Source organism: Rhinoderma darwinii, unplaced genomic scaffold (assembly GCF_050947455.1).
Source record: "Rhinoderma darwinii isolate aRhiDar2 unplaced genomic scaffold, aRhiDar2.hap1 Scaffold_4345, whole genome shotgun sequence".
In the NCBI taxonomy this organism is placed as follows: Eukaryota; Metazoa; Chordata; class Amphibia; order Anura; family Rhinodermatidae; genus Rhinoderma; species Rhinoderma darwinii.
The window spans coordinates 1-72,089 of NW_027463843.1; the positions used below are offsets into that span (position 1 = coordinate 1).

Consider the following 72,089-nt stretch of genomic DNA (forward strand, 5'->3'; position numbering starts at 1 on the left):
GAGGCTGCAGCCATCGGACTATGTTCTGTTCTATCAGGGTAGCAGAGGTGTGAATATCTGTTTACACTTGGTATAATGCGGCTCGTGTTCTTAACGTCTGTGTATATTTGTCTTTCAGGACAGAAAAAGACGATGAGACCGAACAGGAGGAGTCGCAGCGGCCGCCCGACCAACAGTAAATGCACTTGTTTGTGACTCTTTGTATATGTGACTTCATCATGATCTGCGGGGTCTCTGCACCCCCCGCCCGGGCACGAGGCCGCCACATTACTGCCCCCTGCTGCTTCTGATAAGGGGCTGCGACTCCTGTCATCATCCTCGTGGCTGAGGGTCTTTCCTGCACCCGGTGCTGCTGGATGATTTACTTATTGTGCTATATGTATGAATGACCCTGGTGGGTATATAACCCCCTATAGACCAGCGGCTTCTAGATACAGAACACCGTATATAGAGTGAATCTACGTAAACAACGGAGTCCATTATCTTGTACTGAACCTGAATTCTGCTCCAGAGCTGCACTCTGCAGGCTTCACAGCTGAAATCTCACAGTAGTCCTTGCTTGTTCAGTGTCTGCTGATTGTTCTGGTGTTTTGGTTTTCTGGGAAGTTTCGTGTTTACACCAGAATTTATACAGTAATCTGATGCAGGGAGAACTTAAGCTGCCCATACATGTTAGAAAACTCAGTCGGGTGACAGCTGTTCCTCCTGACTCGCCCATACACATGCACGCTCGCCTCATCCAACAGCTGTTCCTTCCGACTCCCCCATTCACATGCACGCTCGCCTTATCCAACAGCTGCCCCCCCCCTAAAACCTCCATACACATGCACGCTCTCCTCGGCCAACAGCTGTTTCTCCCGACTCCCCCATACACACGCACGCTCGCTTCATCCAATAGCTGCCCCCCCCTAACTCCGCCATACAAATGCACGCTCATTTCTGCCCACAGCTATCCCCCCCTAACTCCGACATACAAATGCACGCTCGCCTCATCCAACAGCTGTTCCTTCCGACTCCCCCATTCACACGCACGCTCGCCTCATCCAACAGCTGCCCCCCCCCCTAACTCCGACATACACATGCACGCTCTCCTCGGCCAACAGCTGTTTCTCCCGACTCCCCCATACGCACGCTCGCTTCATCCAATAGCTGTCCCCCCTAACTCCGCCATACAAACGCACGCTCATTTCTGCCCACAGCAATGCCCCCCCCCCTAACTCCCCCATACACATTCACGCTTGTTTTGGCCGACAGCTATTCCACCTGGCTCCCTCATACACATGCTCGCGTCGCCCAAGCGTGCATGTATTTTCAATGCGGAGAGGAGAATAAGCCTCTGGTCGCAGCTTCTCTCCTGTCAGGCAACAAAGGATCAGGCATATTGAAATCCAACAGCCCTTTCCTTCCATAACATTTCCCATCGGGGGAGGGTCTGGACACCCCCATATACATTAGTCGGCCGGTGCCGTCGATATTGGAGCATTTGGGAGATTTCTTTTATCTGTGTATAGGCACCGCTGCCAGGAAAGGGGGGTCTTTCTAGGTGGACAGTCCCTTCATGGCTGCGCTTTGTACAGTTTGGGTCGCGCTCCTCCTCGGCTTTTTTGCTCCGGTTCTAAGAGTCCATTGTTTTCCTCCATTTCGTCTCCCCTCGGCGCAGTCTAGAGCGCGGCACGTCTGCCGGCCACATGTAGAAGGTCAGATATTTGCCTCTACTTCAATGAGAACCTGCCAGCGACTTTCTGGGGCCCTTGTTGAGCTGATCTCGGATTGTCCTTTAACTTGGATCTCCAGCAGTCGGGGTCCTCAGCGGAGTCTGAAGCGTCTTTGGCGCTGGACGGACGTGGCTGACGCCTCCGCACTCTCTGCTTGTTGATTTCAGTAGAACGGCAGCGTGAGAATTGTTTCCCACAGAAGTCCCAGCGCTCCCATGTGTAGCAATTACCTGGTTTCCGAATTCATGGAGTCCTTTTCTCCCATGTTTACACGTAGATTCTGGATTTATTAAAAAAAATATATAGGGGCTCCACCAGGCATCGTCGGAAGCCAGAAAGTCACAAGTCGTGAGTGATTATTGTCCGCTGGAGGCGTTGACCGGATTCTGCGCGGGCGATCGGCATCGTCAACCTGTGTGAGGAGAATGCGGAGGAGACGGGACCTCTGATACCGGCGCCGCTTGCTTCAGACGGGGAGTTCCGGATCGTCTTTGTAGTTTCGTTGTTTATTATTATAAATGTGTGTGCGGGGCAACGCGTCTCCTGGTCCGGCTAAAACACAAGCGGCGCCAGAATCCGATATCCCGACTCCACATCTGATCCCCGCCAGAATTTGCAATTGAGCAGGATCTTTAATGCCTCATTCACACGCTCCGGAGTAATGATCCTGCCGCGGATTTTAAAATCTGCAGCATGTTTATTTTTGGCGCGGATTCCACGCTGTAAAGCCGCAGATCCATGTGCCAATCTGCAGCAAAAATGAGTTTCAGCTACGGATTTCTCTAATGCAAATCCTGACCATGTGAACGCGCCGCACACGTGCCAGGACGAGAGTTTCTGCGGGATGTTCCCGGGAGCCTAGAAACACCTGCCCCCTCCTGACTCTGGTGTCATTTTAAGAACTCCTGGTTGCTATGACTACAGTCACCGGGGGGGCAGTGTATCACCCGCTCTGTGGTTTGATGGCAGCGCTGATGTCGCCACCCGGAGCAGGCAGGGACTGGCTTCATCTGTCAGGGGACGGGCGCGTTCTGTGCTCCTTTATCCAACCGTTGTTCATAGTGACGGCGGATGCGCAAAACTCGAGGACTTCCCAGGATTATTTCTTTAATATTACATTTTCCTGTTTGTCGATTTTCTTGTAAGTGTGAAGCTAAACCGGTATCTGTCACCCCTTCTCTTATACAACAATATTGCAGTGCATTATACAAGCGATCGTATAGAAAAAAGAGAACTTTAAAATAAAGTTTAATAACGCGTCTTCTGGACTGAGCCCGGAGGCTGAACCGCGGCTCCTGCGTCTTCTGGACTGAGCCCGGAGGCTGAACCGCGGCTCCTGCGTCTTCTGGCCCGGAGGCTGAACCGCGGCTCCTGCGTCTTCTGGCCCGGAGGCTGAACCGCGGCTCCTGCGTCTTCTGGCCCGGAGGCTGAACCGCGGCTCCTGCGTCTTCTGGCCCGGAGGCTGAACCGCGGCTCCTGCGTCTTCTGGACTGAGCCCGGAGGCTGAACCGCGGCTCCTGCGTCTTCTGGCCCGGAGGCTGAACCGCGGCTCCTGCGTCTTCTGGCCCGGAGGCTGAACCGCGGCTCCTGCGTCTTCTGGCCCGGAGGCTGAACCGCGTGGACTGAGCCTGGAGACTGTAGAAGAGCTGGAGAGGACCACGTGGAAGATGTCCGCAGCTGATGTTCTTTGCAGGTTTGCTGCTTTGTTTTGGCAAATGTTTCAGAATGACTGGAGTCCTCGGTGCTGTAAAGAAGCAGCAGGTTCTTGTCCATCAGGAAGGAGTCTGACCAAATCTAATGTCTTCCTCAAGGACAAGGACCACAAAGTCCGAGGTCCTGGAGAAAAATCTTCTTCAATGAGAACTAGGAGACCTACAACCGACGCTCAGACCTGATGTCCCCGGGCAGAAGACCTGGGCCAGGATCTCCAAGATGCTTAAAACAAACTCCCCAGCGATGCCCCGAGGAAACCTCATGAGGATGAACATCGCGGCGGAGGGCAAACTCCTCAAATATTCATTTAATTTAGTTTTTTTGTTATTTTTAAACTTTTAGTGCTTTTCTGAAGCCTCTTCATTTTTAGGTGTTTTTGACTTTAGCGCCGTGCACAAAACCCATAGATCTGCTGTACAGGCGTTAATGTGTGCTAAAAGTACACGGCTGCCCTGAAGCCAGAGGATCCATCAGAGGGGACTGCACTACGGGGGCCGTTGGGGGACTGTGAAGTTGGGGGACTGTGAAGTTGGGGGACTGTGAAGTTGTTCTGCTTCTTATGTAGGAAGAAATCTGCCAAATTTTCCTGAACCGTAAGATAGAAACAGTCAGTGACAGCCGTGACCTGCAGCATCTTGTGGGATCCTCTGGGCCGCCCCATGTAGACATGTGACTATTGTCATCTATATCCCTCTCCACCTCCTCCTGTCATTGTGATCCTGCGGACAATATGGAGGCCGGGCATTATACAAACTGGCTGGAAGGGGCAGCAGCATCATCATCATCATCAGGCCTCCGCCGGCTGTACACATCAGATGCTATCGGCTCGTGTGGCTAACAAATATTCCTCCTGACCCCACGATTAATGTGCATGTTTATTTCAACGAGGAGAGGGGGATAGGCCACTGCCAGACCCCATAGTCCCCACCAGACCCCTCTGGCAGCGGCTTATGTCATGTGGGAACAAAGGATCAGACATGCACATGAGATAGTCGGCTGACCCCACCAAAATCAAAGGGTTTGGACAACTTTCACCTAATGTGTATGGGCAGCTTATGCAAGTCCCCCAGACCCCTCTCCCCCCCCCCCCTTCCTTTTGGACTCTTCAGTGTCCCCCCATTTCCCACAGGAAGCAAGGATCCTTTTTCCCCCTGACAGTGGTGAGACCCCCCATACACATTAGACCATTGGAGGGTTTGGCTGAGTTTCATGTCATGTTTGGCAGCTTTACAGTCACACGGCCGTCACCTTCTATGTGGGCACTGCCACTCTCTACAGGGTCATTGCAGCACGATCTTCATGAGAACTGAGGTGTTTTCTGGGGGTTTGGACAATAAAACCAGCAAATTAAATCCATCAGTTTTTTTTAACGGCCATGAATAACGGACAGACGGACTAGAAATGGATGAGGATTTTGGGACGCTGATGCAAAATGGCCGTGAAATACTGACCGTTGATCCGTTTTTAATGGCCATTTTTTTTCGCTGTCGTTTTATTACAGACCTTTATTATGGAGCCTTTCACCGTTTCCCTTGATCACAAGCCGGATTGTGGGTCTAACCATTGACTGCAATAAAGTTTTAGGAGCCGACGACTGCCCAGGGAAAAGGTGGCGAGTTCTATGCAGGGTTAATACCCACTACGTGGCCCTGCGGTTGGCGCGGGGAGCTTGGTGGCGCCAGTGTGTGAGGTCCAGCCTGGAAGTGTGACGTGGGTGCGGGTCGCTGCTTTATGTATTCAACCTGACCCCCGACATGCCGGACACACCGCCTCTTAGCTGTTGAAGGTGGACGCCTGTGTTTTTGCACCAAAAAAAATGGCACACATTGATAGTAAATGAGACCACGCGTTCCGTGCGCCCTCCATGGACACCAGACCCCGGTTATAACGGCGCGCTTCGGTCATAAATCCGGCACCTGCAACATTTTGGCTCTGCACGTCACTAGACTTCCTATTAGAAATGGGCTCCCGATGTGTTTCGTGGCTCTGGAAGGGTCTTACATGGGGCTGGTTTATGGGACCTGTTCTGGGGGGGCACATGTCACTACGTATTGTTCTGAGCACTAGATGTCTGCCCCCTCTAGAAGTTCTATTATGGGCTCCGGTCTCCCTCATATTACACCCCCCCCCCCCCCCCGCTCTCGTGTGTAACATTTGCACCGTTGATGACGTTTTATTTATTCCTGGTGAGACGTAATCCCGCTCCTGCTGTAATCCAGTGGTCTGGTGGGTGATAATCTGGACGTACATTGTGTCAATATTGGGGGGCAGCTGAGTAGTTGGTTAAAGCCATGAGAGGCCACGACCCTGTAGACCTGCGGACTGGCGCCTGTGACACTTCATTCTCGCCACTTCTGATGCCCGCTTGCTGTCAGTGATCTGTTAAGTTGGGATCCGATCTACACGTCTTGTGTGGCAGGAGATGTGAGTTGTGTCCGACAAACATTGGATGGTCGAATGGGGTCTATTGTGGCCGTCAAAATGTCAGACAATAATTTGCAGTCACGGTGCCGCCGCCATCATCCTCATCATCCATCCCCCGTGATCTATTGTTGCCAATTTCTATTTATGACGACCGTCATTTGCATTAGTAATTACGGACACATTCATTTCTATGGGCTTCGGACGCCTTCCCTTATTTTTACGGATGGTCGTCCGTGCCGTAGAAATAAAAGTACACGTCCTTTTTGTGTCCGTAATTACGGCACCGACTCTCCATAGAAGTCTGTGGGCGCTTCTCTAATTATGGATGTTCAGTCGTAGTCGTCCGTAATTACGGAAGTGTTGCCACGTTACGCCAGAGGATTACTCAAGATTCCTCCCTGTGTTTTAGTGGATCCGTAAATACGGCTGCAATATGGACTATATTTACAGACACACTTCCGTATATGCGGATGATTTACGGATGACTATAAATGACTACGGACAGTATTTACGGACGTGTGTATAGGCCCCTGGATTATGTCCAGTGACGCTAGTATGGGGGAGGGGAAGAGGCTGTCGCCAGTGATGTCAGGGCTGTAACATAAGGATGAAATAATCCACAGTAATGGCCGGGACGGCGTCATTGAATAATTCTGTTTATTCTCACTCATTATTTCCTGTTTTTAATTCTTTGTTTTTTGTTTTTTTTCCATGTCTTTCTCTTTGAATGACGACAGAGAAGAAGAGAATGAGGTGAGAACCGTCCTCCCATTACTACAATACTGGAGCGATCTATCGTCTCCGCAATTGAAGGGATATTCCCAACCAGCAGCCTCATCGGGCAAGATGGGGGGCGGGTGACCCCCGTTCTCTGTGTAGGGGCTCGTCCCAGAGCTGTACGTGACTCTGCGTGTGACCGCACAATTCCCATCGGGTGCTGTATGTACAGATCGATTCTCCCATAGAAGGAATACTCGTAGTGGAGAGAAGAGCTAGACACACAGCATCCGATAGATCATGCCACAGGTTCTTATTTTATTATACGAGGCGTAAGGAGGTACAGTAAAGGCTCCATAATACAGCCGCGTGCCTGAAGTCTCAGCCTGTGACCTCCCACAAGATCAGCACGCTCCTTTACTGAAATACTCTGTAGTGGAGAGAAAAGCTAGACACACAGCATCCGATAGATCATGCCACAGGTACTTATTTTATTGTACGAGGCGTAAGGAGGTGCCCAAACATAACTCTGACCTCCCACGTGTCTCTATCCCCCTCCGCACATCACGGCAATGTCCGGTCACGTGCGTCTCCGTATTTAGTAAGCTCCACAACATTAGAAAGTCCTATTCAGAAATGCCACATGCTGTTGTGAACGGGGTTTACCGATCCGATTACGGCGGTGTTACATTTATTATATCCATTTTACTGTGTTACAGGCCAAGAATGAAGCCTTATTGAAAGCATTTGGCAAGAACACTTTTAAGGGGATTTCCTCAAGTCGATTTCTACCTAAAGGAACCAAAGCGAAGGTGAACCTGGAGGAGCAGGGGAGGCAGAAGGTGTCCTTCAGTTTCAGCTTCACAAAGAAAACCTTACAGAACAGATTACTGACCTCTCTAGTCAACGACAAGCAGAATGAGTCCCCGAGTAATCTCCCCCCACTCAGTTCCCCGGAGCAAATATCAAAGCTCAAGATGGACTTTGTTGAATCCACCGGTGGCACCATGGAAGTTTCTCCACCAAAACCCAAGGTGGAGCTGGGAAAAATTCATTTCAAAAAGCATTTTCTTAACATTACAAGCAAGCTACCAGCCCCCCAACCACCGCCACCCCCACCACCTCCTACAATATGCGCTCCCACGTCCCCCTCGCCATCACCCAAGTCGGAAAGCATTAAGTCTTCTCCAGAAGTTGAAGTAGAATCATCGGCAGTCGGCTCATCTCTTGCAAAGTCCCCTGAGAGAGAACCTACAAACACGGTGTCCTCAAAAGAACTGTTGTCACCGCCATCGGCGGCGGCAGCGGTCACGAGCAAAACTGGCTCCACGGACATTAAAGAGTGCGCTATCATTTCTGTGGTAGAAAGCCCAAGCACTCCGATGGTTGTTGAGAAAACAGAGACCGTCGCATTGAAAGAATATTCCCATATTGGGAAAGAAGAAAAGATTTCAGCCAGCGTACAAAGCGTTAAATCCAATCCCAGTCCCGAAAAACCTAAATCAAGGTCCTCTCACTCGGAAACCATGGTGGTTGGTTCAGAGTCCGATGGCGAATCTGTGCGGACCTCCTCGAGCCACCGGTCCCATGAGCTAAAACGCACTTCAAGCAGAGAAAGGGACTTAAAAAGAAGCTCCATGTCTTTAAAATGTGAGGACAGTGGGAAATATTCTTCTTCAAGATCCAAGTCTAGAAAGGATCAGGAACATTCTAGTTATTCCAGGTCCGAGAGAGAATCCAAATACTCCTCCTATGCTCATTCTAGGTCAGACCGTGAGAGAAGAAGAAGCCGATCCCACTCCAGGTCGCGATCAAGGTCTAGGTCTGACCGAGGTCCTCCAAGGAGCAGCTCGTCCTATTCTAGATCTGAACGCTCACATCATTACGAGTCCGAAAGAAGGTACCACCGAAGTTCTCCTTACAGAACCAGATATTCCCGTTCCTATGCCGACAGCAGAGCCAGGGACAGTTCCGATTCAGAAGATGATTATCGAAGAGCGTATTCCAGATCAAGCGATTCCAGGCGTCCATCATCCTCTCATTCCTACAGAGAAACGAGGACGACGACGTCTTCACATTCAAAATATGACAAAGATCCAAGATTTGATGCGTTTCATGATTCCGATCGAAGAAGAAGGTCCTCGTCCGGCAGAGCCGGTAAAGATGTCCGGTCTCCTGAAAGAGAGTCCGCTAAGAAAGGTTCTCCTCCAAGGGAGAGTGACCCTAAACATGGGTCTTCACACTCCCGTGTAGACAGTGGGGCAAGTTCCAGCTACCGATCGAATTACCCCAAAGTAGCGGATTCCAAAACTGATTCAGGAAGAAAAAGTTCTAAATGGGACTTGGTGGAAAGGCCGATACCCAAAGAGGAGCACAAAACGGTCAAAAGAGATGAGACGGCGTCACCCGTCCACAAGAAGAGCGGCACCACCGACGCGCGGGCTTCTTTACGCTTTACACCGGAGGCGACTTCCTCTAGCGAAAGTCAATTGACGCGTAGTCGTGAACCGGACGCTGAACAGTTTGACAATCGAAGTATCAGTCCCGCTCAAACCGACGATGACGATGACTTTGATGAGGTCTCCCATGGACAGAGATGGCATTTTGTGACACTCAGTTCTACGGAAAATTTTCATGCAGAGGAACCCAACGAAACGCAAAGCCCTAAAAACTTCAACTTAGACGTCTCTGTTTCTGGAGAGTCCGATATATTTAATAATGTTACTCACCATGAAACTGAATTACTAGATAAATCTGAAGAGGATGATGGGACACGTGCGGTTCATGGATTGGATGCGGTCACTCAAGACCATAAGGACATTTCTTCAAGTCCAGCGACGGACTCTTCTATTGTAGACAATGTAGATCTCAACAAGTCCAAAAACGACCTTGAAATCACCATCAAGGTGTTAAGTCCCCGTCGCAGTTCAGACGAAATGGAGTCTAAAACTGACCCCGGAGAAGATTTCCAGGATCCCACGGGGTCCGACAATCACGTTTCTTTCGCAGCAATTCAGTCTGAGCCTCCAGTAACCGATTTGGTTTCAGAAAAGCCGAGTATTCCAGCCGTGACCGTCTCCGCTGACGGCGAATTACCTCCTGAAACCAAATCCCCTGAAAAATGTTACCTACGAAATACAGACCCTGTTCCGCCAGTAGTAGAGCCATGTCCTTCACCCGCAATTGAAGATAAAGACGCAAATGTGGTGGAAGAAAACGGTGTCGCCAGCGAAGGGACTATAGAGGGACCGCAGGACGAAGCTCCGCCTTCACCGCAAGATTTGAATGAAGCAAATTCTTTGCCGAGCGGAAGTTCTCCAGCAGAAAATGAAGAAAAACACTCGCCCCACAAAGTGTCTGCTGCAGATGAATGGATCCGGGTTCCTCCAGAAAAACATGACTCTTCTGAGGAGGAACCGGACGAGTCGGAGGTCCTTCCCGAGGAGGAGACTCTGCTAAATGATGAGTCGCAGTTCCCCTCTGACAGCTCGAAGTCTTCTGTGAACTTCATCAGCGCTGTCCAAGCTTATTATTCTGATAGCGAAGAAAGTGAAAACGATGAGACTGAATCGGAGGACACGGATTCTGATGACAGTGGCCTCCCCAGGAACCGTCTGCAGTCCGTCGTGGTGGTCCCTAAAACCTCTACGTTATCCTTGGAAGAAGCTGAAATGTCTCCGTTGACTCCAGAAGAAGGTCAGATGTTTACATTAACCGTGAAAGAAGCCGAAACGTCGCCATTCGCTATGGAAAGTCTGACGTCTGTATCGACCGTGGAAGCTGCTAAACCTGCGGCATTAGCCATGGAAGGTGCGGAACCCTCTGCATTGATCATGGAAGGTGCGGAACCCTCTGCATTGATCATGGACGGTGCTGTACTGTATGAATTATCCACGGATGATGCTGAACCATCTGCATTGATCTTGGATCATGCAAAGTCGTCTGCACTGACCATGGATGAAGCTAAACGGTTTACATTACCTGCTGAAGATGCAAAACCATCTAAATTTACCATGAGCGAGGATAGACCGTCAATGGAAGAAGCTATCCCTTTGCTATCCCCAGGTCTCTCAATCATTGTGGAGACCTCCGATAATAAATATAATGACCCTAAAGAGAACCGATCAGAACAATTTAAGGAAAGCGACTCGGTGCAAGTTCACAGCCATCCTGCGCCGGATACACCAGCAGATGAAGTAAAAGTCGTCCCCACTCCGGAGTTGACTCCGGATGCAGTTCGGTCTTCGGGGCCGGAGTTTCGGCATCCTCCCTCTGATACAGATGTCAGCACCAGCCACCCTGTGCCCATCAAACCTAAAGACAAAGGCAAAGCCTACATTGAGCATCTGGCGGCACAAGAGGCTCCTATACCCGGCGCAGCCCAACCAACTAAGGAGCCTGAAAAGCCTACGATGCCGGCAGCTCCTTCCACGCTGCCGCCAGTAGAGCGGCCGGACAGTAGACAGCAGGGAGCAGAATACAATCATGCTCCGGGACCTGGAGACTATTCGCGGGTTGACGGGTTCCAGGCAACGGAAGACTTGTCTGATCTCGGGTGGGACTTCTCCCAGCCAGAGAAGCCAAGTAGCACTTACCAGCCCCCCGACAGTAGCTACATGTACTTCAGTTACCAGCAGGGAAGTGACGCCCATGATCCTGCACACAATTACATTGGTGACAATGGATATTGGACTTCCAGCTACCACGGCAAAACCACCGACTTCAAATACGGGAAGACGTCTGGCCAAGTCCCAGACTCTGTGACCAATTGTTATAATGAAGACGATGACGACGACGATTATGATTTTTCCTGGGATAAAGATCACGTACATGAGTTTGGACACCAGTCTAAGGCTTTCCAGGAGAAGTCGAGGGAGAGCAGCTCCGTGCAAACCCATGAGATCAGCAGTAATTCCGCAAAAGACAACGTGCCCCGCGCAGACAAGAGGGAGCAGCTCGCGAGGGACCGTAAAGACATGAAGGAGCGAGGACCACCCAAGAAACGGAGGCAAGAGGTAGAGAGCGACTCCGAGAACGATGCCGAAGCGCTGGAAAAAAGGAAAATGAAGGCGGAGGCCGGTTTAGTGGACTCTGCGGCCTCCAAACACGGAAGGACCGGCACCATTTGTCGCATGGACGACTTCAGGGACCCTCAACACTGGAAGGATTTCTACAGACAGGGAAAGATGCCGACGTACTTTGACCTCATTGAAGAGAATTTCTATCTCACAGAAAGGTATGGGCTCCTGCACTTTATCCTGATTTTGTAGATGGAACTTTCATTTAAAAAAAACTTTTTCCTTTTCTTGTATTGGTTTTGAGTTTCATCATGTCTTATACTCCAGTCCCATCCAAAGCTGCATTCAGCATTCTGATAGCTGCTACTTTAAAGAGCCTCTGTCGCCACATTATAAGTGCCTGTCTCCTATATAATGTGATCGGCGCTGTAATGTAGGTGACGGTAATGCTTTTTATTTAGAAAAACGATCTATTTTTACCACGTTAGGAGCGATTTTAGCTTTATGCTAATGAGCTTTCTTAATGCCCAAGTGGGCATGTTTTACTTTAGACCAAGTGGGCGTTGTACAGAGGAGTGTATGACGCTGACCAATCAGAGACCAATCAGCATCATGCACTTCTCTCCATTCATTTACACTGCAGATAGTGATATAGTTATATCGCTATGTGCAGCCTCATACACAAACACTATAACATTACTGCAGCGTCCTGATAATGAATATACATCACCTCCAGCCAGGACGGCATATGTATTCACAATCCTGACACTTCTGAATCTTTTCTGTGAGATTCCAGCAAGGCAAACGTAATCTCGCGAGATTACGATGTAAACTGTAATTTAAAACGAGATTACGTTTGCCTTGCTGGAAATCTCACAGAAAAGATTCAGAAGTGTCAGGATTGTGAATACATATGCCGTCCTGGCTGGAGGTGATGTATATTCATTATCAGGACGCTGCAGTAATGTTATAGTGTTTGTGTATGAGGCTGCACATAGTGATATAACTATATCACTATCTGCAGTGTAAATGAATGTTAGAGGAGTGCATGATGCTGATTGGTCACTGATTGGTCAGCGTCATACACCTCTGTACAACGCCCACTTGGTCTAAAGTAAAACACGCCCACATTAAGAAACTCATTAGCATAAAGCTAAAAATCGCTCCTAACGTGGTAAAAATAGATCGTTTTTCTAAATAAAAAGCATTACCGTCACCTACATTACTGCGCCGATCACATTATATAGGAGACCGGCACTTATAATGTGGCGACAGAGGCTCTTTAATTTAAAATACTGCAGCACGTCGTGAAATATGATTCTTGTTGTACGTGAGACTGCTGTATACTCGCTGGTGCAGGAATTGGGTTCCCCACAATGCACCACAGTAGAGCATGCCCTGTATAGACCCTGAACTAGCAGGAGGTGGCGGTGAATGATGAAGAGCGAACGGCAAACCCTCAGGATTCTTCATACAGCTGAGAATATAAGACATGGTGCAAATCATGACGAGTACAGGGAAGAAGTTACGAATATTATATGGAGACTGGAAATATAAAATCCTGATGAAAGATTCTGCAGAACATTGCTCTGTCCTCTCTACCTCCTGACCGATACATAGTGATATATCCTGCAGATTATTACACCACTGTCCTCTCTACAGATCTGCAGAACATCGCTCCTCTACCCCTGACAGATACATAGTGATATATCCTGCAGATTATTACACCACTGACCTCTCTACAGATCTGCAGAACATTGCTCTTCTACCTCCTGACAGATACATAGTGATATATCCTGCAGATTATTACACCACTGACCTCTCTACAGATCTGCAGAACATTGCCCCTCTACCTCCTGACAGATACATAGTGATATATCCTGCAGATTATTACACCACTGACCTCTCTACAGATCTGCAGAACATCGCTCCTCTACCTCCTGACAGATACATAGTGATATATCCTGCAGATTATTACACCACTGACCTCTCTACAGATCTGCAGAACATTGCTCCTCTACCTCCTGACAGATACATAGTGATATATCCTGCAGATTATTACACCACTGACCTCTCTACAGATCTGCAGAACATTGCTCCCCCACCCCCTGACAGATACATAGTGATATATCCTGCAGATTATTACACCACTGACCTCTCTACAGATCTGCAGAACATTGCTCCTCTACCTCCTGACAGATACATAGTGATATATCCTGCAGATTATTACACCACTGACCTCTCTACAGATCTGCAGAACATTGCTCCTCTACCTCCTGACAGACACATAGTGATATATCCTGCAGATTATTACACCACTGACCTCTCTACAGATCTGCAGAACATTGCTCCTCTACCTCCTGACAGATACATAGTGATATATTCTGCAGATTATTACACCACTGACCTCTCTACAGATCTGCAGAACATCGCTCCTCTACCTCCTGACAGATACATAGTGATATATCCTGCATATTATTACACCACTGACCTCTCTACAGATCTGCAGAACATTGCTCCTCTACCTCCTGACAGATACATAGTGATATATCCTGCAGATTATTACACCACTGACCTCTCTACAGATCTGCAGAACATTGCTCCCCCACCCCCTGACAGATAGTGATATATCCTGCAGATTATTACACCACTGACCTCTCTACAGATCTGCAGAACATCGCTCCTCTACCTCCTGACAGATACATAGTGATATATCCTGCAGATTATTACACCACTGACCTCTCTACAGATCTGCAGAACATTGCTCCTCTACCTCCTGACAGATACATAGTGATATATCCTGAAGATTACACCACTGACCTCTCTACAGATCTGCAGAACATCGCTCCTCTACCTCCTGACAGATACATAGTGATATATCCTGCAGATCATTACACCACTGACCTCTCTACAGATCTGCAGAACATCGCTCCTCTACCTCCTGACAGATACATAGTGATATATCCTGCAGATTATTACACCACTGACCTCTGCAGAACATTGCTCTGTCCCTCTACCTCATCACATACATGCGGATTATACATTGTAATGTCTTCTTACCTCTCCTTCCTCTTTGCTGTTACTATAATAAGTTGTAATGATCCTTTCTATTCTGCAGGAAGAAGAATAAGTGTCACCGGGATATAAAGCGCATGCAGTGCGAGTGTCCGCTGCTCTCCAAGGAGGAGAGGGTTCAGGGAGACATGGCCTGCGGTGAAGACTGTCTCAACCGCCTCCTCATGATTGAATGGTGAATATTCCCTCCCCGGCATTGTCTGTATATTCCCGGGACACCGTCATTTCATATTCAGGTCTCATTTCTGTAGTGCAGCTCAGAAGACCAAACCTGACTATGACTGTAACTTGGGGCAGACAGTGGAGCTCTGGAGATGGTGCCATGTCCCCCATACACACAGCCATGTCCCCCATACACACAGCCATGTCCCCCATACACACAGCCATGTCCCCCATACGCACAGCCATGTCCCCCATACGCACAGCCATGTCCCCCATACGCACAGCCATGTCCCCCATACACACACAGCCATGTCCCCCATACACACACAGCCATGTCCCCCATACACACACAGCCATGTCCCCCATACGCACAGCCATGTCCCCCATACGCACAGCCATGTCCCCCATACACACAGCCATGTCCCCCATACGCACAGCCATGTCCCCCATACACACAGCCATGTCCCCCATACACACACAGCCATGTCCCCCATACACACACAGCCATGTCCCCCATACACACACAGCCATGTCCCCCATACACACACAGCCATGTCCCCCATACACACACAGCCATGTCCCCCATACACGCACAGCCATGTCCCCCATACACGCACAGCCATGTCCCCCATACGCACAGCCATGTCCCCCATACGCACAGCCATGTCCCCCATACGCACAGCCATGTCCCCCATACGCACAGCCATGTCCCCCATACGCACAGCCATGTCCCCCATACGCACAGCCATGTCCCCCATACGCACAGCCATGTCCCCCATACGCACAGCCATGTCCCCCATACGCACAGCCATGTCCCCCATACGCACAGCCATGTCCCCCATACGCACAGCCATGTCCCCCATACGCACAGCCATGTCCCCCATACGCACAGCCATGTCCCCCATACGCACAGCCATGTCCCCCATACGCACAGCCATGTCCCCCATACGCACAGCCATGTCCCCCATACACACACAGCCATGTCCCCCATACGCACAGCCATGTCCCCCATACGCACAGCCATGTCCCCCATACGCACAGCCATGTCCCCCATACGCACAGCCATGTCCCCCATACGCACAGCCATGTCCCCCATACGCACAGCCATGTCCCCCATACACACACAGCCATGTCCCCCATACACACACAGCCATGTCCCCCATACACACACAGCCATGTCCCCATGTAGATCCACGGCAATCGCCTCGAAGAAGTGAATAGGAGAACATTTGTAATACATCTTATTATATGAAAGTGGCCTCTTCCTTCTCGTGCCGCAGCCTGTACTTCTCCTTTCACTGCCTGTAAACCTCAAACTCCATCAGCCCCCAAAAAGTCCATCTAGTGTAAAACAGTAAATTGTCGTTTAAGGGAAGGAGGGGGATGCGGCTGCAGCTTCCCTCTCTGTAAGGCTGTGCTGTGCATGCTGTGGGAGGGTAAACAAAAGCTGAAGATATGTCTGACTGGCTCAGCGCAGGGAGAACAACACTCTGGGATGTGTGGGCAGCGGGAAACCAAAGTAATGGCAAACGTGGAAGATTCCTGCCCACTCGAAATCATGTAAGACCAAGCCGAGACTGCGCAAAGGGATGAAGACCCGAAGTATGTTTACTGTGTTATGGAGGTCACTCCTTCCCGACATTTGACTTCTACTTACGTCATAGCGGGGAGGAGGAGTGTGAAGCCGGGTCACGGCTGAGCCCGCGCCATGCTATGCGGGTGTCGGCTGTACCATACAGGCGTCACTTCATTTTACAAGCAGATTTGGAGCTTTGTATCCGGAAAAAGGAGATCTGACCGCTATGAAGATACTGAGAAATGCGTCAGTACATTATTCAGGACCTAAAAATGCGTTAATGAGTTAAATCCGGAAGGATTTCCTAATGGATAAGCGGGAATACCCCAACTTTACGCCAGGAAGTTTTCATCTGTCTTCCATTATTTGTTTGGTAATTCTTCTGCTCATTATCGAGCCGCGTTGTGTTGGGTCTATTGTCTCTTCCTTTCCTCTTACCCTGTTCCTCTTCTCTCCTCAGCTCATCGAGGTGTCCTAATGGCGGCTACTGCTCAAACCGGCGTTTCCAGAGGAAGCAACACGCTGATGTTGAAGTTATCCTGACCAATCAGAAGGGCTGGGGCCTCCGAGCTGGCAGAGACCTAAAACCGTGAGTTAATGCCGGTTACCGAGCTCCGGCCTGTTATAGGGTGATGTAGGGGCGGCCCTCTCAAGCCTCCCGCCCGGGTAGTAGCGCAGGCTGGATGCTTGAGACCAATCATACTGGTAAAATAAAAGGGAGCGCAGACTTGCAAGGTGAACCCCAGAGTTACTTCTCCCACCTATAAGGCCTCATGCACACGACCGTGTTTTTGCGGCCGCAATTCCCCCGAAAATCCACGGGAGAATTGCGACCCCATTCTTTTCTATGGGGCCGTGCACACGACCGTAGTTTTTGCGGTCCGTGCACGGCCCGGGAGCCCGGACCGCAGAAAGAACGGGCATGTCTTATTACGGCCCGGTTCTGCGGTCCGGGCTCATTGAAAACAATGGCCGCGGCCATGTGCATGTCCCGCGATTTGCGGGCGGCCTGCGGCTGACAGTCCGCAGCCGGCCGACCCTTAAAATCACGGCCGTGCACACGGCTATGGTCGTGTGCATAAGGCCTAACTCGTAGAGCAGACGTCTTGGCTGTTTTCATCTTGGGATCTTGTTCTTTCATATAATTCTGCTTTTTCCCTTCTGTAAGGAACACGTTCGTCCTGGAATACTGTGGGGAGGTTCTGGACCACAAGGAGTTCAAAGCCCGCGTGAAGGAGTACGCCCGCAGCAAGAACATCCACTATTATTTCATGGCGCTGAAAAACGATGAGGTGAGTACAGACGACTATGTGGGGGAAGGGGGAGATGCGGCAGAGCGTTACACCAAGAGCAGCCAATCACTGGAGCTGCTGAGATGCACTGATGGGGACACCACGATTGCAGCGGTGACCACTCTATTTAGACTACAATCTGCTGTAAACACTCCCCGCCCCGTCGGTAGTCCGCCCCGCCGGTAGTCCGCCCCGCCTGCCTATAAAATGGCACTTGACGTCATAACCCGGGAGTCGCTCCAGTATTCTGACCTGTCGGCCGCAGCTGCCCTCTTTCTGCCACCTCATTGACCATCTCTGTATTTTCTCTCAGATTATAGATGCGACACAGAAGGGCAATTGCTCGCGCTTCATGAACCATAGCTGTGACCCCAACTGTGAGACCCAAAAGGTGAGGACTACGAGCTGCACGTGGCTGGCTACTGCCTAGTACTGGCCGGGGTTGTCTGTAGTTGGGGGGATCCGCTCTTCATGCTGCTCTGCTTTGTGTCTCTTGTAGTGGACAGTGAATGGACAGCTCAGAGTGGGCTTTTTTACCACCAGACTGGTTCCAGTTGGCGCCGAGCTAACGTTTGACTACCAGTTCCAGCGATACGGGTAAGGACTGTTAGGAGGCCGACTACACTTGTATATAGAATAGAGAACGTACCTGATGCTTAATTGTCATAAAAAAAGCGGAATAAATAAAAAAATTCTTATTACATGGGGTTCAGCACGGGACCTTGATTTTTTTTTTCTTCCGTATGGAGGGCCACCTGGTGGTAGTTTATGCTCAGGCCGCTGATTCAGGATGAACTGGCGGCTTTCTTCCCACAATAAGGTTATCCGGACCCATACCCCCTTCCTTCTTCAGGGCCCGCAGCATCTTCGTGGGCGGCCTCCGTGCTGTGTATACCGCGTCACATTTTGCTTTCATTGCCGACCTCCAAGACTTTGTTAAAGGGCAGATAAACATTCAACAAACGTCTGACGTGTTATAGTGACAAGTCAAGTTTTGCTTGGTGGGGGTCCGAGCACTGAGACCCCCACTGATCGCTAAAACGGAGCGGTAGAAGCGCTTGTGTGAGCGCTGATCCACATCGTGTCCGGCTTTTTCCAGAAAGCCAATGTAGCGGTGTACGGGCTCATCATTCATAGACTTTCTAGTCAGCCCGTACGCCGCTACATTGACATCCGAACAGAAACGAACCGGGTCACATGTCAGAAGTTTGTTGAATGTTTAGTTACCCTTTAACCAATTCAAGGGCTTTCACAAAACTTTCCCAGTCTCCTGAATGGCAAATCTGCCTCGTGATACGTCTTCCATTCTTGTACGTCTGCAGAGCCGGGTAGATTAACCCCTCCAGAGTCGGTGAAGGCCGGAACGGCAGCCATATTGGTTGCAGCTTTGACTCCTTTTTTTTTTGTCTTTTTATGTGTCAATTTTTTTTTTAAATCTGTTATGTGAAGTACGAAACTGCTCCTGCAAAATGCATAATTTCCTCTTCTCTGATACATTGCAGCAAAGAAGCTCAGAAATGCTACTGCGGATCTGCAAACTGTAGAGGATACCTCGGTGGAGAGAACCGTGTCAGTGTACGAGCGGCCGGGGGCAAGATGAAGAAGGAAAGGTCCCGCAAGAAGGATTCTGTGAGTGACCTTCCTACTACTGGACAGGTAGATGGTAGAGACACTGGCACCTGTGTAGTGAAATTCCTTTAATCCAGCACCTAGTGCTCTGGAAATCCTGCTAATCCAGAATGCAGTATCTGGTCCCTGGCGGTGATCCACTCTTCAACTCAATGTCTGGGAATTCATCCAATGCAGTCGCTGTGGACGCAAACAGTCCTGGCCAAATGTTTTGAGACGGACCGTTTGTTGCTCCAGTTTTTATAGTGGAATTTGCATTACCTCTGGATTGTTATGAAGTGATCAGATTAATTGTAATTCATTGCAAAGTCTCTCCTTAATGAACTTCATCACAAAAACCCCATTTCTGCTGCATCTTGGCCCGGCCACAACATCGTTGGCTCAGGAGAAAGTGTTAATGAGGACAGGCCGGCTGATATCACTCGGTCATGCTGATTGTATTATAAGAGCAGACGGGTTGTTTTAAGGGTATGTTCACATGACCGTTAGCCCCCCTTGAAAAACGGCTGAAAAAACGGAAGCGGAACGCCTCCAAACATCTGCCCATTGATTTCAATGGGAAAAACGGCTTTTCGTTCCGACGCAGTGTTTTTTTTACCCGGCCGTAAAAAGAAGTGCATGTCACTTCCTGAGCCGTTGTTTTTTTTTTTATTGGCTCAATAGAAAAACGGAGGCAAAAAAAATGTTTGTAGTTTTAAAAAGGTTGAAAATCCGAGGCTGTTTTCCCTTGAAAACTGCTTCATATTTTACAGCTGTTTTTCGTTTGGCGTGTGAACATACTCTAAAAGGGGATTGGTGCTTGAAATCATTGTCTTCTTCTGTTAACCATGGTTACCTCCACGTGCGATCATCATTGCTTTGCATTAAAAGGGCTTCACAGGTAGGGACATTGCTGCTTGTAAGAGACCCTAAATCCACCATTTATCGGATCATCAAGGACAGAGGTTCAATTGCTGTGAAGAAGCTTCAGGCACCCAAGAAAGTCCAGCAAGTGCCGTCTCCTAAAGAGCATTCCGCTACGGGATCGGTTCAACACCCGTGCAGAGCGTGCGCAGGAATGGCAGCAGGCAGGTGTCAGTGCATCTGACCGCACAGTGAGGTGAAGGCTTTTTGAGGCCGGCCTGGTGTCGAGAAGAGCGGCAAAGAAGCCGCTTCTCTCCAAGAAAAACATCAAGGACAGGCTGACATTCTGCAGTAAGTACAGGGGGTAAAGTGATTTTCTGATGAAGCCCCCTTCACACTGTCCTGTGTCGCGCCACCACTAAAGAATCCTGAGACCAGTCATTGGGGGGGGTGATTTTCATCCAAGAATCGTTCCGTGAATGAAGACTGGGATCTAAACCTCCTCCAAGAGCAACTTCTCCCAATGATCCAGGAACAGGGGATGATGAATGAGGCTTCTTCAAGCACGAGGGACCTCGTCACAAGGCAAAACTGATAACCAAGGGGCTCAGAGGACAAAACATCACAATTTTCGGTCCATGGCCAGGAAACTCCCCAGACCTCAATCCCATTTAGAACCTGTGGCCAATCCTCAAAAGTGGGAGGACAAACAAAAACCCAGAAATAGTGATAAGCTCCTGACATTGGTTAGGCAAGAACGGGTCATGAGTCAGGACTCGGCCTAGGAGCTGACATCCAGCGTGCCGGGGGAACTGCATAAACTTGATGTATTTGTCCATAAAAGTTTAAAAAGTTATGAAATGTTTATAATTTAACTTTCGTTACCATAGAAACATCTAACAAAGATCTAAAAACACTGAAGCAGCGGAACTTTGTGGGAAAAAAAATTTCTGTCCGTTTCAAAACTTTTATCTAGAACTGTCCGGTGTCCGTGCCGGGATCTACACCGAGGGCGCTTCATATAGGATGTCTGCCCAGCCTATATACCCTCCCTGCATGGGGTCTGCGTCCCTATATTGTAGGTCCCGTCATGTTGGGCGTTCTCTGGGCCCCGCACTCACTTCTGCCATTAATAAGCTAAATGTATGTTTATTGCTCCAAACTTCCAGTAGTTCAGAATTTCTGTGTATTCAGCTCCGAAGTTTTTCAGATTATCAGAATGTTGCTGCCTTAAAGTGAAAGCCGCATTAACCCTTGACTCCCCTCTCTGCTGTGATTCAGGTGGACGGAGAGCTGGAGGCTTTGCTTGAGAATGGGGAAGGTCTGTCCGACAAAAACCAGGTGCTCAGCTTGTCACGGCTGATGGTCCGAATTGAGACGTTGGAGCAGAAACTGACCTGCCTGAAGCTTATCCGGGTAAGATCCCACCTGCTGGACGCTCCAGGGGGCTCCGGCTCTGTGGAAATGTATTCACATGTAGGACTAGTTCTGAACACTATGGGGGGGGGGGGGCCCATGTACGTTATATATATATCTCATACACACACTTTCCATATATTTAGGGCGCTCGGGGAATAGTGCGATATTTTGGCAAGTTTGGCTCATGTCTATTATTCCATATCGCTAGAATGTACTTGATGGTCGGCCGATCATGAGAATGAAAGCAATTGGGTCCCTTGGGCTTATTCCCTGCGCACGAAAATACAACTTTTACTTTTTTTTATATTCCTTTTATTTAAAATGTTGCAAACTGGATGGAGCGGTTCTACAATGATACAGTAAACGGAATCTGTTCGGTCACATACAATATAATAAAGAGCATTCGCAACATTCACAATAGTTTTTTCTTTTTATACAAAACCATCAATAGAAGGAAACCCCTGAACTGGTTGTCTGGGCCGCTAATAAGTCGCATGAGTGGGAAAATAGCAAATCACGCGTGGAGTTAAGAGTCCTCCAAATCAATGCACTCCGAGGTGTCCAACCACGGGCTCCATAAACGGAGCGCTCGTAGGAGAGGACGGTGTTTACCAGTGTGAGAGCCGGCGGCCTGTCTGCCGTCCGTGCCGGAAAATGCTGTGAGGAGCGGTGGGAGCCCCAACTGTTAAATCCCCACCTAAAAATGTGCCGTGACTTGTAAAAGAGGAGCAGCTCCCTCAACCCCTTGGCAATGTTTGGAGTGTAGCTACGTCAGATGTGGCGCCCTCCAATATGGCCCGTACCGTATGTGATGGCGGCAGCCACTGGAGGTGGATCATCACATGGCGGCCATTTAAATGACTACATGGAGGGCTCGGGCCCACCAGAACGGGAGCTGCTCTTACAAACATTTGTCTACTCGCAATCCACCCCCCACCCAGGATCCTCTTAGTGTAAGTAGATGAGGGATCTGCAGGGGCTGGGTACTGGCTACGGCACCACAACTTGTGATTGGTGGAGATCTCCGCACTCGTCCCCCGCACCGTTACCCCTCTAACGCCTTGTGTAAAGCTTCACGTATCCTCACATTATGTCGATTGTAGTCACTGATGAATGATCAGCGTTACACGCGCTGCAGAACGGCTCCTCGTCTCTGTCTTGGCTTCATTCCCATCTCTGCGGCTCTTCTTTCCACAGAACACGCAGTCTCAGTCCTGTCTGAAGTCGTTTCTGGAATGTCACGGACTGTCCCTCCTGTGGATCTGGATGGCGGAACTTGGGGACAACCGGGGGACCACGAGTAACAGCATGAAGCTGCAGCTGGAGGTCAGCGGGTCTCCTCAGCTCTACATTGCGGCAGTTCTACTTCTATTCTTATATGTTTATTAGGTTGAAGTTCGTTATTTCTGCCCGACTCAATGTAAACCCTTCACAGGATGAATCTCCTTATAATCTTGTCGTGATTCTGATCTACGTCTCGTGTTCTACTCCAGTCACGTCTCACTGCTGCCCCCTGCTGTTACTGGCCAGCGCGTTTTGCTGTGCATTTTGGGATGTGTAATGTATAAAACACTCTGTACAGTTGCCTGAGTTTGGAAATGCTGCATCTCCCGCAGTGCAACGTAGCAGAATGCAGTGGGTCACAGGATGTCCGGTGAGCTGTATCCGCATAGTGTTCTGGCAGATTCTAAGTGGCATCCAGCGGTGGTGTAAATGCTGCTCCGAATGTGACTTGAGTATATGGCACGATGATGAGGCAAATATATTCCGCACCCTCTAAGTGTTGGGCTCTGTTCACACTGCATAAGAAATGTCAATACAGAAGTATCAAAACAAAAAAAACATTTATTTTCCCCAGTGTGTGCGAATGGCAACGTAGGCAACTGTGTGTCTCACCATGGCATATGTCGGGGGGGGGATGGTGAACACATCAGGAGACTTTCCTTCCCTGCAAACACTGTGTGAATGACGCCGAACCTGTCAAATATTTTGACTTTATTGTTGATTTTTTTTTAGTGCCTATTTTTTAGAAAACCTCTGACCTGTTACTATGACTTGATCGTCGTTGGGGTTATCCGTATCTGGACTCCCCCCCCCCAATCGTTGAAACAAAGGGGTGCTGTTCAGGGAGGACAGCAGAGTGGTGTACAGGCTCATAGAAAGTCTACAAGTCTGTATACCGCTAACGTTGCCTTTCCCAGAGGCTTCCGAGCACGGCCGAAGGGGCACATTGTTCAGCGGAGGGCTCCGGCCTTTACGTTTCTGCGATGGTGACCGGTCTCCGCACCTGAAACCCCCAATGATTAACACTTCTGAGGTTTTCTGTAACTAGATGTACCCTTGATGTTACCGTCCTGAAGTGCAAACAATCTCTCTCTTGTGTCTACTGTGAATTAGATCATTAAGACGCTGGAGTTGCTTCCGATCCCCAATAAGAATCTGCTGGAGGAGAGCAAGATTCTTCCCATCATCCAGCGATGGGCGCAGACCAAGATGGCCATACCGCCGCTAAGCGAGGGAGACGGCTACTCCAGTGAAAACACGTCCCGCGCCCACACCCCACTCAATACACCCGCAAACACGCCTGACCCTGCTGCCAAGCTGACCGTGGAGATGGAGGGCGAGACTCCCAAGAAGCTGGTGCTACGAAGACTGAAGATCATCAGTGAGAACAGCATGGACAGTGCCGTGTCCGACGCGGCCAGCGAGCTCGAGGTGAAGGAAGCTCCGGGAAAGCCAGAAACGCATCCCACAGACGACCAACAGTCCAAGGAAGGCTTGAAAGCAGAAGATGTTCCACCTCCTCCACCACCACCGCCGCCGCCACCCCCGTCAGAGGAGCAGCCGCCTACAGCCATCAAAACTGAGAACGACCCGTCCCCTGAAGGTGGCAAAGAACCAGCGGCTGGACTAGAGACTGACGCCAAGGAGACGACCAGCACGAAGACCGAAGACACTCCTGCAGTGGAGACGCCGTCCCAGGATGAGGAGGAAGGTGTATCTGACGTGGAGAGCGAGAGGAGCCAGGAGCAGACGGACAAGATGCTGGATATGAGTGAACTCGCCAACAAGCTGCTGGAAGGATGGAAAGACCTGAAGGTAAGAGGCTCCCCGCTACTTGGCGAGGCTCCCCGCTACTTGGCGAGGCTCCCCGCTACTTGGCGAGACTCGGGGGGGGGGGGGTTGGCACACGGCTTTTTCTCCGCAGTCTGGGACGGCTGGTAACATCCTCTGTGGTAGCGGTAATGGTGGGTGGCCATATTGTTTGTCACTCTGGATGAGAAAATAAATAAAATATATATTTTTTCCCACTTGATAGCACCAAATAAGTGTAGCCGGGATTATGTGCTTCTGATGATTGGGATTATTGGCGGATTCCTCTGGATTGTTCTGCACTCACCGCTCGCTCTGCTTTTTCTATGTAGGAAGTTTATCGGATCCCAAAGAAAACTCAAGTGGAAAAGGAAAACCGTAAGTGATTCACATCCCCCACTCACTACAGAGCTTCCAAGGTGGGACCATTCCTCTCCATATCACCTCCCCGCCGTCCTCCGCCATATCACCTCCCCACCATCCTCCGCCATACCACCTCCCCACCGTCCTCCTCCATACCACCTCCCCACCGTCCTCCATACCACCTCCCCACCGTCCTCCTCCATACCACCTCCCCACCGTCGTCCTCCATACCACCTCCCCACCGTCGTCCTCCATACCACCTCCCCACCGTCGTCCTCCATACCACCTCCCCACCGTCGTCCTCCATACCACCTCCCCACCGTCGTCCTCCATACCACCTCCCCACCGTCGTCCTCCATACCACCTCCCCACCGTCGTCCTCCATACCACCTCCCCACCGTCGTCCTCCATACCACCTCCCCACCGTCGTCCTCCATACCACCTCCCCACCGTCCTCCTCCATACCACCTCCCCACCGTCCTCCTCCATACCACCTCCCCACCGTCCTCCTCCATACCATCTCCCCACCGTCCTCCTCCATACCACCTCCCCACCGTCCTCCTCCATACCACCTCCCCACCGTCCTCCTCCATACCATCTCCCCACCGTCCTCCTCCATACCATCTCCCCACCGTCGTCCTCCATACCATCTCCCCACCGTCCTCCTCCATACCATCTCCCCACCGTCCTCCTCCATACCATCTCCCCACCGTCCTCCTCCATACCACCTCCCCACCATCCGTCTCCATACCACCTCCCCACCATCCTCCTCCATACCGCCTCCCCACCATCCTCCTCCATGCCGCCTCCCCGCCGTCCTTCCGCCTCCCCGCCGTCCTTCCGCCGTCCTTCCACCTCCATGCCGCCTCCCCGCCGTCCTTCCGCCGTCCTTCCACCTCCATGCCGCCTCCCCGCCGTCCTTCCGCCGTCCTTCCACCTCCATGCCGCCTCCCCGCCGTCCTTCCACCTCCATGCCGCCTCCCCGCCGTCCTTCCGCCGTCCTTCCACCTCCATGCCGCCTCCCCGCCGTCCTTCCGCCGTCCTTCCACCTCCATGCCGCCTCCCCGCCGTCCTTCCACCTCCCCGCCGTCCTTCCACCTCCCCGCCGTCCTTCCGACGCCTCCCCGCCGTCCTTCCGACGCCTCCCCGCCGTCCTTCCGACGCCTCCCCGCCGTCCTTCCGACGCCTCCCCGCCGTCCTTCCGACGCCTCCCCGCCGTCCTTCCGACGCCTCCCCGCCGTCCTTCCGCCGCCGTCCTTCCGACGCCTCGCCGCCGTCCTTCCGACGCCTCGCCGCCGTCCTTCCGACGCCTCGCCGCCGTCCTTCCGACGCCTCCCCGCCGTCCTTCCGACGCCTCCCCGCCGTCCTTCCGACGCCTCCCCGCCGTCCTTCCGACGCCTCCCCGCCGTCCTTTTCTATTGCATTCCACATATTTTGGTGTAAAAATCAGCTGGTATTTAGCAGAAACTTTGTTACGTTTTGCTTGTGCAGCTTTTACAGATATTCCCATACGTTGCTGGCTGCTCTGTCCCGGTCCCGGTCATCAACTATTTACTGATGTCTCTTCGTCCCGGCCGTCTCCTCTCCTGAGCGCTCAGAAACGTTTATTATAATTAGTCACAATTCGGTTATAATAAACAGCCGGGATGAAGAGCCGATCTTCCTGCCTGTACGGTTACACTGTGACCAGCAGAGGGCAGTCATGTACAAATGTAGCTCAGCTGAAGTAGTCGGTTAACTCTTATGACATTGCATTATATGTGCATTGAAATCCTTATTATATATCATTTTAATAGGTCTACCTGCAGTCCCATGTAACACCACAGATAACACAGTGATAACTCTGATTACAGATAATGTAGATGTCACCTGCAGTCCTATGTAACACCGCAGATAACAGTGATAACTCTCTGATTACAGATAATGTAGTAGATGTTACCTGCAGTCCTATGTAACACCACAGATAACACAGTGATAACTCTGATTACAGATAATGTAGATGTTACCTGCAGTCCTATGTAACACCACAGATAACAGTGATAACTCTCTGAGTACAGATAATGTAGTAGATGTTACCTGCAGTCCTATGTAACACCACAGATAACACAGTGATAACTCTGAGTACAGATAATGTAGTAGTGTTACCTGCAGTCCTATGTAACACCACAGATATCACAGTGATCACTCTCGGAGTACAGATAATGTAGTAGATATTACCTGCAGTCCTATGTAACAGCACAGATAACACAGTGATAACTCTCTGAGTACAGATAATGTAGTAGTTACCTGCAGTCCTATGTAACACCACAGATAACACAGTGATAACTCTCTGAGTACAGATAATGTAGTAGTTACCTGCAGTCCTATGTAACACCACAGATAACAGTGATAACTCTCTCAGTACAGGTAATGTTGTAGTGTTACCTGCAGTCCTATGTAACACCACAGATAACACAGTGATAACTCTCTGATTACAGATCATGTAGTAGTGTTACCTGCAGTCCTATGTAACACCACAGATAACACAGTGATAACTCTGATTACAGATCATGTAGTAGTGTTACCTGCAGTCCTATGTAACACCACAGATAACACAGTGATAACTCTCTGATTACAGATCATGTAGTAGTGTTACCTGCAGTCCTATGTAACACCACAGATAACACAGTGATCACCCTTGCGGTGCACGCTCTCGGTTACACTTCTTGTTTTCTCCTCAGATGAGCGCTGGAGAGACTCCTCAGGTGGAGGCTACCAAACTCCAACTAGCAAGAGTTCAGGGAGGGAGAGGGACTCTGAGCGTCAGAGTCAGAAGAAGCGCAAGAAATCTCCATCTCCACCGTCCTTCTATGAACGCAGCACAAAGAGGGGTGAGGACAGGTAAGGTGCTCGGGGTGACTCCAGTGCTGTTTACAGTTGTTGTTTTTTTATCCCGTGTGTATATGTGGGGGGTTTTACTGGTTTTCTGTTGACTCTCAGGATCTCACCCCTCTTTGGGCCTGTGGTTTTCTAGAACAAGTGCTGCTGTGATGCGTTGTAGGAGATACATTTTTCCCTTGTCCCCACCACAATATATAATATCAGCCTTTTAGCTTTGCTCTAAGGGCCCGAGAATCTCCAAGCAGCAGCCAACACACTTATGAACGCAGCTCTAGCTGTGACTAGAGTATAAGGTATGATCTTTCTGAAGTGGGTGGGATAGTGACCGGTGTCTGGTCTCTCCGCAGGTATGACACTCCGGCCTCCTCTAAGAAGAAGGGGCGGCTGCAGGACCGGAACAAGCTCTCCACGGAGGAACGCCGCAAGTTGTTTGAGCAGGAGGTGGCCCAGCGGGAGGCCCAGAAGCAGCAGCAACAGATGCAGAATATTGGAATATCCTCCCCCCTCCCCTATGACCCTCTGTCCTATGGAACCCAGCTCCCCCCACCCTTCATCACCTACCCGCAGGGATACCCCATGCAGTCCTACGTTGACCCCACAAACCCTAACATGGGTAAAATCCTATTACCTACTCCTCCTATTCTGGAGTCCGTCAACTCCCCCAACAGCTACGACCCCTCCCAGGGCATGGTGGTCAGTCCCGCCATGCTCACCCCGCAGCCGGTCCCAGTTGTCCAGCACGTGCCGGCCCCTATGGACGTTAACACGCAGCAGTATGTAACCCAACAAGAGCCAATGATTCCCCAAGACCCCAATGTCACTGTCATGCCAGTCCCAGCCCCCGGCTCTGTACCCCCTCAAACCTATGGCGTCTGGGATCCCAACCAGCAAGCAGTGGCAGTGCCACAGCATCCGGCTCAACCCCAATACCCAGCTCCCCCCGCCCAGCCTGCAATCTACTACTCGGGACAGGCCTGCCAAGCTGTCTACGGAGTGCCAGCCGCCTACACCCAGACAGCACAACCCATGGTGCAGGTAGGTGCCAATCACCTACATATAGGGGGCGCCATTACTTCTGAACAGATGACGCCAGGTTCATCAACATGAGGTGCCCCCCTCCTGTATGAGAAGTCTCAATAGTTACACATTGATAGACCAGACTAGAAAAGCAGGATGATGGCTCCTGTGTAATGGCGGGCATATTCATGGTCACCCAACTTTCCCAGGATCAGATAAAATTAAGACATGACTGTAGAGGATTGTCTAGACTGGATACAACTGTAACAAACCCTCAGCTGTGAGGAGTATTGGGTGTTTGATGGTGATCCTTTATGCTAGGATTGTTCAGTCTTTTCGTTATGAGTTTGTATAACATTTGTGTTGAGCTGCTCCGGTTCTGGTTAATTGCAGTCTCGCCATCGACGTTCATTAAACCAAGACCCCTCTCCTGGCGGTTTGTTACAGTGTGACCCGCCGCCTCGTAATGAATGTAATTTCACGTTTCATCGTTGGGAATGTTTACTTTATAGTTTTATGAGATTCCGTTCCACTGGAATTTAATAAAAATATTCTGTGCCAAAAGGGAAAGCGAAAGATTGTAGAATGTTTCCGTCACTTGCGGGTGGTCTTCTAGGTATTAGCACATTTCTCTTCAAATATATTCTAATTCCCGGGGCCCCCCACGGATGCAGCTTTGTTACTGATCAGAGGCGCAGGGTCCATCTCATTGATGTTCATCCGGAGCCTCCGGGTTCATGAATACAATATCAGAAATACAGTGATGACTGACACCGCTAGCTGAGCAGTATGAGAGCTGGGGTACATACTATTGTAGCGTTAGGAGCTGTGGGGTCCATAATGGAGAGCATTGGTTGTCGTGCAGCATCGGGGGGGGGGAGGCTCTTTAACACAAACTTCTTTACCAACTTTGTGTTGTATTTGCAGAGCTACGCGCAGCCCGGGTTGCAGTACATGTCAGGGCACCAGATCTACGCTCAGCACCCGCAGGGAGTGGTGGTTCAGCAGGCCCCGCCCACCCTTATACCACAGCCGCCGCCGCTGCAGCAGGTGGGTGATGGCCGTCGTCCCCCGTGTGGAGATTCTCCCGCTAGGACTCTTCTTCTCATGTATTGTTTGACCTTTTCTCTTCCTTAGCCGGAGATGGGACTGGCCCCCAACAACATCATGGATCTCCCGCCACCTTCTCCCCCCAAGCCTAAAACCATCGTCCTACCGCCCAGCTGGAAGACCGCCCGGGACCCTGAGGGGAAAATCTATTATTACCATGTAATAACCAGGTGAGTGAAGGACGATGAGGTAACCAAGCAGCCACCTGTATATGAATGAAGATACTATGGGGGCAGACCGTAGACCTGGTACAATGGAACAAGCACGCAGCTGTGAACAGGATTGGGTTAGGATGGGTTTTAAGCCTACGGGTGTAATGCAAGGCATTTCCATTCACTGACAGTCTTTAGTTTTAGTGCTAGAAGTCATATGTTGGTTGTACACGGTGCTATGAGTAGGTTTGACATTACTTCTCTTCTCCAGACAGACGCAGTGGGATCCGCCATCCTGGGACAGCCCTGGAGATGAAGGATCAGGTATGGACCACGAGGCCGAAATGGACCTGGGAACGCCGACCTATGACGAGAACCCAATGAAGGTAAAGGACGGCCGCGCACGTAACGAAAATACTGTACCCTCATATCGGGGGGAAAACCAGGTGACTGACCCCAAGTAACAATCATAATCGTGCACCGTGGGCTGGACTCTGCCGCCTGCTCTGGGGTAAATCTGCCCCGTACCCGAATCACCCATCCACCGCGGCCTCCGGCGCCGGGTCATGTGACCTGCCTCAGACAAGGTGGATGGAAATAGTCCAGTACTGATCAGTAAGTGGTTAAACGCCAATGATCTCCCTTCTATTTGCTGCGTTATCTGAACTGGACGACCTCCGGGTGGCGCCTCGATTCCCCCTCCCCCTCCCTCACCATTGGCTTTTGGGATCGATGCCGTGAATATAAGAATAAGATGATTGCAGTTTTCTGCTGATGCATTAACGGTTTCCGTAAATCCCATTCTCTTAAATAATACGGCCCCTTCTCAGCAGAAAAATGCGCAATGTCGGGAGAAAATAATGTTCTAGAGAACTTTGGACTTGTCTTTTTTTTCAACCATACGAACGATGTAACCGATGAACGTGGCACCCGAGCGCTCCGCCTCGAAAAACCGCGGCCGAAGATTCTGCGCGGCCAACACAGACTGATCCTTTTACAGGAGAACATGATCCGGCCCGGCTCGTTCTCACCACTGTCCTGACCAGCCGAGAATGTTCCCAGCTCGATGATCTGCCAGACGCTGAAGCCAGACGCAGGGTTAATATGTCCTGATGGTAACGGCACCGGCTCCAAAAATACGGCCACCCCCACAGGACTCCTAATTACTCAGGGATGGAGTATTGTGCTGCCGTCCCTTTAAAGAGTTGTTTGTGGGTCGGCAGGAGGTGCCAGGAGCCGTCAGTCCGCGCACCCCATCTATCAGTAGAATTATAGGGGAAGCCGGAGACACAGCCTATAATCAGAGGAGGTGATAGTCCGCTGCAGAGACACAGCCTATAATCAGAGGAGGTGATAGTCCACTGCAGAGACACAGTCCACCCTCCTGTGCCAGAGTCTGAACCCGCTGCCGGCCTGCGGCTCCTGAGGTCTGCTCTGCCTGACGTCTTCATTGGCCGCGGTCTCCTCGTCTGTTCTTCTCCGGCTTGTTACACAGCAGCTTCATGTATATCGACTGATCAATGTGACGTGTCGGTGATCAAATATTCAAAATAAGGAGTAAATAAATGCCCCCTCCATGGAGACTCTATGCTGCATTTCCCTATATAAACCCTAGGGGGCGCAGTAATGCAGCACATGTCATCTGTGTGTGACAAACCGTGATCACTTATCAATGGATGACCCCTGAACCATGTGATTATATATATATATATAGTAGGTGCGGGAAAACGCCGCCATTGTTCTATATCCTGATCATTTATTCCTGCGGTTTTCTGTGACGCCGTGCGGCGCGCTCTCATTGTAAGACGGTTCCTTGGTGAGGCGTCGTCTTTCCTGTGCACTCTTCTCAGGAGACGCGAGTTACGTCCTCACCTCCCTGCAGGCTTCGGGGTCGCGGCTGCTGTTTTTTTTTTAAGACCTCTTCTAATTATAAACATCTCTCGCTCCTCGCGGCGGAACGCACAGAAGATTCCAGACCGACGCTTAACAACCTGTGCAGCGCTGTAAAACACAAGACGGGAATGTTTGCCCTGGAGCGGTCACCGGCCACTTCCCCAATTAAAGCCGGCGCTGTAATTAAAACAATGGCGGCAGTGAGGGCCCCGTCCGTTCATGAATCCCCCCAATATTCATAAATGGCCGCATTGAGCAGCCCCAGACTCCACATCATTTATGGGCCCGAATACAACATGGAAACGTTTGTTAGAGGGGCCGGGGTCGGAGTTGGCCGCCTGCCACCGCATATTAAATCCTATATATTCTTATAATAAGCTGCACCACGTTATTATAATATTGCCCCTCCCCCATCCCCTTAACGTGGTTTTATGCCCCAGCTGTCTGACACGTGGGCATCCTGCGGAGCCACACATGCACTTCTCATAGGTTCGGGTTATGGGTTTTCCAGATATACAGGCGTTTGGCAGCTGCAAGACGCAAATCCATACGGTCAATGGACTAAGGGCGAGCTCGTCGTATCTGTCCTGTACATGGGTGAGAACCGGGTGTAATGTCTTTGTATAGATAGAACAGACTGCCAGGGGGTAACAGCTTTTCATTGGTTGCGCAGCAGATCTTATGTAGCTTATAGCTGGTTCTGGGAAAGCTGGGTGACCGCCAACCTGGCCTCCCATACTAGTCGTCAGCGTTCATAGGCTCCTCCGCGGCAAATCTACTTATTTCTACGCTCCACCGCCCCATCTGCCTTCATCTTGCATAGCTATGCAGGAGTCTGGGAAAGCTGGGTGTGCTCTTTGGTCGTCGTCCGGCTTTCCCAGAACTAATGTTACACGTGTTTTATATAAACCAGGACCAGAGACGTTACAGATGATGCTGGTCCTCATTGCCCTTCCCCCTACGATCATGACAAGACACTTGCAGCCTCCGTTACGAAGACCCTCAGGAGGCAGATGACACGTGACCTCAGCTGTTCGTGTACCCTCCCCCGCCTTATATGATGGGTCCTCCCTCCACATGTCTGGAATGTCACAGCTTTCCACTATAGAGATTCACACTCGTTTTTGTGCGGCTGCGCATCCCCCCGCCCCCCCCCCCCCCCGCCTGGTGGAGTCCCTGTGTACATACATTACATTACTTATCCTGTACTGATCCTGAGTTACATCCTGTATTATACTCCAGAGCTGCACTCACTATTCTGCTGGTGGAGTCACTGTGTACATACATTACATTACTTATCCTGTACTGATCCTGAGTTACATCCTGTATTATACTCCAGAGCTGCACTCACTATTCTGCTGGTGGGGTCACTGTGTACATACATTACATTACTTATCCTGTACTGATCCTGAGTTACATCCTGTATTATACTGCAGAGCTGCACTCACTATTCTGCTGGTGGAGTCACTGTGTACATACATTACATTACTTATCCTGTACTGATCCTGAGTTACATCCTGTATTATACTGCAGAGCTGCACTCACTATACTGCTGGTGGAGTCACTGTGTACATACATTACATTACTTATCCTGTACTGATCCTGAGTTACATCCTGTATTATTATACTGCAGAGCTGCACTCACTATACTGCTGGTGGAGTCACTGTGTACATACATTACATTACTTATCCTGTACTGATCCTGAGTTAAATCCTGTATTATACTCCAGAGCTGCACTCACTATTCTGCTGGTGGAGTCACTGTGTACATACATTACATATCCTGAGTTATATCCTGTATTATACTCCAGAGCTGCACTCACTATTCTGCTGGTGGAGTCACTGTGTACATACATTACATTACTTATCCTGCACTGATCCTGAGTTACATCCTGTATTATACTCCAGAGCTGCACTCACTATTCTGCTGGTGGAGTCACTGTGTACATACATTACATTACTTATCCTGCACTGATCCTGAGTTACATCCTGTATTATACTCCAGAGCTGCACTCACTATTCTGCTGGTGGAGTCACTGTGTATATACATTACTTATCCTGTACTGATCCTGAGTTATATCCTGTATTATACTCCAGAGCTGCACTCACTATTCTGCTGGTGGAGTCACTGTGTACATACATTACATTACTTATCCTGCACTGATCCTGAGTTACATCCTGTATTATACTCCAGAGCTGCACTCACTATTCTGCTGGTGGAGTCACTGTGTACATACATTACTTATCCTGTACTGATCCTGAGTTATATCCTGTATTATACTGCAGAGCTGCACTCACTATTCTGCTGGTGGAGTCACTGTGTACATACATTACATTACTTATCCTGTACTGATCCTGAGTTACATCCTGTATTATACTCCAGAGCTGTGATCACTATTCTGCTGGTGGAGTCACTGTGTACATACATTACATTACTTATCTTGTACTGATCCTGAGTTACATCCTGTATTATAGTCCAGAGCTGCACTCACTATTCTGCTGGTGGAGTCACTGTGTACATACATTACTTATCCTGTACTGATCCTGAGTTACATCCTGTATTATACACCAGAGCTGCACTCACTATTCTGCTGGTGGAGTCACTGTGTACATACATTACATTACTTATCCTGTACTGATCCTGAGTTACATCCTGTATTATACTCCAGAGCTGCACTCACTATTCTGCTGGTGGAGTCACTGTGTACATACATTACATTACTTATCCTGTACTGATCCTGAGTTACATCCTGTATTATACTCCAGAGCTGCACTCACTATTCTGCTGGTGGTCAGGTGCACTTTTCGGATTCTGAGGGGGTCTCGTACCATTTCCCCATTACTGACTGTTTCTTCACATCAAAAATATTTTTCCTACAATATTTTTTTTATTTTTTTTGACTAGTCTTCCAACAAAGCAAAAACAGCTGAAGCGGATACATCGAGTGAACTGGCAAAGAAGAGCAAAGAAGTCTTCAGAAAAGAGGTAAGAACGGCTCGGTGCCCCAATAGGCCGCATCAAACCATGAATACTTAGAGGGGTCGTCCACAATCTGTAAATTTATCTTTATTATCCTATAATGAAATGTCTGCAACTTTCCAATAGAATTAGGTTTTAGTTTCTTGTCTTTTGTTTATCTTTTTTTCTTAAACCTGTGCTTGCTTTCAGTGAAAGTAGATATTCTTGTTTTACATCGAGAAGTGAAAATCCTTAGTCCTAGTCCTTCTCACAGCTGATGGGCTATTGACTTTATTAGTGTGGGTGAGAGCCCACTGCCTGGAATCCGAGAATTGTCTACACTGTAACGAACTCTCAGCTGTGTGAGCAAAACGAAGTAGAGATGATTTTTCAATCTAGATGTAAAACATGAATATTTCCATTCACCAACAGCAAGCAGAACTCTTTATAATGATGATGGATTAAAAAACTGTTTATTGGAAAGTTTCAGAACTTAATATAAGACTGGACTGACCCTTTAAGTTCTGTAACTCGCACATGTCAGGACTCCAGTCACCTCTGGCTAGGACTGGGCAATTCATCTCAAAATAATCGAAATTCAGAGCAATTAATTGACTTCATCTTGCGAATTTCGGTTGTATCAATTATTTTTCCCTGGTTTAAATGTATCTGCATCTTCAGGACGCAGATACAGTTGAATCCAATGGTAGAGCAGGGAGCCGCAAGCTGTGGGGTTCAGTTATGGGGTCATTATACTGTGTGGGGTTCAGTTATGGGGTCATTATACTGTGTGGGGTCATTATACTGTGTGGGGTCCAGTTATGGGGTCATTACACTGTGTGGGGTTCAGTTATGGGGGCATTATACTGTGTGGGGTCATTATACTGTGTGGGGTCATTATACTGTGTGGGGTCATTATACGGTGTGGAAGTCCCTTATGGGGGCATTATACTGTGTGGGGTTCAGTTATGGGGGCATTATACTGTGTGGGGTTCAGTTATGGGGGCATTATACTGTGTGGGGTTCAGTTATGGGGGCATTATACTGTGTGGGGTTCAGTTATGGGGGCATTATACTGTGTGGGGTCATTAGACGGTGTGGAAGTCCCTTATGGGGTCATTATACGGTGGGAAGACAGTTATGGGGGGCATTATACTGAGTGGGGGCAGTGTCGGGTATATTATATACAGGCTCAGGAGATAAATATTAATTCAATGGCATAGCATGCGAATAGGAGGCGGGGCATGCAAAAAGGGTGTGGCCTAATAATCTTTCAATAATCGAGGTTACACGTTCAATTAATCGTGACTCTGACTGATGAGAGGACAGCACTGCCGCTGGCAATTTGTGTTGCGCTGCCGCTCAGAGAATGCTGATTGTCTATTAATTTTTGCTGCTCCCCCCCCCCCCCCCCTCCTCCTCTCCCTCCCAGATGTCGCAGTTCATCGTGCAGTGTCTGAACCCGTACAGGAAGCCGGACTGTAAGATTGGCAGGATAAATAATACAGAGGACTTCAAGCACCTGGCACGGAAGGTACGTATAGCCCAGCGCCCGCCTGTGTTACTGCCCAGACTCTGCAGAGCCTCCGCCATGTACAATGTATAATAGTCAGTCGCCACAGGATCAGCGGTTCTATGACTGAATTATATTTAAAGGGGAACTCCACCTAAATGCATGAGTACAAAAATCTCTCAAACGCCACTGACCGTGATGTCTGGGCTGCAGTTCACTGCCAATTCTGCCTTAAGCGAGACCCCCGATGCGGACTGGTTAATAGGGGCGTGCTGCCTGACGACCAACTAGAATGAACTCTGGTTGCTACAATGTATCCTTAGCAACCAGACTGTCAGACCGGGGATCAGGAGGGGAGAGCAGCGTGGCAGCAGTCACACCATTAGTGGCCACTTTTTCCACTATAAATAAACGAAAGGATCAACTTTATAAATAGTCTTTATTGCAGCCCTATGTGTCTCCATGGTTACAGACTACAAACAAACACTGTGTAGTCTGACCCTTCAGACATGTGCCTATGTAAACTATGGAGGGGTCATCTCATTGTTCTGATTGGCGGGAGGACTGGTTTTTTTACCCTCCCCCCCCCCCCTCCCTCCCCTCCCACTTTACCTTGTCGTATCGGAATAATTGACTCCCATCTCTTCACCTCCACAGCTGACACACGGCGTCATGAACAAGGAGCTGAAATACTGCAAGAACCCTGAGGACCTCGACTGCAACGAGAACGTCAAACATAAAACCAAGGAGTACATCAAGAAATACATGCAGAAGTTCGGCTCCATCTATAAGCCCAAAGAGGATGTGGACTTTGAATAGCGCCCTCTAGAGGCCGAGTCACAAACCGTACCGCTGACAAGTGTACAGGACAGAACCGCCCCTTCCCCCCATTAAATCTGACAGCACATTTCACATGATGGACTATGACTATTAATTTAGAGACTCCCTCCCCCCTCAGTGGATCATAGGGGAGGATTGGAGTGTAAGCTCTGTGGACCTAGACTTCTGAATTTGCGCCTCCTCTTCCTGCGGACGGACGTCTCTCTGAACTGTACAGTGCAATAAATTGTGGCATTTTTTTTCTCTTTTTTTTTTTAATGGTTGCTCCCGCCATGAGCCTGTATTATATTTTATCATATCTGTGAATATAATGTTATATATTTTTGTTTCATAATCCAGAAACCACCAGAACTTTCCTACGAGAGCGATTAACCCCCGGGGCCCCTGTAAATATCCCACCGATTATCCTGAATTGTCTCATCTAGAGAGTTTTTTATAATTATTTTTCCCCTTTGTGCATTTACCACCAAGTTATTTTCTGTTTTGTTAGGCAGAATTGTGGATTACTGATACTTTTTTTTCTTTTTTTTTCTTTTTTTTATTGTCCTGCCTATATCCTTTTACTTCAAATTTTTACTGAATTTTTTATGTATAAAAGAAAAAAAGAGAATAAAATACATTTGCCTACACGGATATGATAGAACGACTGCATCAATCACTACTGGAGTATTATAGTAGTTATATTCTAGTATATAGGGGGCAGTATTATAGTAGTTATATTCTTGTATATAGGGAGCAGTATTATAGTAGTTATATTCTTGTATATAGGTGGCAGTATTATAGTAGTTATATTCTTGTATATAGGAGGCAGTATTATAGTAGTTATAGTCTTGTATATAGGGGCAGTATTATAGTAGTTATATTCTTGTATATAGGAGGCAGTATTATAGTAGTTATATTCTTGTATATAGGAGCAGTATTATAGTAGTTATATTCTTGTATATAGGGAGCAGTATTATAGTACTTATATTCTTGTATATAGGGGCAGTATTATAGTAGTTATATTCTTGTATATAGGAGCAGTATTATAGTAGTTATATTCTTGTATATAGGGAGCAGTATTATAGTAGTTATATTCTTGTATATAGGAGCAGTATTATAGTAGTTATATTCTTGTATATAGGGGGCAGTATTATAGTAGTTATATTCTTGTATATAGGGGGCAGTATTATAGTAGTTATATTCTTGTATATAGGAGCAGTATTATAGTAGTTATATTCTGGTATATAGGAGCAGTATTATAGTAGTTACATTCTTGTATATAGGGGCAGTATTATAGTAGTTATATTCTTGTATATAGTGGGCAGTATTATAGTAGTTATATTCTTGTATATAGGAGCAGTATTATAGTAGTTATATTCTTGTATATAAGGGGCAGTATTATAGTAGTTATATTCTTGTATATAGGGGTAGTATTATAGTAGTTATATTCTTGTACATAGGGGTCAGTATTATAGTAGTTATATTCTTGTACATAGGGGTCAGTATTATAGTAGATATATTCTTGTATATAGGAGCAGTATTATAGTAGTTATATTGTATATAGGAGCAGTATTATAGTAGTTATATTCTTGTATATAGGAGCAGTATTATAGTAGTTATATTCTTGTATATAGGAGCAGTATTATAGTAGTTATATTCTTGTATATAGGGGCAGTATTCTAGTAGTTATATTCTTGTATATAGGGAGCAGTATTATAGTAGTTACATTCTTGTATATAGGAGCAGTATTATAGTAGTTATATTCTTGTATATAGGAGCAGTATTATAGTAGTTATATTCTTGTATGTAGTAGCAGTATTATAGTAGTTATATTCTGGTATATAGGAGCAGTATTATAGTAGTTACATTCTTGTATATAGGGGCAGTATTATAGTAGTTATATTCTTGTATATAGGGACAGTATTATAGTAGTTATATTCTTGTATATAGGGGCAGTATTATAGTAGTTATATTCTTGTATATAGGGGGCAGTATTATAGTAGTTATATTCTTGTATATAGGGGGCAGTATTATAGTAGTTATATTCTTGTATATAGGAGCAGTATTATAGTAGTTATATTCTTGTATATAGGAGCAGTATTATAGTAGTTATATTCTTGTATATAGGGACAGTATTATAGTAGTTATATTCTTGTATATAGGGGGCAGTATTATAGTAGTTATATTCTTGTATATAGGAGCAGTATTATAGTAGTTATATTCTTGTATATAGGAGCAGTATTATAGTAGTTATATTCTTGTATGTAGTAGCAGTATTATAGTAGTTATATTCTGGTATATAGGAGCAGTATTATAGTAGTTACATTCTTGTATATAGGGGCAGTATTACAGTAGTTATATTCTTGTATATAGGGACAGTATTATAGTAGTTATATTCTTGTATATAGGGGCAGTATTATAGTAGTTATATTCTTGTATATAGGGGGCAGTATTATAGTAGTGATATTCTTGTATATAGGGGGCAGTATTATAGTAGTTATATTCTTGTATATAGGGGCAGTATTATAGTAGTTATATTCCTGTATATAGGAGCAGTATTATAGTAGTTATATTCTTGTACATAGGAGCAGTATTATAGTAGTTATATTCTTGTATATAGGAGCAGTATTATAGTAGTTATATTCTTGTATATAGTGGGCAGTATTATAGTAGTGATATTCTTGTATATAGGGGGCAGTATTATAGTAGTTATATTCCTGTATATAGTGGCAGTATTATAGTAGTTATATTCTTGTATATAGGAGCAGTATTATAGTAGTTATATTCTTGTATATAGGGGGCAGTATTATAGTAGTTATATTCTTGTATATAGGAGCAGTATTATAGTAGTTATATTCTTGTATATAAGGGGCAGTATTATAGTAGTTATATTCTTGTATATAGGGGTAGTATTATAGTAGTTATATTCTTGTACATAGGGGTCAGTATTATAGTAGTTATATTCTTGTATATAGGGGGCAGTATTATAGTAGTTATATTCTTGTATATAGGGGCAGTATTATAGTAGTTATATTCTTGTATATAGGGAGCAGTATTATAGTAGTTATATTCTTGTATATAGGGGCAGTATTATAGTAGTTATATTCTTGTATATAAGGGGCAGTATTATAGTAGTTATATTCTTGTATATAGGGAGCAGTATTATAGTAGTTATATTCTTGTATATAAGGGGCAGTATTATAGTAGTTATATTCTTGTACATAGGGGTCAGTATTATAGTAGTTATATTCTTGTACATAGGGGTCAGTATTATAGTAGTTATATTCTTGTATATAGGGGGCAGTATTATAGTAGTTATATTCTTGTATATAGGCGCAGTATTATAGTAGTTATATTCTTGTATATAGGGGGCAGTACTGTAGTAGTTACATTCTTGTATATAGGAGCAGTATTATAGTAGTTATATTCTTGTATATAGGAGCAGTATTATAGTAGTTATATTCTTGTATATAGGAGCAGTATTATAGTAGTTATATTCTTGTATATAAGGGGCAGTATTATAGTAGTTATATTCTTGTATATAAGGGGCAGTATTACAGTAGTTATATTCTTGTATATAGGGGGCAGTATTGTAGTAGTTACATTCTTGTATATAGGAGCAGTATTATAGTAGTTATATTCTTGTATATAAGGGGCAGTATTATAGTAGTTATATTCTTGTATATATGGAGCAGTATTATAGTAGTTATATTCTTGAATATAAGGGGCAGTATTATAGTAGTTATATTCTTGTATATAGGGACAGTATTATAGTAGTTATATTCTTGTATATAGGGGCAGTATTATAGTAGTTATATTCTTGTATATAGGGGGCAGTATTATAGTAGTTATATTTTTGTATATAGGGGAAGTATTATAGTAGCTATATTCTTGTATATAGGAGCAGTATTATAGTAGTTATATTCTTGTATATAGGGGCAGTATTATAGTAGTTATATTCTTGTATATAGGAGCAGTATTATAGTAGTTAAATTCTTGTATATAGGAGCAGTATTATAGTAGTTATATTCTTGTATGTAGTAGCAGTATTATATTAGTTATATTCTTGTATATAGGGGAAGTATTATAGTAGCTATATTCTTGTATATAGGAGCAGTATTATAGTAGTTATATTCTTGTATATAGGAGCAGTATTATAGTAGTTATATTCTTGTATATAGGAGCAGTATTATAGTAGTTATATTCTTGTATATAGGGGCAGTATTATAGTAGTTATATTCTTGTATATAGGAGCAGTATTATAGTAGTTATATTCTTGTATATAGGAGCAGTATTATAGTAGTTATATTCTTGTATGTAGTAGCAGTATTATATTAGTTATATTCTTGGATATAGGAGCAGTATTATAGTAGTTATATTCTTGTATATAGGGGAAGTATTATAGTAGCTATATTCTTGTATATAGGAGCAGTATTATAGTAGTTATATTCTTGTATATAGGAGCAGTATTATAGTAGATATATTCTTGTATATAGGAGCAGTATTATAGTAGTTATATTCTTGTATATAGGAGCAGTATTATAGTAGTTATATTCTTGTATATAGGAGGCAGTATTATAGTAGTTATATTCTTGTATATAGGATCAGCATTATAGTAGTTATATTCTTGTATATAGGAGCAGTATTATAGTAGTTATATTCTTGTATATAGGGGGCAGTATTATAGTCGTTATATTCTTGTACATAGGGGCAGTATTGTAGTAGTTATATTCTTGTATATAGGGGCAGTATTATAGTAGTTATATTCTTGTATATAGGGGCAGTATTACAGTAGTTATATTCTTGTATATAGGGGCAGTATTATAGTAGTTATATTCTTGTACACAGGGGGCAGTATTATAGTAGTTATATTCTTGTATATAGGAGCAGTATTATAGTAGTTATATTCTTGTATATAGGAGGCAGTATTATAGTGGTTATATTCTTGTATATAGGAGGCAGTATTATAGTAGTTATATTCTTGTATATAGGGGCAGTATTATAGTAGTTATATTCTTGTATATAGGGGCAGTATTATAGTAGTTATATTCTTGTATATAGGAGCAGTATTATAGTAGTTATATTCTTGTATATAGGTAGTATTATAGTAGTTATATTCTTGTATATAGGGACAGTATTATAGTAGTTATATTCTTGTATATTGGGGCAGTATTATAGTAGTTATATTCTTGTATATAGGGGCAGTATTATAGTAGTTATATTCTTGTATATAGGAGGCAGTATTATAGTAGTGATATTCTTGTATATAGGAGGCAGTATTATAGTAGTTATATTCTTTTATATAGGAGGCAGTATTATAGTAGTTATATTCTTGTATATAGGGGGCAGTATTATAGTCGTTATATTCTTGTACATAGGGGCAGTATTGTAGTAGTTATATTCTTGTATATAGGGGCAGTATTATAGTAGTTATATTCTTGTACATAGGGGGCAGTATTATAGTAGTTATATTCTTGTATATAGGAGCAGTATTATAGTAGTTATATTCTTGTATATAGGAGGCAGTATTATAGTGGTTATATTCTTGTATATAGGAGGCAGTATTATAGTGGTTATATTCTTGTATATAGGGGCAGTATTATAGTAGTTATATTCTTGTATATAGGGGCAGTATTATAGTAGTTATATTCTTGTATATAGGAGCAGTATTATAGTAGTTATATTCTTGTATATAGGGGGCAGTATTATAGTAGTTATATTCTTGTATATAGGGGCAGTATTATAGTAGTTATATTCTTGTATATAGGGAGCAGTATTATAGTAGTTATATTCTTGTATATAGGGGCAGTATTATAGTAGTTATATTCTTGTATATAGGAGGCAGTATTATAGTAGTTATATTCTTGTATATAGGAGGCAGTATTATAGTAGTTATATTCTTGTATATAGGGGCAGTATTATAGTAGTTATATTCTTGTATATAGGGGGCAGTATTATAGTAGTTATATTCTTGTATATAGGGGCAGTATTATAGTAGTTATATTCTTGTATATAGGGAGCAGTATTATAGTAGTTATATTCTTGTATATAGGGGCAGTATTATAGTAGTTATATTCTTGTATATAAGGGGCAGTATTATAGTAGTTATATTCTTGTATATAGGGAGCAGTATTATAGTAGTTATATTCTTGTATATAAGGGGCAGTATTATAGTAGTTATATTCTTGTATACAGGGGTAGTATTATAGTAGTTATATTCTTGTACATAGGGGTCAGTATTATAGTAGTTATATTCTTGTACATAGGGGTCAGTATTATAGTAGTTATATTCTTGTATATAGGGGGCAGTATTATAGTAGTTATGTTCTTGTATATAGGCGCAGTATTATAGTAGTTATATTCTTGTATATAGGGGGCAGTACTGTAGTAGTTACATTCTTGTATATAGGAGCAGTATTATAGTAGTTATATTCTTGTATATAGGGACAGTATTATAGTAGTTATATTCTTGTATATAGGAGCAATATTATAGTAGTTATATTCTTGTATATAGGAGCAGTATTATAGTAGTTATATTCTTGTATATAAGGGGCAGTATTATAGTAGTTATATTCTTGTATATAAGGGGCAGTATTACAGTAGTTATATTCTTGTATATAGGGGGCAGTATTGTAGTAGTTACATTCTTGTATATAGGAGCAGTATTATAGTAGTTATATTCTTGTATATAAGGGGCAGTATTATAGTAGTTATATTCTTGTATATAGGAGCAGTATTATAGTAGTTATATTCTTGTATATAGGATCAGCATTATAGTAGTTATATTCTTGTATATAGGAGCAGTATTATAGTAGTTATATTCTTGTATATAGGGGGCAGTATTATAGTCGTTATATTCTTGTACATAGGGGCAGTATTGTAGTAGTTATATTCTTGTATATAGGGGCAGTATTATAGTAGTTATATTCTTGTATATAGGGGCAGTATTACAGTAGTTATATTCTTGTATATAGGGGCAGTATTATAGTAGTTATATTCTTGTACATAGGGGGCAGTATTATAGTAGTTATATTCTTGTATATAGGAGCAGTATTATAGTAGTTATATTCTTGTATATAGGAGGCAGTATTATAGTGGTTATATTCTTGTATATAGGAGGCAGTATTATAGTGGTTATATTCTTGTATATAGGGGCAGTATTATAGTAGTTATATTCTTGTATATAGGGGCAGTATTATAGTAGTTATATTCTTGTATATACCGGTAGGAGCAGTATTATAGTAGTTATATTCTTGTATGTAGGTAGTATTATAGTAGTTATATTCTTGTATATAGGGACAGTATTATAGTAGTTATATTCTTGTATATTGGGGCAGTATTATAGTAGTTATATTCTTGTATATAGGGGCAGTATTATAGTAGTTATATTCTTGTATATAGGAGGCAGTATTATAGTAGTGATATTCTTGTATATAGGAGGCAGTATTATAGTAGTTATATTCTTGTATATAGGAGGCAGTATTATAGTAGTTATATTCTTGTATATAGGGGGCAGTATTATAGTCGTTATATTCTTGTACATAGGGGCAGTATTGTAGTAGTTATATTCTTGTATATAGAGGCAGTATTATAGTAGTTATATTCTTGTATATAGGGGCAGTATTACAGTAGTTATATTCTTGTATATAGGGGCAGTATTATAGTAGTTATATTCTTGTACATAGGGGGCAGTATTATAGTAGTTATATTCTTGTATATAGTAGCAGTATTATAGTAGTTATATTCTTGTATATAGGAGGCAGTATTATAGTGGTTATATTCTTGTATATAGGAGGCAGTATTATAGTAGTTATATTCTTGTATATAGGGGCAGTATTATAGTAGTTATATTCTTGTATATAGGGGCAGTATTATAGTAGTTATATTCTTGTATATAGGAGCAGTATTATAGTAGTTATATTCTTGTATATAGGTAGTATTATAGTAGTTATATTCTTGTATATAGGGACAGTATTATAGTAGTTATATTCTTGTATATAGGGGGCAGTATGATAGTAGTTATATTCTTGTATATAGGGGCAGTATTATAGTAGTGATATTCTTGTATATAGGAGGCAGTATTATAGTAGTGATATTCTTGTATATAGGAGGCAGTATTATAGTAGTTATATTCTTGTATATAGGAGGCAGTATTATAGTAGTTATATTCTTGTATATAGGGGCAGTATTATAGTAGTTATATTCTTGTATAAAGGGGCAGTATTATAGTAGTTATATTCTTGTATATAGGAGCAGTATTATAGTAGTTATATTCTTGTATATAGGGGCAGTGTTATAGTAGTTATATTCTTGTACATAGGAGCAGTATTATAGTAGTTATATTCTTGTATATAGGAGCAGTATTATAGTAGTTATATTCTTGTATATAGGAGGCAGTATTATAGTAGTTATATTCTTGTATATAGGAGCAGTATTATAGTAGTTATATTCTTGTATATAGGAGGCAGTATTATAGTAGTTATATTCTTGTATATAGGAGGCAGTATTATAGTAGATATATTCTTGTATATAGGGGGCAGTATTATAGTAGTTATATACAGTAAATAGGGGCAGTATTATAGTAGTAATATTCTTGTATATAGGGACAGTATTATAGTAGTTATATTCTTGTATATAGGGGCAGTATTATAGTAGCTATATTCTTGTATATAGGAGCAGTATTATAGTAGTGATATTCTTGTATATAGGAGGCAGTATTATAGTAGTTATATTCTTGTATATAGGGGGCAGTATGATAGTAGTTATATTCTTGTATATAGGGGCAGTATTATAGTAGTGATATTCTTGTATATAGGAGGCAGTATTATAGTAGTTATATTCTTGTATATAGGGGGCAGTATGATAGTAGTTATATTCTTGTATATAGGGGCAGTATTATAGTAGTTATATTCTTGTATATAGAGACAGTATTATATTAGTTATATTCTTGTATATAGGAGCAGTATTATAGTAGTTATATTCTTGTATATAGGGAGCAGTATTATAGTAGATATATTCTTGTATATAGGAGCAGTATTATAGTAGTTATATTCTTGTATATAGGGGCAGTATTATAGTAGTTATATTCTTGTATATAGGAGCAGTATTATAGTAGTTATATTCTTGTATATAGGGAGCAGTATTATAGTAGTTATATTCTTGTATATAGGGAACAGTATAGTAGTTATATTCTTGTATATAGGAGGCAGTATTATAGTAGTTATATTCTTGTATATAGGAGCAGTATTATAGTAGTTATATTCTTGTATATAGGAGCAGTATTATAGTAGTTCTATTCTTGTATATAGGAGCAGTATTAGAGTAGTTATATTCTTGTATATAGGAGCAGTATTATATTAGTTATATTCTTGTATATAGGAGCAGTATTATATTAGTTATATTCTTGTATATAGGAGCAGTATTATAGTAGTTATATTCTTGTATAAAGGGGCAGTATTATAGTAGTTATATTCTTGTATATAGGAGCAGTATTATAGTAGTTATATTCTTGTATATAGGGGCAGTGTTATAGTAGTTATATTCTTGTACATAGGAGCAGTATTATAGTAGTTATATTCTTGTATATAGGAGCAGTATTATAGTAGTTATATTCTTGTATATAGGAGGCAGTATTATAGTAGTTATATTCTTGTATATAGGAGCAGTATTATAGTAGTTATATTCTTGTATATAGGAGGCAGTATTATAGTAGTTATATTCTTGTATATAGGAGGCAGTATTATAGTAGATATATTCTTGTATATAGGGGGCAGTATTATAGTAGTTATATACAGTAAATAGGGGCAGTATTATAGTAGTAATATTCTTGTATATAGGGACAGTATTATAGTAGTTATATTCTTGTATATAGGGGCAGTATTATAGTAGCTATATTCTTGTATATAGGAGCAGTATTATAGTAGTGATATTCTTGTATATAGGAGGCAGTATTATAGTAGTTATATTCTTGTATATAGGGGGCAGTATGATAGTAGTTATATTCTTGTATATAGGGGCAGTATTATAGTAGTGATATTCTTGTATATAGGAGGCAGTATTATAGTAGTTATATTCTTGTATATAGGGGGCAGTATGATAGTAGTTATATTCTTGTATATAGGGGCAGTATTATAGTAGTTATATTCTTGTATATAGAGACAGTATTATATTAGTTATATTCTTGTATATAGGAGCAGTATTATAGTAGTTATATTCTTGTATATAGGGAGCAGTATTATAGTAGATATATTCTTGTATATAGGAGCAGTATTATAGTAGTTATATTCTTGTATATAGGGGGCAGTATTATAGTAGTTATATTCTTGTTTATAGGAGCAGTATTATAGTAGTTATATTCTTGTATATAGGGAGCAGTATTATAGTAGTTATATTCTTGTATATAGGGAACAGTATAGTAGTTATATTCTTGTATATAGGAGGCAGTATTATAGTAGTTATATTCTTGTATATAGGAGCAGTATTATAGTAGTTATATTCTTGTATATAGGAGCAGTATTATAGTAGTTCTATTCTTGTATATAGGAGCAGTATTAGAGTAGTTATATTCTTGTATATAGGAGCAGTATTATATTAGTTATATTCTTGTATATAGGAGCAGTATTATAGTAGTTATATTCTTGTATATAGGGAGCAGTGTTATAGTAGTTATATTCTTGTATATAGGGTGCAGTATTATAGTAGTTATAGCCTTGTATATAGGGGGCAGTATTATAGTAGTTATATTCTTGTATATAGGGGGCAGTATTATAGTAGTTATATTCTTGTATGTAGTAGCAGTATTATAGTAGTGATATTCTTGTATGTAGTAGCAGTATTATAGTAGTGATATTCTTGTATATAGGGGCAGTATTATAGTAGTTATATTCTTGTATATAGGGGGCAGTATTATAGTAGTTATATTCTTGTATATAGGAGGCAGTATTATAGTAGTTATATTCTTGTATATAGGGGCAGTATTATAGTAGATATATTCTTGTATATAGGGGGCAGTATTATAGTAGTTATATACTGTAAATAGGGGCAGTATTATAGTAGTAATATTCTTGTATATAGGGACAGTATTATAGTAGTTATATTCTTGTATATAGGGGCAGTATTATAGTAGCTATATTCTTGTATATAGGAGCAGTATTATAGTAGTTATATTCTTGTATATAGGGGCAGTATTATAGTAGTGATATTCTTGTATATAGGAGGCAGTATTATAGTAGTTCTATTCTTGTATATAGGGGGCAGTATGATAGTAGTTATATTCTTGTATATAGGGGCAGTATTATAGTAGTGATATTCTTGTATATAGGAGGCAGTATTATAGTAGTGATATTCTTGTATATAGGAGGCAGTATTATAGTAGTTATATTCTTGTATATAGGGGGCAGTATGATAGTAGTTATATTCTTGTATATAGGGGCAGTATTATAGTAGTTATATTCTTGTATATAGAGACAGTATTATATTAGTTATATTCTTGTATATAGGAGCAGTATTATAGTAGTTATATTCTTGTATATAGGGAGCAGTATTATAGTAGATATATTCTTGTATATAGGAGCAGTATTATAGTAGTTATATTCTTGTATATAGGGGCAGTATTATAGTAGTTATATTCTTGTATATAGGAGGCAGTATTATAGTAGTTATATTCTTGTATATAGGGGGCAGTATTATAGTAGTTATATTCTTGTATATAGGGGGCTGTATTATAGTAGTTATATTCTTGTATATAGGGGGCAGTATTATAGTAGTTATATTCTTGTTTATAGGAGCAGTATTATAGTAGTTATATTCTTGTATATAGGAGCAGTATTATAGTAGTTATATTCTTGTATATAGGAGCAGTATTATAGTAGTTATATTCTTGTATATAGGAGCAGTATTATATTAGTTATATTCTTGTATATAGGAGCAGTATTATAGTAGTTATATTCTTGTATATAGGGAGCAGTGTTATAGTAGTTATATTCTTGTATATAGGGTGCAGTATTATAGTAGTTATAGCCTTGTATATAGGGGGCAGTATTATAGTAGTTATATTCTTGTATATAGGGGCAGTATTATAGTAGTTATATTCTTGTATGTAGTAGCAGTATTATAGTAGTGATATTCTTGTATGTAGTAGCAGTATTATAGTAGTGATATTCTTGTATATAGGGGCAGTATTATAGTAGTTATATTCTTGTATATAGGGGGCAGTATTATAGTAGTTATATTCTTGTATATAGGGGCAGTATTATAGTAGTTATATTCTTGTATATAGGGGACAGAATTATAGTAGTTATATTCTTGTATATAGGGGCAGTATTATAGTAGTTATATTCTTGTATATAGGGGCAGTATTATAGTAGTTATATTCTTGTATATAGGGGCAGTATTATATTAGTTATATCCTTGTATATAGGGGGCAGTATTATAGTAGTTATATTCTTGTATATAGGGGCAGTATTATAGTAGTTATATTCTTGTATATAGGGGCAGTATTATAGTAGTTATATTCTTGTATATAGGGGGCAGTATTATAGTAGTTATATTCTTGTATGTAGTAGCAGTATTATATTAGTTATATTCTTGTATATAGGAGCAGTATTATAGTAGTTATATTCTTGTATATAGGGGCAGTATTATAGTAGTTATATTCTTTTATATAGGGGCAGTATTATAGTAGTTATATTCTTGTATATAGGGACAGTATTATAGTAGTTATATTCTTGTATATAGGAGCAGTATTATAGTAGCTATATTCTTGTATATAGGAGCAGTATTATAGTAGTGATATTCTTGTATATAGGAGCAGTATTATAGTAGTGATATTCTTGTATATAGGAGGCAGTATTATAGTAGTTATATTCTTGTATATAGTGGGCAGTATGATAGTAGTTATATTCTTGTATATAGGGGCAGTATTATAGTAGTGATATTCTTGTATATAGGAGGCAGTATTATAGTAGTTATATTCTTGTATATAGGGGGCAGTATGATAGTTATATTCTTGTATATAGGGGCAGTATTATGGTAGTTATATTCTTGTATATAGAGACCGTATTATATTAGTTATATTCTTGTATATAGGAGCAGTATTATAGTAGTTATATTCTTGTATATAGGGAGCAGTATTATAGTAGATATATTCTTGTATATAGGAGCAGTATTATAGTAGTTATATTCTTGTATATAGGGGCAGTATTATAGTAGTTATATTCTTGTATATAGGGGGCAGTATTATAGTAGTTATATTCTTGTATATAGGGGGCAGTATTATAGTAGTTATATTCTTGTATATAGGGGGCAGTATTATAGTAGTTATATTCTTGTTTATAGGAGCAGTATTATAGTCGTTATATTCTTGTATATAGGAGCAGTATTATAGTAGTTATATTCTTGTATATAGGAGCAGTATTATAGTAGTTATATTCTTGTATATAGGAGCAGTATTATAGTAGTTATATTCTTGTATATAGGAACAGTATTATAGTAGTTATATTCTTGTATATAGGGAGCAGTGTTATAGTAGTTATATTCTTGTATATAGGGTGCAGTATTATAGTAGTTATAGCCTTGTATATAGGGGGCAGTATTATAGTAGTTATATTCTTGTATATAGGAGCAGTATTATATTAGTTATATTCTTGTATATAGGTGGCAGTATTATAGTAGATATATTCTTGTATATAGGGGGCAGTATTATAGTAGTTATATACTGTAAATAGGGGCAGTATTATAGTAGTTATATTCTTATATATAGAGGCAGTATTATAGTAGTTATATTCTTGTATATATACGGGGCAGTATTATAGTAGTTATATTCTTGTATATAGGAGCAGTATTATAGTAGTTATATTCTTGTATATAGGAGCAGTATTATAGTTGTTATATTGTATATAGGAGCAGTATTATAGTAGTTATATTCTTGTATATAGGAGCAGTATTATAGTAGTTATATTCTTGTATATAGGGGCAGTATTATAGTAGTTATATTCTTGTATATAGTGGCAGTATTATAGTAGTTATATTCTTGTATATAGGGGCAGTATTATAGTAGTTATATTCTTTTATATAGTGGCAGTATTATAGTAGTTATATTCTTGTATATAGTGGCAGTATTATAGTAGTTATATTCTTGTATATAGGAGCACTATTATAGTAGTTATATTCTTGTATATAGGGGGCAGTATTATAGTAGTTATATTCTTGTATATAGGGGGCAGTATTATAGTAGTTATATTCTTGTATATAGGGGGCAGTATTATAGTAGTTATATTCTTGTATATAGGGGGCAGTATTATAGTAGTTATATTCTTGTATATAGGAGCAGTATTATAGTAGTTATATTCTTGTATATAGGGGCAGTATTATAGTAGTTATATTCTTGTATATAGGGGCAGTATTATAGTAGTTATATTCTTGTATATAGGAGCAGTATTATAGTAGTTATATTCTTGTATATAGGGGGCAGTATTCTAGTAGTTATATTCTTGTATATAGGGGCAGTATTATAGTAGTTATATTCTTGTATATAGGTAGTAGTATTATAGTAGTTATATTCTTGTATATAGGGACAGTATTATAGTAGTTATATTCTTGTATATAGGGGCAGTATTATAGTAGTTATATTCTTGTATATAGGGGCAGTATTATAGTAGTTATATTCTTGTATATAGGGGCAGTATTATAGTAGTTATATTCTTGTATATAGGAGCAGTATTATAGTAGTTATATTCTTGTATATAGGGGGCAGTATTATAGTAGTTATATTCTTGTATATAGGAGGCAGTATTATAGTAGTTATATTCTTGTATATAGGGGCAGTATTATAGTAGTTATATTCTTGTATATAGGGGAAGTATTATAGTAGTTATATTCTTGTATATAGGAGCAGTATTATAGTAGTTATATTCTTGTATATAGGTGCAGTGTTATAGTAGTTATATTCTTGTACATAGGAGCAGTATTATAGTAGTTATATTCTTGTATATAGGAGCAGTATTATAGTAGTTATATTCTTGTATATAGGGGGCAGTATTATAGTAGATATATTCTTGTATATAGGGGGCAGTATTATAGTAGTTATATACTGTAAATAGGGGCAGTATTATAGTAGTAATATTCTTGTATATAGGGACAGTATTATAGTAGTTATATTCTTGTATATAGGGGCAGTATTATAGTAGCTATATTCTTGTATATAGGAGCAGTATTATAGTAGTGATATTCTTGTATATAGGAGCAGTATTATAGTAGTGATATTCTTGTATATAGGAGGCAGTATTATAGTAGTTATATTTTTGTATATAGGGGGCAGTATTATAGTAGTTATATTCTTGTATATAGGGGGCAGTATTATAGTAGTTATATTCTTGTATATAGGGGGCAGTATTATAGTAGTTATATTCTTGTTTATAGGAGCAGTATTATAGTAGTGATATTCTTGTATATAGGAGCAGTATTATAGTAGTGATATTCTTGTATATAGGAGGCAGTATTATAGTAGTGATATTCTTGTATATAGGGGGCAGTATGATAGTAGTTATATTCTTGTATATAGGGGCAGTATTATAGTAGTTATATTCTTGTATATAGAGACAGTATTATATTAGTTATATTCTTGTATATAGGAGCAGTATTATAGTAGTTATATTCTTGTATATAGGGAGCAGTATTATAGTAGATATATTCTTGTATATAGGAGCAGTATTATAGTAGTTATATTCTTGTATATAGGGGCAGTATTATAGTAGTTATATTCTTGTATATAGGGGCAGTATTATAGTAGTTATATTCTTGTATATAGGAGCAGTATTATAGTAGTTATATTCTTGTATATAGGTGCAGTGTTATAGTAGTTATATTCTTGTACATAGGAGCAGTGTTATAGTCGTTATATTCTTGTATATAGGAGCAGTATTATAGTAGTTATATTCTTGTATATAGGGGGCAGTATTATAGTAGATATATTCTTGTATATAGGGGGCAGTATTATAGTAGTTATATACTGTAAATAGGGGCAGTATTATAGTAGTAATATTCTTGTATATAGGGACAGTATTATAGTAGTTATATTCTTGTATATAGGGGCAGTATTATAGTAGCTATATTCTTGTATATAGGAGCAGTATTATAGTAGTGATATTCTTGTATATAGGAGCAGTATTATAGTAGTGATATTCTTGTATATAGGAGGCAGTATTATAGTAGTGATATTCTTGTATATAGGGGGCAGTATGATAGTAGTTATATTCTTGTATATAGGGGCAGTATTATAGTAGTTATATTCTTGTATATAGAGACAGTATTATATTAGTTATATTCTTGTATATAGGAGCAGTATTATAGTAGTTATATTCTTGTATATAGGGAGCAGTATTATAGTAGATATATTCTTGTATATAGGAGCAGTATTATAGTAGTTATATTCTTGTATGTAGTAGCAGTATTATATTAGTTATATTCTTGTATATAGGGGAAGTATTATAGTAGCTATATTCTTGTATATAGGAGGCAGTATTATAGTAGTTATATTTTTGTATATAGGGGGCAGTATTATAGTAGTTATATTCTTGTATATAGGGGGCAGTATTATAGTAGTTATATTCTTGTATATAGGGGGCAGTATTATAGTAGTTATATTCTTGTTTATAGGAGCAGTATAAGGGCATGACCACACATGGCGGAATTCCTCCGCAACTGTCCGCATCGATGCCGCACAGAATCTGCGTTGCAGATTCTGCAGCGGATCTGCACAAAATGTGCAGTACATTGATGCGGACTAGCTGCTGCAGACTGCGGGAAAAGTGCTTCCCTTCTCCCTATCAGTGCAGGATAGAGAGAAGGGACAGCACTTTCCCTAGTGAAAGTAAACGATTTTCATACTTACCGGCCGTTGTCTTGGTGACGCGTCCCTCTTTCGGCATCCAGCCCGACCTCCCTGGATGACGCGCCAGTCCATGTGACCGCTGCAGCCTGTGCTTGGCCTGTGATTGGCTGCAGCCGTCACTTACACTGAAACGTCATCCTGGGAGGCCGGACTGGAGACAGACGAAGGGAGTTCTCGGTAAGTATGAACTTATATGTTTTTTTACAGATACATGTATATTGGGATCGGTAGTCACTGTCCCGGGTGCAGAAACAGTTACTGCCGATCGCTTAACTCTTTCAGCACCCTGGACAGTGACTATTTACAGACGTCTCCTAGCAACGCTCCCGTCATTACGGGAGCCCCATTGACTTCCTCAGTCTGGCTGTAGACCTAGAAATACATAGGTCCAGCCAGAATGAAGAAATGTCAAGTTAAAAAAGCAAGACGCATCCGCAGCACACATGACATGTGCATGACAGCTGCGGACTTCATTGCGGAACTTAGAATCTCCATTGAAGTCAATGGAGAAATTCCGCCATGAGTCCGCCACTGCTCCGCAACAGACAGAGCATGCTGCGGACACCAAATTCCGCTCCGCAGCCTATGCTCCGCAGCGGAATTGTACGCATCGTGTAAACGAACACTGCTAAATTAAAGTGAAAGTCAATGGAGAAACGGCTCCGCTGCGGATTAACGCTGCGGAGTGTCCGCAGCGGAATTTAAGTGGAATTCCGCCATGTGTGAACCCGCCCTTATAGTAGTGATATTCTTGTATATAGGAGCAGTATTATAGTAGTGATATTCTTGTATATAGGAGGCAGTATTATAGTAGTGATATTCTTGTATATAGGGGGCAGTATGATAGTAGTTATATTCTTGTATATAGGGGCAGTATTATAGTAGTTATATTCTTGTATATAGAGACAGTATTATAGTAGTTATATTCTTGTATATAGGGGCAGTATTATAGTAGTTATATACTTGTATATAGGGGCAGTATTATAGTAGTTATATTCTTGTATATAGGGAGCAGTATTATAGTAGTTATATTCTTGTATATAGGAGCAGTATTATATTAGTTATATTCTTGTATATAGGAGCAGTATTATAGTAGTTATATTCTTGTATATAGGGAGCAGTATTATAGTAGATATATTCTTGTATATAGGAGCAGTATTATAGTAGTTATATTCTTGTATATAGGGGCAGTATTATAGTAGTTATATTCTTGTATATAGGGGCAGTATTATAGTAGTTATATTCTTGTATATAGGAGCAGTATTATAGTAGTTATATTCTTGTATATAGGTGCAGTGTTATAGTAGTTATATTCTTGTACATAGGAGCAGTGTTATAGTCGTTATATTCTTGTATATAGGAGCAGTATTATAGTAGTTATATTCTTGTATATAGGGGGCAGTATTATAGTAGATATATTCTTGTATATAGGGGGCAGTATTATAGTAGTTATATACTGTAAATAGGGGCAGTATTATAGTAGTAATATTCTTGTATATAGGGACAGTATTATAGTAGTTATATTCTTGTATATAGGGGCAGTATTATAGTAGCTATATTCTTGTATATAGGAGCAGTATTATAGTAGTGATATTCTTGTATATAGGAGCAGTATTATAGTAGTGATATTCTTGTATATAGGAGGCAGTATTATAGTAGTGATATTCTTGTATATAGGGGGCAGTATGATAGTAGTTATATTCTTGTATATAGGGGCAGTATTATAGTAGTTATATTCTTGTATATAGAGACAGTATTATATTAGTTATATTCTTGTATATAGGAGCAGTATTATAGTAGTTATATTCTTGTATATAGGGAGCAGTATTATAGTAGATATATTCTTGTATATAGGAGCAGTATTATAGTAGTTATATTCTTGTATATAGGGGCAGTATTATAGTAGTTATATTCTTGTATATAGGAGGCAGTATTATAGTAGTTATATTCTTGTATATAGGAGGCAGTATTATAGTAGTTATATTTTTGTATATAGGGGGCAGTATTATAGTAGTTATATTCTTGTATATAGGGGGCAGTATTATAGTAGTTATATTCTTGTATATAGGGGGCAGTATTATAGTAGTTATATTCTTGTTTATAGGAGCAGTATTATAGTAGTGATATTCTTGTATATAGGAGCAGTATTATAGTAGTGATATTCTTGTATATAGGAGGCAGTATTATAGTAGTGATATTCTTGTATATAGGGGGCAGTATGATAGTAGTTATATTCTTGTATATAGGGGCAGTATTATAGTAGTTATATTCTTGTATATAGAGACAGTATTATATTAGTTATATTCTTGTATATAGGAGCAGTATTATAGTAGTTATATTCTTGTATATAGGGAGCAGTATTATAGTAGATATATTCTTGTATATAGGAGCAGTATTATAGTAGTTATATTCTTGTATATAGGGGCAGTATTATAGTAGTTATATTCTTGTATATAGGAGGCAGTATTATAGTAGTTATATTCTTGTATATAGGGGGCAGTATTATAGTAGTTATATTCTTGTATATAGGGGGCAGTATTATAGTAGTTATATTCTTGTATATAGGGGGCAGTATTATAGTAGTTATATTCTTGTTTATAGGAGCAGTATTATAGTAGTTATATTCTTGTATATAGGAGCAGTATTATAGTAGTTATATTCTTGTATATAGGAGCAGTATTATAGTAGTTATATTCTTGTATATAGGAGCAGTATTATAGTAGTTATATTCTTGTATATAGGAGCAGTATTATATTAGTTATATTCTTGTATATAGGAGCAGTATTATAGTAGTTATATTCTTGTATATAGGAGGCAGTATTATAGTAGTTATATTCTTGTATATAGGGGCAGTATTATAGTAGTTATATTCTTGTATGTAGTAGCAGTATTATAGTAGTGATATTCTTGTATGTAGTAGCAGTATTATAGTAGTGATATTCTTGTATATAGGGGCAGTATTATAGTAGTTATATTCTTGTATATAGGGGGCAGTATTATAGTAGTTATATTCTTGTATATAGGGGCAGTATTATAGTAGTTATATTCTTGTATATAGGGGACAGAATTATAGTAGTTATATTCTTGTATATAGGGGCAGTATTATAGTAGTTATATTCTTGTATATAGGGGCAGTATTATAGTAGTTATATTCTTGTATATAGGGGCAGTATTATATTAGTTATATCCTTGTATATAGGGGGCAGTATTATAGTAGTTATATTCTTGTATATAGGGGCAGTATTATAGTAGTTATATTCTTGTATATAGGGGCAGTATTATAGTAGTTATATTCTTGTATATAGGGGGCAGTATTATAGTAGTTATATTCTTGTATGTAGTAGCAGTATTATATTAGTTATATTCTTGTATATAGGAGCAGTATTATAGTAGTTATATTCTTGTATATAGGGGCAGTATTATAGTAGTTATATTCTTGTATATAGGGACAGTATTATAGTAGTTATATTCTTGTATATAGGAGCAGTATTATAGTAGCTATATTCTTGTATATAGGAGCAGTATTATAGTAGTGATATTCTTGTATATAGGAGCAGTATTATAGTAGTTATATTCTTGTATATAGTGGGCAGTATGATAGTAGTTATATTCTTGTATATAGGGGCAGTATTATAGTAGTGATATTCTTGTATATAGGGGGCAGTATTGTAGTAGTTACATTCTTGTATATAGGAGCAGTATTATAGTAGTTATATTCTTGTATATAAGGGGCAGTATTATAGTAGTTATATTCTTGTATATATGGAGCAGTATTATAGTAGTTATATTCTTGTATATAAGGGGCAGTATTATAGTAGTTATATTCTTGTATATAGGGACAGTATTATAGTAGTTATATTCTTGTATATAGGGGCAGTATTATAGTAGTTATATTCTTGTATATAGGGGGCAGTATTATAGTAGTTATATTTTTGTATATAGGGGAAGTATTATAGTAGCTATATTCTTGTATATAGGAGCAGTATTATAGTAGTGATATTCTTGTATATAGGAGCAGTATTATAGTAGTGATATTCTTGTATATAGGAGGCAGTATTATAGTAGTTATATTCTTGTATATAGTGGGCAGTATGATAGTAGTTATATTCTTGTATATAGGGGCAGTATTATAGTAGTGATATTCTTGTATATAGGGGGCAGTATTGTAGTAGTTACATTCTTGTATATAGGAGCAGTATTATAGTAGTTATATTCTTGTATATAAGGGGCAGTATTATAGTAGTTATATTCTTGTATATATGGAGCAGTATTATAGTAGTTATATTCTTGTATATAAGGGGCAGTATTATAGTAGTTATATTCTTGTATATAGGGACAGTATTATAGTAGTTATATTCTTGTATATAGGGGCAGTATTATAGTAGTTATATTCTTGTATATAGGGGGCAGTATTATAGTAGTTATATTTTTGTATATAGGGGAAGTATTATAGTAGCTATATTCTTGTATATAGGAGCAGTATTATAGTAGTTATATTCTTGTATATAGGAGCAGTATTATAGTAGTTATATTCTTGTATATAGGGGCAGTATTATAGTAGTTATATTCTTGTATATAGGAGCAGTATTATAGTAGTTATATTCTTGTATATAGGAGCAGTATTATAGTAGTTATATTCTTGTATATAGGGAGCAGTATTATAGTAGATATATTCTTGTATATAGGAGCAGTATTATAGTAGTTATATTCTTGTATATAGGAGCAGTATTATAGTAGTTATATTCTTGTATATAGGGAGCAGTATTATAGTAGATATATTCTTGTATATAGGAGCAGTATTATAGTAGTTATATTCTTGTATATAGGGGCAGTATTATAGTAGCTATATTCTTGTATATAGGAGCAGTATTATAGTAGTGATATTCTTGTATATAGGAGGCAGTATTATAGTAGTTATATTCTTGTATATAGGGGGCAGTATGATAGTAGTTATATTCTTGTATATAGGGGCAGTATTATAGTAGTGATATTCTTGTATATAGGAGGCAGTATTATAGTAGTTATATTCTTGTATATAGGGGGCAGTATGATAGTAGTTATATTCTTGTATATAGGGGCAGTATTATAGTAGTTATATTCTTGTATATAGAGACAGTATTATATTAGTTATATTCTTGTATATAGGAGCAGTATTATAGTAGTTATATTCTTGTATATAGGGAGCAGTATTATAGTAGATATATTCTTGTATATAGGAGCAGTATTATAGTAGTTATATTCTTGTATATAGGGGCAGTATTATAGTAGTTATATTCTTGTATATAGGAGGCAGTATTATAGTAGTTAGATTCTTGTATATAGGGGGCAGTATTATAGTAGTTATATTCTTGTATATAGGGGGCAGTATTATAGTAGTTATATTCTTGTATATAGGGGGCAGTATTATAGTAGTTATATTCTTGTTTATAGGAGCAGTATTATAGTAGTTATATTCTTGTATATAGGGAGCAGTATTATAGTAGTTATATTCTTGTATATAGGGAACAGTATAGTAGTTATATTCTTGTATATAGGAGGCAGTATTATAGTAGTTATATTCTTGTATATAGGAGCAGTATAATAGTAGTTATATTCTTGTATATAGGAGCAGTATTATAGTAGTTCTATTCTTGTATATAGGAGCAGTATTATAGTAGTTATATTCTTGTATATAGGAGCAGTATTATATTAGTTATATTCTTGTATATAGGAGCAGTATTATAGTAGTTATATTCTTGTATATAGGGAGCAGTGTTATAGTAGTTATATTCTTGTATATAGGGTGCAGTATTATAGTAGTTATAGCCTTCTATATAGGGGGCAGTATTATAGTAGTTATATTCTTGTATATAGGGGGCAGTATTATAGTAGTTATATTCTTGTATGTAGTAGCAGTATTATAGTAGTGATATTCTTGTATGTAGTAGCAGTATTATAGTAGTGATATTCTTGTATATAGGGGCAGTATTATAGTAGTTATATTCTTGTATATAGGGAGCAGTATTATAGTAGTTATATTCTTGTATATAGGAGGCAGTATTATAGTAGTTATATTCTTGTATATAGGGGCAGTATTATAGTAGATATATTCTTGTATATAGGGGGCAGTATTATAGTAGTTATATACTGTAAATAGGGGCAGTATTATAGTAGTAATATTCTTGTATATAGGGACAGTATTATAGTAGTTATATTCTTGTATATAGGGGCAGTATTATAGTAGCTATATTCTTGTATATAGGAGCAGTATTATAGTAGTTATATTCTTGTATATAGGGGCAGTATTATAGTAGTGATATTCTTGTATATAGGAGGCAGTATTATAGTAGTTCTATTCTTGTATATAGGGGGCAGTATGATAGTAGTTATATTCTTGTATATAGGGGCAGTATTATAGTAGTGATATTCTTGTATATAGGAGGCAGTATTATAGTAGTGATATTCTTGTATATAGGAGGCAGTATTATAGTAGTTATATTCTTGTATATAGGGGGCAGTATGATAGTAGTTATATTCTTGTATATAGGGGCAGTATTATAGTAGTTATATTCTTGTATATAGAGACAGTATTATATTAGTTATATTCTTGTATATAGGAGCAGTATTATAGTAGTTATATTCTTGTATATAGGGAGCAGTATTATAGTAGATATATTCTTGTATATAGGAGCAGTATTATAGTAGTTATATTCTTGTATATAGGGGCAGTATTATAGTAGTTATATTCTTGTATATAGGAGGCAGTATTATAGTAGTTATATTCTTGTATATAGGGGGCAGTATTATAGTAGTTATATTCTTGTATATAGGGGGCAGTATTATAGTAGTTATATTCTTGTATATAGGGGCAGTATTATAGTAGTTATATTCTTGTTTATAGGAGCAGTATTATAGTAGTTATATTCTTGTATATAGGAGCAGTATTATAGTAGTTATATTCTTGTATATAGGAGCAGTATTATAGTAGTTATATTCTTGTATATAGGAGCAGTATTATAGTAGTTATATTCTTGTATATAGGAGCAGTATTATAGTAGTTATATTCTTGTATATAGGGAGCAGTGTTATAGTAGTTATATTCTTGTATATAGGGTGCAGTATTATAGTAGTTATAGCCTTGTATATAGGGGGCAGTATTATAGTAGTTATATTCTTGTATATAGGGGCAGTATTATAGTAGTTATATTCTTGTATGTAGTAGCAGTATTATAGTAGTGATATTCTTGTATGTAGTAGCAGTATTATAGTAGTGATATTCTTGTATATAGGGGCAGTATTATAGTAGTTATATTCTTGTATATAGGGGGCAGTATTATAGTAGTTATATTCTTGTATATAGGGGCAGTATTATAGTAGTTATATTCTTGTATATAGGGGACAGAATTATAGTAGTTATATTCTTGTATATAGGGGCAGTATTATAGTAGTTATATTCTTGTATATAGGGGCAGTATTATATTAGTTATATCCTTGTATATAGGGGGCAGTATTATAGTAGTTATATTCTTGTATATAGGGGCAGTATTATAGTAGTTATATTCTTGTATATAGGGGCAGTATTATAGTAGTTATATTCTTGTATATAGGGGGCAGTATTATAGTAGTTATATTCTTGTATGTAGTAGCAGTATTATATTAGTTATATTCTTGTATATAGGAGCAGTATTATAGTAGTTATATTCTTGTATATAGGGGCAGTATTATAGTAGTTATATTCTTTTATATAGGGGCAGTATTATAGTAGTTATATTCTTGTATATAGGGACAGTATTATAGTAGTTATATTCTTGTATATAGGAGCAGTATTATAGTAGCTATATTCTTGTATATAGGAGCAGTATTATAGTAGTGATATTCTTGTATATAGGAGCAGTATTATAGTAGTGATATTCTTGTATATAGGAGGCAGTATTATAGTAGTTATATTCTTGTATATAGTGGGCAGTATGATAGTAGTTATATTCTTGTATATAGGGGCAGTATTATAGTAGTGATATTCTTGTATATAGGAGGCAGTATTATAGTAGTGATATTCTTGTATATAGGAGGCAGTATTATAGTAGTTATATTCTTGTATATAGGGGGCAGTATGATAGTTATATTCTTGTATATAGGGGCAGTATTATAGTAGTTATATTCTTGTATATAGAGACCGTATTATATTAGTTATATTCTTGTATATAGGAGCAGTATTATAGTAGTTATATTCTTGTATATAGGGAGCAGTATTATAGTAGATATATTCTTGTATATAGGAGCAGTATTATAGTAGTTATATTCTTGTATATAGGGGCAGTATTATAGTAGTTATATTCTTGTATATAGGAAGCAGTATTATAGTAGTTATATTCTTGTATATAGGGGGCAGTATTATAGTAGTTATATTCTTGTATATAGGGGGCAGTATTATAGTAGTTATATTCTTGTATATAGGGGGCAGTATTATAGTAGTTATATTCTTGTTTATAGGAGCAGTATTATAGTCGTTATATTCTTGTATATAGGAGCAGTATTATAGTAGTTATATTCTTGTATATAGGAGCAGTATTATAGTAGTTATATTCTTGTATATAGGAACAGTATTATAGTAGTTATATTCTTGTATATAGGGAGCAGTGTTATAGTAGTTATATTCTTGTATATAGGGTGCAGTATTATAGTAGTTATAGCCTTGTATATAGGGGGCAGTATTATAGTAGTTATATTCTTGTATATAGGAGCAGTATTATATTAGTTATATTCTTGTATATAGGTGGCAGTATTATAGTAGATATATTCTTGTATATAGGGGGCAGTATTATAGTAGTTATATACTGTAAATAGGGGCAGTATTATAGTAGTTATATTCTTATATATAGAGGCAGTATTATAGTAGTTATATTCTTGTATATAGGGGGCAGTATTATAGTAGTTATATTCTTGTATATAGGAGCAGTATTATAGTAGTTATATTCTTGTATATAGGAGCAGTATTATAGTAGTTATATTCTTGTATATAGGGGCAGTATTATAGTAGTTATATTCTTGTATATAGTGGCAGTATTATAGTAGTTATATTCTTGTATATAGGGGCAGTATTATAGTAGTTATATTCTTTTATATAGTGGCAGTATTATAGTAGTTATATTCTTGTATATAGTGGCAGTATTATAGTAGTTATATTCTTGTATATAGGAGCACTATTATAGTAGTTATATTCTTGTATATAGGGGGCAGTATTATAGTAGTTATATTCTTGTATATAGGGGGCAGTATTATAGTAGTTATATTCTTGTATATAGGGGGCAGTATTATAGTAGTTATATTCTTGTATATAGGGGGCAGTATTATAGTAGTTATATTCTTGTATATAGGAGCAGTATTATAGTAGTTATATTCTTGTATATAGGGGCAGTATTATAGTAGTTATATTCTTGTATATAGGGACAGTATTATAGTAGTTATATTCTTGTATATAGGAGCAGTATTATAGTAGTTATATTCTTGTATATAGGTAGTAGTATTATAGTAGTTATATTCTTGTATATAGGGACAGTATTATAGTAGTTATATTCTTGTATATAGGGGCAGTATTATAGTAGTTATATTCTTGTATATAGGGGCAGTATTATAGTAGTTATATTCTTGTATATAGGGGCAGTATTATAGTAGTTATATTCTTGTATATAGGAGCAGTATTATAGTAGTTATATTCTTGTATATAGGGGGCAGTATTATAGTAGTTATATTCTTGTATATAGGAGGCAGTATTATAGTAGTTATATTCTTGTATATAGGGGCAGTATTATAGTAGTTATATTCTTGTATATAGGGGCAGTATTATAGTAGTTATATTCTTGTATATAGGAGCAGTATTATAGTAGTTATATTCTTGTATATAGGTGCAGTGTTATAGTAGTTATATTCTTGTACATAGGAGCAGTATTATAGTAGTTATATTCTTGTATATAGGAGCAGTATTATAGTAGTTATATTCTTGTATATAGGGGGCAGTATTATAGTAGATATATTCTTGTATATAGGGGGCAGTATTATAGTAGTTATATACTGTAAATAGGGGCAGTATTATAGTAGTAATATTCTTGTATATAGGGACAGTATTATAGTAGTTATATTCTTGTATATAGGGGCAGTATTATAGTAGCTATATTCTTGTATATAGGAGCAGTATTATAGTAGTGATATTCTTGTATATAGGAGCAGTATTATAGTAGTGATATTCTTGTATATAGGAGGCAGTATTATAGTAGTGATATTCTTGTATATAGGGGGCAGTATGATAGTAGTTATATTCTTGTATATAGAGACAGTATTATATTAGTTATATTCTTGTATATAGGAGCAGTATTATAGTAGTTATATTCTTGTATATAGGGAGCAGTATTATAGTAGATATATTCTTGTATATAGGAGCAGTATTATAGTAGTTATATTCTTGTATATAGGGGCAGTATTATAGTAGTTATATTCTTGTATATAGGAGGCAGTATTATAGTAGTTATATTCTTGTATATAGGAGGCAGTATTATAGTAGTTATATTTTTGTATATAGGGGGCAGTATTATAGTAGTTATATTCTTGTATATAGGGGGCAGTATTATAGTAGTTATATTCTTGTATATAGGGGGCAGTATTATAGTAGTTATATTCTTGTTTATAGGAGCAGTATTATAGTAGTGATATTCTTGTATATAGGAGCAGTATTATAGTAGTGATATTCTTGTATATAGGAGGCAGTATTATAGTAGTGATATTCTTGTATATAGGGGGCAGTATGATAGTAGTTATATTCTTGTATATAGGGGCAGTATTATAGTAGTTATATTCTTGTATATAGAGACAGTATTATATTAGTTATATTCTTGTATATAGGAGCAGTATTATAGTAGTTATATTCTTGTATATAGGGAGCAGTATTATAGTAGATATATTCTTGTATATAGGAGCAGTATTATAGTAGTTATATTCTTGTATATAGGGGCAGTATTATAGTAGTTATATTCTTGTATATAGGAGGCAGTATTATAGTAGTTATATTCTTGTGTATAGGGGGCAGTATTATAGTAGTTATATTCTTGTATATAGGGGGCAGTATTATAGTAGTTATATTCTTGTATATAGGGGGCAGTATTATAGTAGTTATATTCTTGTTTATAGGAGCAGTATTATAGTAGTTATATTCTTGTATATAGGAGCAGTATTATAGTAGTTATATTCTTGTATATAGGAGCAGTATTATAGTAGTTATATTCTTGTATATAGGAGCAGTATTATAGTAGTTATATTCTTGTATATAGGAGCAGTATTATATTAGTTATATTCTTGTATATAGGAGCAGTATTATAGTAGTTATATTCTTGTATATAGGGAGCAGTGTTATAGTAGTTATATTCTTGTATATAGGGTGCAGTATTATAGTAGTTATAGCCTTGTATATAGGGGGCAGTATTATAGTAGTTATATTCTTGTATATAGGGGCAGTATTATAGTAGTTATATTCTTGTATGTAGTAGCAGTATTATAGTAGTGATATTCTTGTATGTAGTAGCAGTATTATAGTAGTGATATTCTTGTATATAGGGGCAGTATTATAGTAGTTATATTCTTGTATATAGGGGGCAGTATTATAGTAGTTATATTCTTGTATATAGGGGCAGTATTATAGTAGTTATATTCTTGTATATAGGGGACAGAATTATAGTAGTTATATTCTTGTATATAGGGGCAGTATTATAGTAGTTATATTCTTGTATATAGGGGCAGTATTATAGTAGTTATATTCTTGTATATAGGGGCAGTATTATATTAGTTATATCCTTGTATATAGGGGGCAGTATTATAGTAGTTATATTCTTGTATATAGGGGCAGTATTATAGTAGTTATATTCTTGTATATAGGGGCAGTATTATAGTAGTTATATTCTTGTATATAGGGGGCAGTATTATAGTAGTTATATTCTTGTATGTAGTAGCAGTATTATATTAGTTATATTCTTGTATATAGGAGCAGTATTATAGTAGTTATATTCTTGTATATAGGGGCAGTATTATAGTAGTTATATTCTTGTATATAGGGACAGTATTATAGTAGTTATATTCTTGTATATAGGAGCAGTATTATAGTAGCTATATTCTTGTATATAGGAGCAGTATTATAGTAGTGATATTCTTGTATATAGGAGCAGTATTATAGTAGTGATATTCTTGTATATAGGAGGCAGTATTATAGTAGTTATATTCTTGTATATAGTGGGCAGTATGATAGTAGTTATATTCTTGTATATAGGGGCAGTATTATAGTAGTGATATTCTTGTATATAGGAGGCAGTATTATAGTAGTGATATTCTTGTATATAGGAGGCAGTATTATAGTAGTTATATTCTTGTATATAGGGGGCAGTATGATAGTAGTTATATTCTTGTATATAGGGGCAGTATTATAGTAGTTATATTCTTGTATATAGAGACCGTATTATATTAGTTATATTCTTGTATATAGGAGCAGTATTATAGTAGTTATATTCTTGTATATAGGGAGCAGTATTATAGTAGATATATTCTTGTATATAGGAGCAGTATTATAGTAGTTATATTCTTGTATATAGGGGGCAGTATTATAGTAGTTATATTATTGTATATAGGGGGCAGTATTATAGTAGTTATATTCTTGTATATAGGGGGCAGTATTATAGTAGTTATATTCTTGTATATAGGAGCAGTATTATAGTAGTTATATTCTTGTATATAGGGGCAGTATTATAGTAGTTATATTCTTGTATATAGTGGCAGTATTATAGTAGTTATATTCTTGTATATAGGAGCAGTATTATAGTAGTTATATTCTTGTATATAGGGGGCAGTATTATAGTAGTTATATTCTTGTATATAGGGGGCAGTATTATAGTAGTTATATTCTTGTATATAGGGGGCAGTATTATAGTAGTTATATTCTTGTATATAGGAGCAGTATTATAGTAGTTCTATTCTTGTATATAGGGGGCAGTATTATAGTAGTTATATCCTTGTATATAGGGGGCAGTATTATAGTAGTTATATTCTTGTATGTAGTAGCAGTATTATATTAGTTATATTCTTGTATATAGGGGGCAGTATTATAGTAGTTATATTCTTGTATATAGGGGGCAGTATTATAGTAGTTATATACTGTAAATAGGGGCAGTATTATAGTAGTTATATACTTGTATATAGGAGCAGTATTATAGTTGTTATATTCTTGTATATAGGAGCAGTATTATAGTAGTTATGGTCTTGTATATAGGGGGCAGTATTATAGTAGTTATATTCTTGTATATAGGGGCAGTATTATAGTAGTTATATTCTTGTATATAGGGGCAGTATTATAGTAGTTATATTCTTGTATATAGGGGCAGTATTATAGTAGTTATATCCTTGTATATAGGGGGCAGTATTATAGTACTTATATTTTTGTATGTAGTAGCAGTATTATATTAGTTATATTCTTGTATATAGGAGCAGTATTATAGTAGTTATATTCTTGTATATAGGGGCAGTATTATAGTAGTTATATTCTTGTATATAGGAGCAGTATTATAGTAGTTATATTCTTGTATATAGTGGCAGTATTACAGTCGTTATATCCTTGTATATAGGGGGCAGTATTATAGTAGTTATATTCTTGTATGTAGTAGCAGTATTATATTAGTTATATTCTTGTATATAGGGGGCAGTATTATAGTAGTTATATTCTTGTATATAGGTGGCAGTATTATAGTAGATATATTCTTGTATATAGGGGGCAGTATTATAGTAGTTATATACTGTAAATAGGGGCAGTATTATAGTAGTTATATTCTTGTATATAGGAGCAGTATTATAGTTGTTATATTGTATATAGGAGCAGTATTATAGTAGTGATATTCTTGTATAGGAGGCAGTATTATAGTAGTTATATTCTTGTATATAGGGGCAGTATTATAGTAGTTATATTCTTGTATATAGGAGCAGTATTATAGTAGTTATATTCTTGTATATAGGGGCAGTATTACAGTAGTTATATACTGTAAATAGGGGCAGTATTATAGTAGTTATATTCTTGTATATAGGGGGCAGTATTATAGTAGTTATATTCTTGTATATAGGAGCAGTATTATAGTAGTGATATTCTTGTATATAGGAGGCAGTATTATAGTAGTTATATTCTTGTATATAGGGGGCAGTATTATAGTAGTTATATTCTTGTATATAGGAGCAGTATTATAGTAGTTATATTCTTGTATATAGGGGCAGTATTATAGTAGCTATATCCTTGTATATAGGGGGCAGTATTATAGTAGTTATATTCTTGTATATAGAGAGCAGTATTATATTAGTTATATTCTTGTATATAGGAGCAGTATTATAGTAGATATATTTTTGTATATAGGGGCAGTTTTATAGTAGTTATATTCTTGTATATAGGGGCAGTATTATAGTAGTTATATCCTTGTATATAGGGGCAGTATTATAGTAGTTATATTCTTGTATATAAGAGCAGTATTATAGTAGTTATATTCTTGTATATAGGGGCAGTATTATAGTAGTTATATTTTTGTATATAGGGGCAGTTTTATAGTAGTTATATTCTTGTATATAGGGGCAGTATTATAGTAGTTATATCCTTGTATATAGGGGGCAGTATTATAGTAGTTATATTCTTGTATGTAGTAGCAGTATTATATTAGTTATATTCTTGTATATAGGGAGCAGTATTATAGTAGTTATATTCTTGTATATAGGGGGCAGTATTATAGTAGTTATATTCTTGTATATAGGTGGCAGTATTATAGTAGATATATTCTTGTATATAGGGGGCAGTATTATAGTAGTTATATACTGTAAATAGGGGCAGTATTATAGTAGTTATATTCTTGTATATAGGAGCAGTATTATAGTTGTTATATTCTTGTATATAGGAGCAGTATTATAGTAGTTATATTCTTGTATATAGGAGCAGTATTATAGTAGTTATATTCTTGTATATAGGGGCAGTATTATAGTAGTTATATTCTTGTATATAGGGGCAGTATTATAGTAGTTATATCCTTGTATATAGGGGGCAGTATGATAGTAGTTATACTCTTGTATATAGGGGGCAGTATTATAGTAGTTATATTCTTGTATATAGGGACAATATTATAGTAGTTATATTCTTGTATATAGGAGCAGTATTATAGTAGTTATATTCTTGTATATAGGGGGCAGTATTATAGTAGTTATATTCTTGTATATAGGGGCAGTATTATAGTAGTGATATTCTTGTATAGGAGGCAGTATTATAGTAGTTATATTCTTGTATATAGGGGCAGTATTATAGTAGTTATATACTGTAAATAGGGGTAGTATTATAGTAGTTATATTCTTGTATATAGGAGCAGTATTATAGTTGTTATATTCTTGTATATAGGAGCAGTATTATAGTAGTTATATTCTTGTATATAGGGGCAGTATTATAGTAGTTATATTCTTGTATATAGGGGCAGTATTATAGTAGTTACATCCTTGTATATAGGGGGCAGTATGATAGTAGTTATATTCTTGTATATAGGGGGCAGTATTATAGTAGTTATATTCTTGTATATAGGGGGCAGTATTATAGTAGTTATATTCTTGTATATAGGGGGCAGTATTATAGTAGTTATATTCTTGTATATAGGGGCAGTATTATAGTAGTTATATTCTTGTATATAGGGGCAGTATTATAGTAGATATATTATTGTATATAGAGAGCAGTATTATAGTAGTTATATTCTTGTATATAGGAGCAGTATTATAGTAGTTATATTCTTGTATATAGGGGCAGCATTACAGTAGTTATATTCTTGTATATAGGGGGCAGTATTATAGTAGTTATATTCTTGTATATAGAGGCGGTATTATAGTGGTTATATTCTTGTATATAGGGGGCAGTATTATAGTAGTTATATTCTTGTATATAGGAGCAGTATTATAGTAGTTATATTTTTGTATATAGGGGGCAGTATTATAGTAGTTATATTCTTATATATAGGAGCAGTATTATAGTAGTTATATTCTTGTATATAGGGGGCAGTATTATAGTAGTTATATTCTTGTATATAGGAGCAGTATTATAGTAGTTATATTCTTGTATATAGGAGCAGTATTATAGTAGTTATATTCTTGTATATAGGAGCAGTATTATAGTAGTTATATTCTTGTATATAGGAGCAGTATTATAGTAGTTATATTCTTGTATATAGGGGCAGTATTATAGTAGTTATATTCTTGTATATAGGAGCAGTATTATAGTAGTTATATTCTTGTATATAGGAGCAGTATTATAGTAGTTATATTCTTGTATATAGGAGCAGTATTATAGTGGTTATATTCTTGTATATAGGAGCAGTATTAGTAGTTATATTCTTGTATATAGGGGCAGTATTATAGTAGTTATATTCTTGTATATAGGAGCAGTATTATAGTAGTTATATTCTTGTATATAGGGGGCAGTATTATAGTAGTTATATTCTTGTATATAGGGGGCATTATTATAGTAGTTATATTCTTGTATATAGGAGGCAGTATTATAGTAGTTATATTCTTGTATATAGGGGCAGTATTATAGTAGTTATATTCTTGTATATAGGAGGCAGTATTATAGTAGTTATATTCTTGTATATAGGGGGCAGTGTTATAGTAGTTATATTCTTGTATATAGGGGCAGTGTTATAGTAGTTATATTCTTGTATATAGGGGCAGTATTATAGTAGTTATATTCTTGTATATAGGGGGCAGTATTATAGTAGTTATATTCTTGTATATAGGGAGCAGTATTATAGTAGTTATATTCTTGTATATAGGGGGCAGTATTATAGTAGTTATATTCTTGTATATAGGGGCAGTATTATAGTAGTTATATTCTTGTATATAGGGGCAGTATTATAGTAGTTATATTCTTGTATATAGGGGCAGTATTATAGTAGTTATATTCTTGTATATAGGGGGCAGTATTATAGCAGTTATATTCTTGTATATAGGGGCAGTATTATAGTAGTTATATTCTTGTATACAGGGGCAGTATTATAGTAGTTATATTCTTGTATATAGGGGCAGTATTATAGTAGTTATATTCTTGTATACAGGGGCAGTATTATAGTAGTTATATTCTTGTATATAGGGGCAGTATTATAGTAGTTATATTCTTATATATAGGAGCAGTATTATAGTAGTTATATTCTTGTATATAGGGGGCAGTATTATAGTAGTTATATTCTTGTATATAGGGGGCAGTATTATAGTAGTTATATTCTTGTATATAGGGGGCAGTATTATAGTAGTTATATTCTTGTATATAGGGGCAGTATTCTAGTAGTTATATTCTTGTATATAGGGGACAGTATTAGGGCATGACCACACGTGGCGGATTTCCTCCGCAACTGTCCGCATCAATGCCGCACAGAATCTGCGTTGCAGATTCTGCTGCGGATCTGCACAAAATGTGCAGTACATTGATGCGGACTAGCTGCTGCGGACTGCGGGAAAAGTGCTTCCCTTCTCCCTATCAGTGCAGGATAGAGAGAAGGGACAGCACTTTCCCTAGTGAAAGTAAACGATTTTCATACTTACCGGCCGTTGTCTTGGTGACGCGTCCCTCTTTCGGCATCCAGCCCGACCTCCCTGGATGACGCGCCAGTCCATGTGACCGCTGCAGCCTGTGCTTGGCCTGTGATTGGCTGCAGCCGTCACTTAGACTAAAACGTCATCCTGGGAGGCCGGACTGGAGACAGACGCAGGGAGTTCTCGGTAAGTATGAACTTATATGTTTTTTTACAGATACA

The 72,089-nt window shown here is 40.0% G+C and overlaps 1 protein-coding gene across 1 annotated transcript; it reads left to right on the top strand.

Annotated features, from left to right (window-relative positions):
- Positions 1-118: 118 nt before the first annotated feature.
- On the top strand, positions 119-38,036 carry LOC142713737 (histone-lysine N-methyltransferase SETD2-like; the record flags this gene model as incomplete). The annotated part of the gene is made up of 21 exons (XM_075848607.1): positions 119-175; positions 6,590-6,605; positions 7,289-11,805; positions 14,706-14,837; positions 16,861-16,989; positions 17,569-17,692; positions 18,006-18,083; positions 18,192-18,289; positions 19,195-19,348; positions 21,446-21,580; positions 22,781-22,909; positions 23,981-24,682; positions 25,009-25,054; positions 27,760-27,919; positions 28,267-28,954; positions 29,864-29,986; positions 30,074-30,216; positions 30,470-30,584; positions 34,997-35,077; positions 36,483-36,584; positions 37,221-38,036. Coding segments are annotated over 21 exons (7,891 nt in total), but the record flags the coding sequence as incomplete, so codon positions are not given.
- Positions 38,037-72,089: the final 34,053 nt, after the last annotated feature.